This window comes from Microtus oregoni, unplaced genomic scaffold (assembly GCF_018167655.1).
Source record: "Microtus oregoni isolate MIOR12 unplaced genomic scaffold, Mior012 000020F_ref0000438, whole genome shotgun sequence".
Taxonomy (NCBI): Eukaryota; Metazoa; Chordata; class Mammalia; order Rodentia; family Cricetidae; genus Microtus; species Microtus oregoni.
In genome coordinates this window covers 4,710,732-4,774,443 of record NW_024543079.1, presented here as the reverse complement: position 1 = coordinate 4,774,443, position 63,712 = coordinate 4,710,732, and the positions used below count along the sequence as shown (strand labels likewise).

General features: G+C 51.5%; 2 protein-coding genes across 4 annotated transcripts; both read right to left on the bottom strand.

Annotated features, from left to right (window-relative positions):
• Positions 1–11,568: 11,568 nt before the first annotated feature.
• Positions 11,569–22,864, bottom strand: Slc35c2 (solute carrier family 35 member C2). Of its 3 annotated transcripts, none has more exons than XM_041670886.1 (10): positions 22,792–22,864; positions 18,652–19,005; positions 18,149–18,299; positions 17,287–17,350; positions 16,611–16,683; positions 15,556–15,724; positions 15,391–15,474; positions 13,092–13,267; positions 12,471–12,600; positions 11,569–12,294 (listed from the first exon to the last, which is right to left on the bottom strand). In XM_041670886.1, the coding sequence occupies exons 2-10, from the start codon at positions 18,769–18,771 to the stop codon at positions 12,173–12,175; spliced, it is 1,089 nt and encodes a 362-aa protein (XP_041526820.1). In that variant the 5' UTR covers positions 18,772–19,005; positions 22,792–22,864; the 3' UTR covers positions 11,569–12,172. The 3 variants fall into 3 exon arrangements, with proteins under 3 accessions (XP_041526820.1, XP_041526821.1, XP_041526819.1); XM_041670887.1 differs by lacking the exon at positions 22,792–22,864 and adding an exon at positions 22,615–22,755; XM_041670885.1 differs by lacking the exon at positions 22,792–22,864 and adding an exon at positions 22,114–22,134.
• Positions 22,865–24,159: 1,295 nt separating this feature from the next.
• Positions 24,160–61,994, bottom strand: Elmo2 (engulfment and cell motility 2). The gene is made up of 21 exons (XM_041670432.1): positions 61,917–61,994; positions 51,026–51,144; positions 50,758–50,798; positions 50,265–50,337; positions 49,598–49,648; positions 46,252–46,433; positions 44,808–44,907; positions 43,532–43,683; positions 39,714–39,792; positions 36,611–36,661; positions 32,891–33,013; positions 32,514–32,648; positions 31,781–31,885; positions 31,592–31,700; positions 30,987–31,123; positions 29,458–29,621; positions 29,237–29,349; positions 29,013–29,120; positions 28,212–28,294; positions 26,671–26,748; positions 24,160–25,533 (listed from the first exon to the last, which is right to left on the bottom strand). The coding sequence occupies exons 2-21, from the start codon at positions 51,101–51,103 to the stop codon at positions 25,333–25,335; spliced, it is 2,163 nt and encodes a 720-aa protein (XP_041526366.1). The 5' UTR covers positions 51,104–51,144; positions 61,917–61,994; the 3' UTR covers positions 24,160–25,332.
• Between the last annotated feature and the right edge of the window lie 1,718 nt (positions 61,995–63,712).

Genomic DNA, 63,712 nt, shown 5'->3' with positions numbered 1-63,712 from the left:
CAGTCTCCCCCTGAAACACAACATCTCTTTTCAGTTACGCAGGCTGGGGACGCAGGATGCAGTATTACAGTGCCCGTGACTCTGTCACCTGTAGAAATCAGATATTCCCTGTCACGTGGTAGTTGTCGCAGACATTTTGAAAGATCATTGACACTTATCACCGCTTCAAAATTGTGGCAGTTAATGGAACGGCTATGTGATCTTTGTGTCTGATGTGCCAGTAAGACGGTGGTCTGGGACCGTATCTCATATTTGTTTTGCAAATATTTTGAAGACTGTACTTCAATATAATCAGCTGCCATTGCCAATCTGTGTATTTTTTCTTTGTTTTTCAAACATTCTTCTGAGTTGGGGGTCATAAGCTTCACATAGCCCTGCCTCTAATGGGTTATCACCTATGCCTCCACAGGAGGATGATAAGCAGGACCAGGTCGAGATGGAGTGCCCAGGAGAGGACACCCTCTGGGGGAGGGGTATTCTATCAGCTACTCAAAGGTAGCCTCCAAAATGAACTGCACAGTCAAGTTCACAGTGGGAAAGGGAAACCCCAGGGCCAACGACCCTAGCCTAAGATGGATCTGAGAGCCCAGGGCGCTAGAGCAAAGTTAGCATGGGAGAAAAGGCAGAAGAGCAAGGAAAGCACGGCCTATGGTCTCACTTTCTGAGTGAGGAGGACTGCCGCTGAGCAGGCCTGTGCCATCAGATGTGTGGGTTAGAAAGAGCATTTTGGGGAGCGGGGGAGATGGCTCAGTGGGTTAGAGTACCTGCTGTACAAGAGTGAGGACCCCAGTTCAAATCCCTAGCACTCCTATGAAAAGCCAGGTGTGGCTATATGCACACCTGTAACCAAAAGGAATGCTGGGGCTTGCAGGCTGCCAGCTGAGTCCCAGGTTCGGAGAGACCCTGTCTCAAAAGAATCAGGTGGAGAGAGTGGTCGAGGAGGATGCCCACACACACTCACTACACGCACATTCAAACAAGCACACACAAGTGCACTACACACATTCAAACAAACAGACAAACATGAAGAGAGAAGGACTTGCCTTGGATATTGGCATGACATGAAGGAGAGGTTGGGCACAGCCAAAAAGGAAGAGGAAGACCAGGAACAAGGTCAGGCATTTGGGGAAGCATGATGGTGGCTTGTACCAGACAGGGGTGGGCATTCCTGCAGAGAGAACTGGAGACTGAGCTTGCACCAATATAAGGAGCCCCAAGTCCTTCTTGGCCTGGCTCATGCGTGTCCCCAGTTGATTGGCTGGGCTCTCTGTCCTCGGCCAGCTTGCTCCTCATTCTTCACCCATGGCAGAGGCTGTCAGCTGCCTGCCTTGGTCCATTTCCCCCCTTCTGATGATGAGGACTGCATCCCAAGCTCGTCTGCAATGTAACATGGCCAGCTTAGAGGCCATATCTCCCAGCCTCCTTTGCAGTTAAGGGTTGCCATGGAGATCTAATTAGAAGTCATCGGGTGGGGCTTCCAGGAACAGGCTTTTTATAGGAGGCTGACTCATTCTTTTGCCCCTCTTCTTCCTCTTTCTTCCTGGAACATGGGCAGGATGTTGAAGGCCCTCTGTCTCCAAGACTCTTTTTGGTATATTATGAGGAAAAGTGAAGGGAACCAGGACACTATAGACCTAGATATCTTAAAGGATCAGCCTCTATCTGGACTCCCCTTGGTGAGGACAAAACCCTTTAAGGGCCTGAGCCATTTTAATTGGGTTTTGTCACTAACATTGGGATAGAATCTCCACTGGACACAATCACAAATCCTGCTTCTGCTGGACAGTGCCATCTGGATGATGAGAGGCCCCTGGGACTTGGTGAGCCCAATCTGAGTCATCTATCCTTCTCTCGGGGACTTCTTCTCGGGGAGTCTGCACACGTGTGACAAAGGAGAGCTGGTGTTACAAGGTCGGTGTGTAAGCAGTTAGAGGATGAGAGCAGGTGGCCGAGCGAATACACGGCACGTGGGACACCTATCTACCTGTCTACCACCCACCTGCCCACGTATCACCTATCTACCTCTCGCCCTACCCACCTACCCATCCATTCCCCATCTACCCACTCACCTATCTATGTAATCATGTGCCTACCAATCATTCATCCACTCACCCACCTATCCCTTCACTCATTGGCTCATCCATCCTTCTACCCACCTACTCATCTAACCACCTGTTCTGTCTGGTTTTATGTCAGCCTGACCCAAGATAGAGTCATTTGGGGAAAGGGGACCTCCCTTGAGAAAATGTTCCCACCATCTTGGCCCGTGGGCAAGCCTGTAGACAAGACTATGGTACATTTTGTCATTATGTCTGTTGCTGTTGCTGCTGCTGCTGCTGTTGCTGATTGATGTGGAATTATGGTGGGTGGTACCACTCCTGGCCTGGTAGTCCTGGGTACTATAAGAAGGCAGGCTGAGCAAGCCAGGAAGAGCAAGCCAGTAAGCAGTACTCCTCTGTGGCTTCTGCATCTGTTTCTGCCTCCAGGTTCCTGTCGTGCTTGAGTTCCTATCTTGACTTCCTTTGATGATGGACTGAGATGTGGAAGTGTAAACCAAATAGACCCTTTCCTCCCCAGGTTGTCTTTAGTCATGGTGTTTTATCACAGCAATAGAAACTGTAAGACACCACCATCAATCTACCCTCTCACCCATCCACCCACCCACCCATGTATCCGTCTGTCCATCCATCCATCCATCCATCCATCCATCCATCCATCCATCCATGTATCCGTCTGTCCGCCCACCCATCCATCCACCCACCCACCCATGTATCCGTCTGTCCATCCACCCATCTATCCATCCATCCATCCATCCATCCATCTATCCATCCACCCATATACCCATCCATCTACTCTTCCCACCCCCACCACTGTATGCTATACCTTATGCTAAGCACTGAGGCCTGAGATATGAGTAACACATCTTATTGGACACTCTCTTGTGTTTTATGGCGGACATCTCTTGGAGAAGGGAACTATGACTGTCCCCATGCAGAAAAAGTGGGTGCTATGAGCCACGAGTACTCGGTCCCTTGAACCTTTTGAGTCCTGCATCGTGTGTATGTATTCGCTATCTAAATACTTTTAATTAAGAAAATAAATGTACATCTTGTTTGGGTTTGCAGCGTTTGCCTTGTGCCTGCAAGGATTTCGGGCTTATGAGAACATACAGAGATGAATAGATGTGGTCCTGCTGCCTGGGAGCTGACAGTCTCGTGGGGAAGAGAGAAGAGCAAACAATTCCAGTACAGTGTTGTGGGAGGGACAGAAAGCATGGATGCCAGGCTGCTTGACTGTTTCTTAAATGGTCCCCGTGACTGCTCTGGGCTACTGTCCACAAATGATGGCCGGATGTCGTCACTTTCATCTAGCCCCTGGGTTGAAAATCAAGATGCTTGCCTCTCAAGTACAATGTGGGTCTCCCCTCCAAGCACAGGCCCTTGCATGTTTCCATCTCCCAAGACACTGTCATTGTGACCAAATGTCCAGGTTCCCAAGTGACTGGAAAAGCAGTCAGTGGTTGGGACAGCCCGGTATGCAACCCGTGTCTTTACAGGAGAGCCCCCGCTGGCCTAGAGCGCTGGCCTAGAGCGAGTGCCCAGGAGACAGCAGGGAAGTAGCCTTGGGTTCCTAATGTCAGCTCAAGTAGGGCCCCTCCACAGCCTCAGGCTGGAGTGGCGATGGGGCTGAGGGCAGCTGGGGCTGCCTGCATGCCTGTGCTGAAGAGGAGAACCTGGGCTGTTTGGAGAATACGGTCTTTTCAGAGCAGACCTTTGAAATCGAGCAAGAATAACTTTAAACAATAAGATGCTTCTCTCTCCCCCTCGGCTGTTGCCCAGGCAACGCCAGAGTGCTCAACAACTGTTTAGTTTTTTAAGAAACCAAATCTCCCTCCCTTTGGTCAGCTACCGCCAGGAAGATGAAGAGGCGGTGGAGGCACCCCTCATGGCCCATTGTGTGGGAACCCGGGTCAGCTGCCTGCAGCAGTGACATTTAAATCTGACGTTACATATTATAAACGAACCCCAAGCTGCACTCCTGAGGCTAGAGCTCCCAAACTGGGGAGGCTTTAAGTTTCAACCTGTGCCTGTGAGCCGGGAGCTCCAGCAGTTTGGGGGTCATTTCCAGACACTAACCTCCACCTGCCAAAGCGGCTGGGAACTGGGGTGGGTGTGGGGCAGCCACCTGTCTCCGTGCCTCTGCATTTCTTGGTCTAGGAGAGCCCTCATGGGTCACCTTGAATGGGAAGCATTTAACCCTAGAAGCTGAGACTTTCAGGGAGGCCTATTCTCTGTGTGGCCACTGAGGCCTCCATAAAAAAGGGAGGGAGTCCTTGTTGAGCCCCACTTCATGCAGAGAAACCAGTAACGTGCTCTGAAAAGAATCTTCTAGATGTCAGGCCCTATATCCAGAAATCCTATGGCTGTCCTTCCACGGAGGGAAGTGTCACTGTGTGCCCATTTTCTAGCTGTAAAAACCGAAGCAATTGCTAGGAGATGATGGCACACGCCTTTAATCCCAGCATTCGGGAGGCAGAGGCAAGCGATCTCTGTGAGTTTGAGGCCAGCCTGGTTTACAGAGCAAATTCCAGGATAGCCAACACTACACTAAGAAACCCTGTCTCAAAAAACAAAACAAAAACAACAAACAAGCAAACAAACAAAAAACTGAAGCAATGGACACAATTGCTGATTGAAAAAGGACTCAGAGGGGCTGGAGAGATGGCTCAGAGGTTAAGAGCATTGCCTGCTCTCCCAAAGGTTCTGAGTTCAATTCTCAGCAACCACATGTTGCTGAGAACCATCTGTAATGGGACCCTCTTCTGGCCTGCAGGCATACACACAGACAGAATATTGTATACATAATAAATAAATAAATATTAAAAAAAAAAAGACTCAGAGCTGGGCCAGTCCAAACACATGGTGGGACTTGCAGCCTCTCATCCACACTGCCTCGGGGAAGTTTTGTGACCGATGGCAGAGCTTTGCTGAGCTTTGGGCAATGTGCCCTACTAGGGGAACCAGCTGCCCACTTTGCCTCCATCAGAGGGAAGTAGTGATGTTGGTAACTCATTCTGGACTCTGTGTTCCCAGGCAAGTTGAAGGGCACAAACACAAATCATTATGCATATCTATAATGTGGGGACATATTCAGCTGGCAGATGCGGATGAGGAAGGCAGTAATTATAACGACCACCGAAAGCCTGATGTGATGGCTCAGGCCTGTAATTCTAGCCCTGAGGCTGAGACAGGAGGATTGCTATGAGTTCAAGTCTAGCCTAGGCTACAGAATGAGACCTGGGCTCAGACAAACAAAACCCTTAAACTAAAACAGGGCTGGGGGATAGCTTAATTGGTGAAGAACTTTCGGTGTAAGTATGGGGACCTGAGTTCAATGCTCCAGCTACTTTTTTTTCCCCTTAAGAAAAAAAAACAGGGGGCTGGAGAGATGGCTCAGAGGTTAAGAGCATTGCCTCCTCTTCCAAAGGTCCTGAGTTCAATTCCCAGCAACCACATGGTGGCTCACAACCATCTGTAATGGGATCTGGTGCCCTCTTCTGGCCTGCAGTCATACACACAGATAGAATATTGTATACATAATAAATAAATATTAAAAAAAAGAAAAAAAAAGAAAAAAAAAAACAACCAGGTGTGGTGCTTGCTTGTAATCCAAGCTGGAGTGTGGGAGGTAAAAAGAGTATGGGGAGGGGGGAAGGAGAGGCTGAGAGGAAGGTGGATCTATGGGGTTCGCTCGCCAATCAGTCTTGTCTACTGAATGAATTCCAGTCAGCAGGGAGACTCTTCAAACAAACAACAATGTACATACGCGTGTGCTCGTACCCCCAAAACACACCATCTCAACGACCCCACAACACAGGTCTTATCGATTCCACTTTCAGATCAGAAGAGGAGGTACAGAAAGGTAGGGGGGTTTGGTTGGAAATCAATAACCATGAGAACCTGAGGACAGGCCCTGGCACACAGTAGGTTCAGCGTACCCACTGGCTGTCTTTCCTGGAAGACAGGCTTTTCCCGGGGCTTCTGCCTCCTGGGAAACAAAACACACAAGAGTGGGTTAAATTTAGAAAAGCTAAGGCAGGTTAGACTAGACCCTTATCCAGCAGGGCAGCAGACTCAGGATGGGAAATTGGCTTCAGGCACAACAAAAACACAGAAGTGGAAGTCTTGACACCTGTGAAATGAGAAAGGCAGGCAGAGATGGGGAGAGCCTTGATGGGGAGCCTTGCTGTGCACGCGTGCATGCGTGCGTGCATACATTAGTGTGTGTATGTGTGCATGTGTGCGTGCGTGCGTGCATACATTAGTGTGTGTGTGTGCATGTGTGTGTGCATGCGTGCATACATTAGTGTGTGTGCATGTGTGTGTGTGTGTGCATACATTAGTGTGTGTGCGTGTGCGTGCATGTGTGTGTGTGGGGGTGGGGGTTGGCAGCAGCAGGGACAGGTCCCGGCTTGGACTGAGTGGAAGAGGTCCTGGTCCAGCCCTGGCAGCCTTGTCCTGTCTGGGAATCCCTGGAGGCTTCACCTCCCTAGTAATGACAGGGCACACGGGCAGGGAACAAGCTGCTTCAGCGCAGAACGTTTCCTAGCTTGTACCTCACTCCTCTCCGTGGGTTCTGCTCCACACCCAGATGCCATCCTACAGCACCACCGCCCCTGCAGAGAGTCCCTGTCCCTTCACCCTGCCACCCAGCACGTCTCGATTAGTGCCGCTAAATGGCAAGCCCAGAGGTACAGTGAGAGAAGGGGACCCGGTAATGAACTCCCATTGGTTTCCTGCGCGAGATCACTGCCTTAATTTACGAGGCCTGAGTGAGTCTCATTTCCCCAGTGCACGTTGAGTAATTAACTATTAATAAAAGCATTACTGAGTTAACCACGGGGGCATGTTTAATTCATGGGGCAGCCCGGAACAGGACGGTGGCAAGGCGCAGTGGGGGATTCCTCCCAGGGCCAAAAGATAGCAGCAGGGGTCTCTGCCTTGCTAGACCTCAGCCCCCTGTGGTGGTCCATTACTGCTGCCCCTGGGCAGAGGGGCCTAATAGGCAGGAGGGAATCAAAACTGCCTGGCACCCCTCCCAGAGAGTAGCAGTGAGTGCTGGGAAGAAGAAGGCTCGGGACTCTGGGAGGAAAGATTTCTTGTTGAGTGGCCAGGGTGAGTGACCTTGGGCCAGTAGACAAACCCCTCTCAGTCCAGTTTTTGTTTGTTTAATCTGGACACAGGGCTGGACACAACCATTTCCAGGGTGCAGGCTAACAGCAGGGATGGCACGGATGGGCAAGTGGCAAAGTTTTTGTTTGGGATGCTCTTCAGGACCTGTTAGTGAACATTGCTCGGGGAACAGTGAGGGAGAGGGGACACCTGCTCCTGAGAACAAGATGGGCAGTGCCTGTCAGAATGCCTCCTGGGGTCTTTTCAGAAGCAAGCCAGTCAGTCCTCACCCCCTTTCCTGTGCACTTTTGGCTAGCAACAGTGAACTTGACCTCAAAGTCCAGGCACCATCCTGGTGCCCACCCAGCCTCCGTGCCTTTGTGTGCTTTGCTTTTATTCTGTGTCCCAGTGAGCACCCATGTTGTCCTGAAGACTAAATTCAAAAGGCCAAGTCTTTCTCAAAATGCCTTTCCTGACCCAGATGGGTTCAGACAATTGGTTATGCCCTTTTCTGTCTCCCATCCTACCACTGTCTATTATCCCTCACCCGTCATCTACCCATTCACCTGTCAGTCTATCATCCATCTCTACATACCCATCCATCCATCCACCCACCCACCCACCCATCCATCCATCCATGCACCAATCTATTAATCCATCAAGCCACTTACCCATTTCCTCGGCTGCCCATTTATCTACGTATCCATTCATCTACTCATTCACCCACCACCCACACACCCGTCTCAACTGTTCATCCACCATCCATCCATCCACCCAACTCTACCCAGTCGCTGCATTGCCTTCAGTGTATACCTCTGAATTCACTGAACACTGGACAAGCCAGGCTTTCCCAAAATCAGAAAAGCAGCAGTTCCTAATGTTTTAGGAGTTAAGAGCACTATACCTAAAAACCAACCAACCACCACCAACAACAACAAAAAGAACCAACAAAACAAAGAAGGTGTGCACATCCACGCTAGATGTTACTCTACTCTGCTGAGATTCTTTATGGTTCTGGAGCTTGGCAATGGTCCTGAGGACAGCGACATCATGATACAGTGGGGGATTGACTGTCTTGAAGAAAACTGCCTATGGGAAGTCATGCCTCATTCCTGGGGTAAGCCCACCACTAGGACCGAGGTAAAGGCAGTTATCCCTCAGGGTAACTCTGATGGGCCCTCAGCTCCAGTGCCTAGGCACCAGGACTGCCAAGTCCCACCCATCTCTCTCCCCCAGGGCCACTTTCTAGTTGACTTCCATGGCTCTCAATGGGCTTCTCAGAGGGGACACTGGGTTCGGTGAGGGCAGGTGGATGTTTTAATGACTTTCACGATCTCCATGGCTCACACCAGGCAGGCGCCTGCAGATTCTCCAGAAGCATTTCCTGAATGTATTCTGATTCCCTTGTCCCCAACAGGAGAACTCTTCTCAGGCATTAAGAGAAAGGGATGGCCCTGCCACCAGATGCCAGGGCCTGGGGGTTGCTGGCCTGCTTCAGGGAAATGTACTGGGTTGCCAACGAAACGAAACTGTAAATAACCATGGGAACAGCAGTCAAGCTCATTGGTTGCTCTGAAGCTGGGGGAAGGGGCCAGGCTGATGTCAGGGCTGTGTGGCCAGGGGGCAGGCAGAGGCTGGACTGGCGGCACTCACTGCTGCTGGTGGGGGATGGGAACCTGCCCGTCTTACTGAACAAATCATTTCAAAATTACAACTAGCACCACCCCTGCACACTTTATTTTGAAAAATATTTTTATAACATTTAGAAAGGTGCTCACGTGAGCAACACAACACCCTGTGGCAGTCAGAGGGCAATCTGAGGAAGCTGGTTGTCTCCTCCTACTGTGCAGGGGCCCCTGGATCCACTCAAGTCTAGGGATTGGCGAGGAGCATTTTCCTGTCGTCGCTGTTGCTTACAGAGCCATCTCCCCACGACTGGAAATTCTTCCATGAAGCAAACACCCATTAAGAGGTTCCTGTGTGTGTTGGGGCTCTGGTGCTGGTTGCTCCTCTCCCTTGTCACCTAGGTAGGTTGTGACATTGGAAATCTGGATAGAGAGAGCTAACAGCTGTGTTCAACATGGCCAGTGGATTTCCATACATCCCTTATCTTTACAGTTGCTCGGGACATAGGGTTATTCCATTTATGGGCAAAGACACAAGCACAATGAGGAGCAACATGCCCAAGGTCACCCAGCCCAGTGGGGCAGAGGGAAACAGATGACTTCTAGACCCTTGGCTTCTGTGAGATTTATATCCACAGCCAGGATGAAAAGGGCCCACAAATTCTAGCTGTACTGGGCCACTTGGAATTAAATAACCCAAATAAAGGGTCAGGGAATGGCCCTTCTGTCTGTCCTCCCCACTCCGCTCTTTTCCTGGGCTGGAAGGACAATGACCCTGTCTTCAAGCCCAGCAGTAGGCCAACACTCCCTGGATGGCTCACCCTGAAGGATGATCCAGGAAACTCCGCCCTTAGGTCTACACCAATTCACGATACCTAAGATGCTTGCAGGTACCATGGGGCAAATTTGCCTGGTGCCAGGCAACTTCTCTTAGGTCACTGGTTTTTTTTTCTAACACAGGAAGAAATGGATGGGGGATGCTCCTGAGTCCCTAAGGTAGGGAGGGTACCAGAATGGAATTGCAGATATACCAGGCTCTCAGCAAACCTCTGGCTTGTTCTTGTCCACACACCAACCACAGTGTCCTAGTATATTAGGGTCATTAACCTTCCTCCCACTGTGGGCTCCTGGGAGAGGTGGTGGGCATGTAAGGACTTAAAGCTCAGACCTAGGTCAGTCCTCCCCTTTCTGCTGCTGTAGCAGCCCTGGAGCTGGGGACAAACAGTACAGCCTCAGAGACCAGTCACATCCTCAGCTTCCTTCAACCTGGGCAAACGCTGAGTTACCATGGTGACGCTGCAGCCCCCAAGATGCAGTGGTTGCAGACAGCATGGGTGGTTGGAGGTCTCAGGGCTGAGGGTGGACAGTCTAGACCAGGAGGCCAGGCAGCTGGACGGGCTGGGTGGGGGAGGAGGGAAGGAGGCCTCCTCTAGGCCTGGCTGGTAATTGCTGCTAAGTGAGGGGCTGTCATTGAACCCAACATGTGAGTGGTGAGGACCCACTCCACACCCTGTAATTACTGCACCAGACAGCAGTGCCAGCTTGTGTCCTGGAGAGGGGGGTGGTGCAGAGTAGACAGGAAGCTCTCATCCACCTGAGGCAGCAGGCTGGGCTGCACAGCCCTCTCCCTCGCAGGCAGCCTCCCCAGTTCAGCCCCCCACCCTCTCCCCCTACCCCCACTGCTTCTTCCCACATCACTGGGCTGGAACAAGAGCATTGTGTGATTCTGACCTCCAAGCTTGCAGAGCCCAAGGCAGAGGAGCCAGATAAGGTAGTGTTCTAGAGAGCGGAGGGTGCCAGGGACTCGACACCAATTACAGTTCCAGCTCCTTGGCTGCAGGCAGTCATGGTTGCTTCTGGGCCTCAGTCTCCTTGCCAGACTCTCAATTCCCAGGGATCCCTCTCCAGCAGGAGGTGGGCAAGAACTCACTTTCGGAAACCAGATTTTATTGGGTTGTAGCCCCACCCCTTTGTGTCTGTGCCATGCAAGGCTTCTTTCCTGCTTCAAGTTGCAACATACACCATATGGTCCTCAATGGAAATATTTACTATCTGTCCCTTCCAGAAGTCTGTGGTCCGTGCGTTCTGGGCACCAGTGGAGATCCACTCGCTCCAGCTCTACACAGAGCCCCTTCTGGGTCTTTGCCCAAACTTACACAGATGCCACTGCTGTCAGGCACCCTCTGCTGCCAGGGTTTGGGCAGGGGTGGTAGCAGGCAGGGCTGGAGCCAAACTGTGAGCCAATGGCGCCACCTGCCGTGAGTGCCTGAAGCACTTCTATAGGAGAGCCTGGTCGGCAGCTCCCCTGCCAAAGCAGAGGGGACCAGCTCTCTGAGGAGGGCGCAACCACCAGGCGCCAAGCTACGAGAGGGCTCAGCCCCACAGCATGGCCCTGCTGCCTCCCATGGGACTGTGGTCTAGACAAGTGCACAACTTGGCCCACATTCTGGAACTGAGTCCCTCCTCACACATAGCACATAGCAAGCAGCCTTGAATCCTCACCCAGCAGCTCGGTAAATTCTTTTTTAGGCCATGGTCTCTCGGTTCTTGACAATATTTAAAGAATACATACATAATATTTAATATGTGACATTCTCCAGAAAGCCTGGGATAGACATGATCTTCTTTCCTTTTCTTCTTAAAAAACAGACAATCTACAGCACAGAGAAACTAAGTCATCCACTTAAAGTCGCACAATGGGTAGGGCATGGCAGAGAGAGAATGCAAACCTAGGCTGTGACTCTGGCAGTCTCCAGACGATGGTACTGAGCAAATACTCGTTTATTTCTGGTGGTGGGTCTGTAGTATGGCCCCAAGGATGCGGTCTGGGCAGAAAGAGGAGCAGGAGCTACAGAGGGCAGGGCAGGGCAGAGGAAAAGGCCCCGGGCAGGGGAAGGAGAGGCCAGGCCCCAGGGTTCTCCTTGCTCTCATGCCTCAGGCAACATTGGGCAGTGGAGAAGGAAATCATTATTTCAACTATAAATAAATCCACTCTCTGAGGAAGCGGCTGTCCAGGTGATGAGGCCCAGCCTCTCCATGGCTCCTTCCCAGATGCCATGCCCTGCAGTCCAAACCCAGCAACCCGAGAAACTACATACCTGAACTTCATCTTGGCTCTCTGAGCCAGAGCAACAGTGGAGAAGAGGTTACTGGCCCCCTTCACTGCCAGGTCTTGGGTGAGCCTGGCATCCACTTTTTGGACCACACTCCCCAGGAAAGAGCAGGAGCCACCCCCACCCCCCGCCAGGGTCCTACAGGTGACTCTAAGGCCACCACCTGTAGTTGCGCTGAGGAAGCAGCTGGGCCCCTGGGCCCCACCAAGAGTGGTCAGCAGAGTGGTCAGCAGAGTGGCTTGCTTCCATGCTCCTGGACTGGTCACTGCTGCCCCTGGGTCACAAAATACTCCTCGTCATCTTCTTCCTGCTGGCTGCTCCAGAGCAGCAGCTCCAGGTCAGTGCTGGGGTCCGGGCCCTTCGGGAGCTTAGGGCCATCATCACCTTGGGGTAGACACACCGGTTACTGACCTAGTAACCTCTGGAGATGACCTCTATCCTCCTGGGGTGGCAGTGCCATCTGGCACATGTCCCAAGCTACAGCAACCATTGGTAAGAGGTAGCTGGATGGTAGACGGGACAGTCAATAATACTAAGCCATGGGGAGGAGGCCACCGTACCTCTAGAATGCAGGGCCTTGAGGGCCACATGCAGGGAGATGCCGGAGAGGCAGAGTGCGAAGCCCAGCCAGTTTAGGAGACTGATCTGATCACCCAGCAGGTGAGCCGCCAGCAGCAGGGTGCAGACTTCCTGTGGCAGAGGCAGGACATGGGGTCAGAAGCTGGTATGACAGGCTGACCCTTGAGGCAGAAGTGGGGGACCTCTATGCCAGGATCACCAGCCTGCAGGCTTCCCGGTGTCACCGAGATGCAGGTGCACATGTGCTCCCCACAGACTCCCAGCAAAAGCAGAAAGCCATTCGGGCCCCAGACGACGACTCAGGTGCCCCACAGGAGGGAGTCTGCCATTGCCAGGCACCCATAAATGGACAGGGCTCTCCTCATCATAGCCAGAGGACCCTTACACCGAATGTTTGCTTTGGGTATTACTACTCCAGCACGAGGTCTACCTGTCTAGAGGGAAGCTCCTCCACAGACCTGACTCATGTGCCCAGCTCTCAAAGCTGGGACTTTTCACTGATCAACATAGATGAGGGCTCCAGGCCTCTGCCATGGGAGCCAAGCTGCCAGTGAAGTACAACGCAGGCACACCCAGGCCTAGGGTTACTTCCCAGTATGTACCTTAAAAATGCCAGCGATGGAGAGAGTGAGGCTGGATGTTCTGGAGACCAGGAGGAACTCGGAGAAGCCTAAACCGAAGGCCAGAATCCCGCCAAGGAGGAGGCTCCCAAGAACCCACAGGAGCAGCCCTGTGTCCTGGAAGCGGAAGATCTTCTCTGAGGTGGACAAATGGAGACCTGAAAGCCACAGGGAGAGAGTGGGAGGCCAGGGCCTGGTGTGACGATTGTCTGAGGCAGGAGACAGGATGGGGTGTGTGAAAACAGTCCCATGCAGATGACCTGAGACTCAGGGACCATGGTGGCACTACAGATCCCATTAACAGAACAAGGAGGAAGTGAACCTGTGGGTAGAGGCTGATTGTACAGGGGCACAAAATGTATGGATGCAGGGCTCCTCACCTTTAGATTGTGTGTATGTGAACATATATGTGCACACACACACAGACACACACACAGACACACACACACACACACACACACACACACACACATATGCTAGGCATATACTATCACTGAGCTATATAGCCCAGCTCAAATCTGGGCTTTGCCACTACAAAGCTGCAGATGGATTTGGGTGGTGAGATGCCTCCTTTTTGGCTACCGGTTTCCCTACTGAGAGAATGATGGGGCTGCAACTAGACTGTCATCTCTCCAACGAGCAGTATAATCTAATGAACAGACCTCAAAACACAAAAACAAAACAAACCTCAAAAAACAAAAAAAGACCAAAGCAGAGTGTGGTGGCGCACACTTGTGACCTCAGCTGTCAGCAATATAGGAAGCGCAGCCTGACCTACATAAGACACATCCCACACCAAACCAAACCAAACCACACACATGTAATTTCATGACAAACCTACAGCCCCTCGCTCCAGAGCACACTGTACAACGTGTCAATCCTTGCTTCATTTTTGGGAGCTGCGGCCCCTCCCTAAAGAGGTCCTGGGCTCTTTCCACAGAAGGTCCCCATGGTGTGTTAGAGGGGTGAGGTCAGAATCCACTGGGCACAGTAGACACTGATGGGAGCTGAAGGGGGACAAGAACTTTGGGGGTCAGGAGGGGGAGGGGGCTCAGAGCTGTGACAACAGTGTACCCCAGGCCAGTAGCCTGGCACGCGGGCGGTCTTGTTTTGGTGCAGGGCTCAGCAGCACTGCAAAGGCAGTGGCAAATTGAAGAGAATTCGGGTAAGAGCAACATAAGTAATGAAGGCGCTTGGGGGATTAATTTACCAGAGAAGATTAAAGAAGCTAAATCCATGCAGCTTTGCTAAGTGGCGGCGACCAGGGGCTTTTGGATGAGGTTTGCAGAGCGGGGGAAACAGTGAGGACGCCTGGGGAGGGGGTGAGTGTGTTTGCTACAAGGGGCGTAATGAAGGAATGGGGAGAGTCTTTAAAAAGGAAGAGCACGAGGCTCCACACACAAGTTTCCTGGACAACGAGGCTGCAGAATCATTTTCTCAGGGAGGCTGGAGACGCTTAGCTGCTTGAAACGTAAATGGATGTGGGCTGGAATTTTTGGTAATGACCCTGAGGACAGCTGGGACTCTGAGAAGGAGGGTAAACAAGACTAATCCCAAAGCCCTGAAGAAAGGAAGGTGGCAACATCCTGCCCACCTTGTACAACCCCCTGGCCTGTCTCTTCTCTGGAAGCCACAGGAGATAGAACAATTGTCCGTGTACCCAGGCTGTCTCCCAACCCCAGCCGCGGAAGCTGCCACTCTGCCCGTGTTCCCTGAGCACACAAAGCAGAGCCTCCTGCCCCTGCTTCCCAGGGTGTCCTGGTGTCATCAATCCAGACATCCACGACTCATTTTCTACCATCCCCCCTTCCGACCCAAGCATCCCACCTGGGGCAGACCCTGACTCTGCTCCCTGGGAGGCATGCACTCCACGTGACAGAGGGCCTAGCCTCCCAATGCCAGGTTGTTGAGCACCAAGTTTGGCTTGCTGATGAGCTTTGGAGCTTTGGGCAAGCTTTCACCTTTCTCATTCCCTCAGTTTCTTTCTCCTGCCACATAGGGATGAAAATAGTCCTCCACATCTGGTTATAGGGGCAATGAAAATCTGGAGCTGTCCGCACTGTCTGCACTGACTCCTTGTACTCCACACATCATTTTTTTGTACCCTTGTCACGAGAGTGTAGTCATTCTCTGTGTGTCTGTCCAGTCCCAAACCATGGAGTCTGGGGAGGGACTGAGTTTTAGATCTGGGCAACCCCTGTGGCTAGCACTGTGCTGAGCTCAGAGCAGTAATGTGGGATCTGCTGTACTACGGTGCTCAGAGGTAGAAAACAGAGTGTACCTTCAAATATGGCAAAGAGAGGGAAGAGTCCCAGGAACATGAGTGGCTGCAGGTGGAACATGGTGTCAATGGGATTCTGAAGGCCTGCAGAACAGGACATGGGAAGTTGTCACACCTGGCCTGTTGGCCTGTCTGCCCGACTCCCAACCTTCCCCATGGGCTCACCCAGTTCAGCTTTCTGCAGAAGTATTTGTGTAAGGGTCCAGCGGATGCCGCCGATGAATGAAGCCCCCAGCACCAAGGCAAAGCCCTCCACGTTGAACTGTGTGGACTTATAGGTAAACATGAAGAGGCCCCCAGCGATGAGAAGGACCACTAGGACCAGGGCTGCACGCTAGGAGAGGAACAGTACAGTTTACTGGGAGCTTGGGGTTCAAGCCACATGCTAGGAAGGGAACAGTACAGTTCACTGGGAGCTTGGGGTTTAAGCCACATGCTAGGAAGGGAACAGTGCAGCTCACAGGGAGCTTGGGGTTCAAGCCACACGCTAGGAAGGGAACAGTGCAGCTCACAGGGAGCTTGGGGTTCAAGCCACATGCTAGGAAGGGAACAGTGCAGCTCACAGGGAGCTTGGGGTTCAAGCCACATGCTAGGAAGGGAACAGTGCAGCTCACTGGGAGCTTGGGGTTCAAGCCACATGCTAGGAAGGGAACAGCGCAGCTCACAGGGAGCTTGGGGTTCAAGCCACATGCTAGGAAGGGAACAGTGCAGCTCACAGGGAGCTTGGGGTTCAAGCCACATGCTAGGAAGGGAACAGCGCAGCTCACAGGGAGCTTGGGGTTCAAGCCACATGCTAGGAAGGGAACAGTGCAGCTCACAGGGAGCTTGGGGTTCAAGCCACACACTAGGAGGGAACAGTGCAGCTCACAGGGAGCTTCAGCCTCAAGCATGTGCCACATTTGGGGCTGGGGATCAGGAGCCAGCCATTCCACGCCCCATCTCTTCCAGAGGTTCCACTGGCAGACACGGCTGACACACAGCTGGCATGTTTCTAACATCGTACTCAAAGTTCTGGTGCCCATTCCAGGCTCCAAGTGTGCCCAATGAGTACCAAATTTCTTCATGGGAACCCAAGGCCTCAGGGAATGCTGGCCCTCCTGCACTTGCTTCTTCTACACCTTCTATCTAGGTCCCCTCCCCAAGAAAGACATTTTAAGAGACCCGGGCCAGTGGTCTCCACATATGCAATGACAGGAAGGGAAAGGGAAGTGGGGCCTCACCAGTTCCTCCAGCTTGAAGATCAGAGAGAAGATCAGGATGAAGAGCACGGCGGACGATTTGGTCATTGTGTACCTGGAGCAGAGACACCCACAAATACACGGCTGCAGACCCAAAGAGTAAAAGCAGGAAGCCAGTGAGATCTGTGCTGATATATGAGCTTTTAAGAGAAGCCTCCTAGGGGCCTCACAGTCAATGGGGAGGAGTAGTGGGTCTGACGTTAAGTTTACCAAGTTCTGTTCTCTACCTGGCTGTTGGCAGAGACTAGGTAAGGAAGATTAGAGAAACCTGGACAGAGACCTGAGGGACTGCCTTCTCTAAAGCAAGACATCAGAGCTGTGACTGGTGACCAGCTGGCTGATGGCAATGCTCCACTGCCTGGTTCTTTACTCTGCTGACTGCTCCCCCAACAAGCAATTGTAGCTGTACCGTCCAGTGCCCTGGCTTCTCCTTGCTGCCTGGCGGGCAGGTGCAGCATCTCTCTCCGCACTGGGCTTAAGGAGGAGCTGGAGACTTCTTGGAGTACTGCTGGGTGCCAGTAAGGAGCGGAGGGAGAGCAAGGGATGGTCCCAGAGACTGATGGAGTAATTGGCCCACTGCTGGCTACACAGACTGCCTGCTGGACAGAGCAAGAGAGCTTGGCCTGTATGGGGGGCGGAGGGTGTGGCCAGTACTCACAGTGATACGGTGATGTAGAGAAAGCTCCAGTTAGACAAGCCCACATCAAGTGCTGTTGCCAGTGCTATGGGGACAGAGGACACCCGGTCAGAGAAGCCAGTCGGCAAGCATGTGGCTGAGGCACCTGAGACCCTGCTTGCCCCTCCTTTCCAAGCAACTCCAGGTTAACACTTGGCCAAGAGTCCATCCTGATTGGCTAGGTCTATCAAACTCCTTTGTGAGTCCATCCTGATTGACTAGGCCCATCAATTTCCTTCTTGAGTTCATCCTGATTGGCTAGGCCCATCAGTCTCCTTTGAGTCCATCCTGATTGGCTAGGCCCATCAGTCTCCTTTGTGAGTCTATCCTGATTGGCTAGGCCCATCAGTCTCCTTTGTGAGTCCATCCTGATTGGCTAGGCCTGTCAGTCTCCTTTATTTAGTAATTTGAACAGCTCCAGACAAGAGTATTAACCTGATCCTGTCAAGCTGCTCCCAGAGCACCTGGCCATCCACAACTAGCCCAGCCTGCCAACTTCTGCTCCTCCTACCAGCAGGGCTCTCCCTTCTGACTTCACACTCCCAGGGCCAGAGGTACCCATCCACCTTTCAGGCCTTGTCACTCAAGACCTTGGAAATCTTTTAGCACGACCTAGCATGGTCACCCAGTAAGGCTCCTGTTTTGCACTTGGTGGAACCCACTGAAGCCCACGTAAGCCAGCAAGGACAGGGATGCTGCCTGCTTTGATGAGAAGCAACAGTAGGAGACAGGTGAGGAAGAAGCGGGGCAGGGGTGGGGGGGAGAGCGGGCGACAGGTAGGGAGCGAGGGCTCCTCTGATTTCCGGCCTAGGCTCTCCAGCAGCCGTCCTCAGGCTGGACCTACCTGTGGGGGCCACTCTTCTGAGGTAGTCAGTCCAGCTGAGCACCACTCGGGCCCTGTGGCTGGAGCACTGAACCAGCGCCCTGGACAGGGCTGAGAAGAGGAAGATCACGGCCAGATGCAGCATGGTCATGAAGAGGGGAAAGTGGAAGCTCTGTGGGGCCAAAGCAGAGGGCAGGAGTGGAGAGATGTGGCTCGCCCCTCTATCTCCTCCCTCTGGTGGTAAGGGTCAACCCAGGGTCTCCTCCCTCCTCTGGTGCCAGGGGCCAACCCAGGGACTCAGCCACACAGTGACCCCTTGGAACAAGGGTTAGTCCCCACTGTGTAGGTCACACAGAGAGGAGGCAGCCCAGGGGTTCATTCCTACCCAGTTTCATCACAACCTGCTGGTCACCTGCTTAGCCCTCTCAAGGCCAATGTCCAGGAAAAGCCACCATGACCCAATACAACTGTACCAACTCCAGCCACCTGCAGGCCAGACCCTGTGCTGGCGAGGCCCTGGTTACCTTGGTCAGCCATTTGTTGTAGAAGGTGATGCCTATGGAGAAGCAGTAGTAGAGGAGGACCAGGCCCAGCGTCAGCACCGCCTTCCACACAAAGGCGACATCAAGGGCCCACCTCCCCATCCGTGGGCCAGCAGGAGCAGGAGCCTCGCTTGAAGATGGTTAGCAGGAAGAACCAGCAGAGCTGGACCACGGTGTTCAAAGGACAGTTCCCCTGGCTGGAAGAGTCCTCTTCACCTCCATGGTGTGGCTGTGCAATGGGCCCCAGACGGAGTCCTCACCTAAGGGGCTGGTGGCCAGAGCCAAACTGTTCCATGGCTAGCTGGATACGGAGGTCACAGGTCCCCAGCTCTGCCGCTGGAGAGAAGAGAGGGAGGGTCTGGCCACAGTGACCACAGAGGCCATGGGTCCCACCCCAGCACAGGGACTTAGGGCTCTAGTGTACATTCACACGAAAAGTGACCTTTCAACAGGTAGGTGTAGTGCTGTCGGACCTTGCCTCAACCCTCCAGCAGCGCCCAGGTACCTTCACAAAGGCCAGAGTCCGCCTGCAGTTCTGAGTCTAATCTGGTCTAGACTGTCTCTGCCAGTCTGTCCCGGCACAGAGGGGATGACCACCCTTCCATCCTTCCTCAGTACAAATCCTCTTCCTCAGGGACCTGTCTATGAGCCACCATTGCTCTCCTACTTTTCTCTTGTAGCAACTGAGAGGGGTGTGATTTGAGAAGACTTTTTTTTCTTTTTAGTGCTGTAGACAGAACCCAGAGTCTCGCGCTAGGAGCCAGGCTACCACTGAGCCACACCCCCACCCCCGAGTAATGCTGCTGTCCCTCGTCAGGTTGCACTCCACAAGGGTCTCACACATACCTGGCACTCTCTATATTCTCCTTTGGTCTGATGGCCCCATGACAGTGTGTGTGTATGGGATTTCAGGGGACTCATCAGGTCTTGAGGAGCTAAAGTGACCCAGGCATCCCTTGCCCTGGTCTCCAAGAGCTACTCTTTGGCAGGTGCCCACCAAACCAAATTACCACTTGTCAATCAGCCTAGCAACACCATGAGTGCCCAGGGCAAGCCTGGCTCAGGGGACACTGGGGAGCACTGGCCCATTGTTGGGCATACTACAGCTGTTTCCTCCTCATCGTGCTGAAATGCCAGCTCCCCTGGAAGCCTTCCAGCATCGTGGGATCTGACTTCCCTCCTTCCAGTCTGGTCAGTCCACTCTGCACTCTGGAACCTGTTATCACATTCCCTCCTGAGGCAAACTAGGCTGGCTCTGGGCTCTGCCAAAAGGACTCCTGGACTGTGGTTATCTCTGAGGAGTTTGGAACCTGGAGGAAGCTCCTGGCATTCGGTGAGTAGGGACTGCAAAGGCCCTGCCCAAGGAGCTCAGCACCGTTCTGTATTCTGAACATCTCTGACAGTCACACAGAGGGCTCACTTCTGATTTCTGTAAACATGGTTTTCCAGGGCTCTACCATATGAGATTGCATGCTGTCAAAGTGGAACCAAGAGTCCCCATTCTGGAAAACTTCTTTGCTGACAACAGCTCACATCTCTGGGGCTACTATCATGGTTGCTGTGAGCTTAGCCTTATGGTGGGCTCATTCCCAGGTATTCTATAGCAAGAGGAACACCAGTGACCTCATGTGACTCCAGCACCTCTGTCAGAACATTAATTACCTTCCCTTCACCTACGGTTAGGACACCACTGGTTTTCGGGTTAATGAACAGTTTAAGATCGAAAGACATGGTGGGTCCAAGGGAGAGGCACTGCCCTACTGGCCTAAGGCAGCCCTGCATCTTGACATCCTTTCTGCAGGCTAACATCTCCCCAGCATGCAGCCTGCTCTGGTCCCCAAGGGCCCTAGAGGCAGATCCAACCACTGACTAGACCTGTTCACCTGGGCCATTAATCACAGGGTCCTGTTTACACTGCTGGACAGTTGGGGACACAGGCTCAAACCAACTTCGAACAGACCTCAAGGTCCACATTCCCTCAATGCCAGCGCTCTGTGGCCTGGGGGAAGTCAGTCCTGTGTACTGCAATCCATTATCAAATCCCTGTCTCTACTCACGGGATGCCAGGGGTACTATGCCCCCAACTCCACACTGTAACAACCATACTGGGTCCAGAAGTTAGTTACCTTGCAGTGCTGGCCGAGCATGTGGAGGGCCTGGGCTGAGTCTCCAACACTGCAGGAAAAACACCGCTCCCTCTGAACCACGGCTTCCCCTCCCAGGCAGAGCATGCTACACGCCAGGACAGCCTGTTCCCTTTTTTATCAATTTACTGGCCCGCCACCTTCCGATGACTTCCTACCTGGTCACTACGGTGCTCTCTGTCCACTATTCAGCCTGCCTTTCCTTCGGAGAGCTCGTCTAGCTCCCCACCTCTAGGTGACCATGCAGAAAGTCACTAGCCCCAAACACAAAGCCAAGCGCCAGTTGGAAAGCCCCGGGAAGCACACGGCCCCTCGCTCCACGTGCCATCACGAAGCAGTGCTTGGCCTCACACCAGACACACAGACGTGAAACCGCTGCGGCCCTCACCCTCACTCTGCAGTGAGAGCAGACTTGTGATCACGTCTGCCCAAGCAATGGATTCAGTCTCCCTGTTCCCGAGAAACAGCAGCTAACTCAGAGCAGGGTGGAGCAACGCTGCGGCACCTGGCCGCCCTCTACCACCTCAGCTGTAGCCCGGATGGTGAAGCCTAGTGCTTCAAAGCACAGGCTGGAACATCAAAGCCCTGTGAGCAGAGCCCTCTGCGTCCACCCCCTGCTGAGATCACAGCACCTGGCCTGAGAGGACTCAGATGCTCTGACCATGTGCTTTTGGGGCAAGGGTGTCACTAGCATGAGAAGCAGCACTTGACACTGACCCACTGTCAACTCTTACAGCACAGCTTTCCAGTCAGTCTGTCTGGCTGTGTTTCTGAGGCTCCCTGGCGAAACTGACCACTTCCTCCTCAGAGACCTATGGGGTGTAACTTGCAGCAGTCCCTGAAGTCTTCTGCTTTCCGGACTGCTGCTTGGCCAGTGCCTTCTCTCCAACTCAGCTGATCAGAACTGGTCCCTGAGGGGTGGAACCCAGCTTTTCTGCCTTCGTCCCCATCCCACCAAGACCACCTTAAACTTCCTGTGAGGACAGAGGAAACTAACTGCCATTTAGGAAGCTCCAGTTGACAGCTCAACTCAAGGTGCCCCGGGGAGCTACCCTAATATTCCTCGGGTCTCCGTCCCACTCTGAAGTCACTCAGAAAGTCATCCTAAGGACTGTTGGCTTTGGCCACAGGCAGTCACCCCTCTGCATTCTTATCCTGCCCTGGCAAGTCCACCTCTAGTTATGTGTTGACCCACCCACTTCTCTTCCCTTCTCTACCCGCGGTCTAAGTCACAGTTACCTTTCACCTACTGCCTGCACTTCAGAACTTGAGTTGTCAACTTGACACAGTCTACAATCACCTGGGAGACGGGCCTTGGAGCACACCAGTGAGAGAGTCTCTAGATCAGGTTAACTGTGGGCAGGGTCTCCCAGAATGCATGGAGAGGAATGGGACACCAGCACACATTCGTGACTCTCTGCTTCTGGGCTGTGGATGCGACGTGACCGGCTGCTTCAAGCTCTTGCTGCCCTGACTTCCCCACGATGTTGCACACAGACTGTGTGGAAAACCACGCCCTTCCCCTTCCTTTCTAAGTTGTTTTGGTTGGAGTGCTCTAGCACAGCAACAGGGAGAGAAACTAAGACAGACAGCACCAACAGACTGGAAAACCCTGGGCTGGGGCCATAGGTCTTCCTAGGATCCCGCCTGCCAGAACCCTGCAACCGCACACTCAGCCGTGTGGCCAACACATCAGCCGGTGTCCTCCCGGGTTACCCGATGCTCTCTGCTTCTGTCCCCCTTCCCCAAAGCCCCCACCGAGAGTGGCACGTCCCCCTGCGTTACGTCTGTGTTTGCTCACGTGTCATCGCCGCGCCTGCCCGGCAGCGTCCATCTGGTTCCCCCCCTCAAGACTCGGCCCCTCGTAAGTGCTTGGTAAATGCCCGGCGAATGGGCCCAGGGCCACTGAGAGGCCAGGGGAAACTGAGGCCCGGGCTGGGCGGGAACGCAGGGGACCGCCCACCGCACGCCCACTTACCTCCTCCACCCAGGCGCTCGCCCCGAGACTCCTGCCGGAAGCGCGAGCTGGGCACTGGGCCGCTGTAGGCGAGACTTCCGCCGGAAGCCGGTGAGGGTGGGTGGAGCCAGAGCATCTTTCTCTAGCCAAGCCGGCCACAGCAGGCTTTATAACCTCCGTCTCTTTCCCAAAACTGGCATGTGGGAACGAATTACATGTACTAATAACTCTTTCATGTGCTTTTTTTCTGGGGCCTTAAGCATCAGGAAATGATGTGAGGACCATTAAATTTTAGAAATGTAGACAGTCTGGGCAAAGTAATAATGGACACTTGTGAAATTACATATACTTAATACATTTGTGAGAATTATTCAATAGGTTGAGTGGGTGAAGATCATCCCAGAGGAAACGAAAGCTGAAAGGAAGGGATGGGAAGGGTGTGTTTTTACTGAGAGCCCAAGAAAGCAGGTTGCAGTGGCTTCAGAATGCCAATTGTGCACACCCAGATTCGATTAATTTTAAGCACAGGGCATGTGGGCAAGAGAACCTCGTAAGCCATGCGAGCTAGGGCTGCAGACCCAAGCTGGCCCGGTTCTCTGCTTTTGCCCTTCTGGGCTCTGTACTAAGACTGACTGCAAACAGATCCTTGCACATGACTTGGCTGGGTTTCTGGTTCCTAGCGGAAGGCTCAAGGCCAGAGTGTAAGCTGTGCTTTGTGTACAGTGCTGCTGCAGGCTGCTGCCAGCTGGCATCACGCAAGCATTAGTTCAGTCAATGCTTCCTAAGACCTACAATGGTACCCATCGCAGCCCAAGGTCTTGGCTTCATTCAGCCCTCAAGGCCTGTGTTGCATGCACTTTCTATGCCCTCTGAAAGCGCCTGTCCTCACCCCCTTCTAACAGTGGCAAGAGGAAGTATCTATTTTCATCACTGCCCTCATTCAAGCCTCCCAGCTACCAAGGCTGCTGATGGGAGCAACAGCTTAAAACACCAGCTGGAAGGCTGGGCACCAAGTCCAGGCAGCACACGAGGTGTGGAAAATGTCTTCTTTGAAAGGCACAAGTACTCGAGCTGTTCCCTGGCTGTGTCCCTGGCAGGGAAGAGAGGGAGGATGGAAACTTGGGGGAGTACGGTACGTCTTTCCACGCTGTACCCAGCAGGGCTGAGCAGGAAACACTCTGTCCTGGTACCACAATCTGTGAGCATGCTTAGCCAGCAGGTATGAGTAGTCTGTGCATGACACAGCAGGATAGACGAGGAGGGGAGAGGATGGCTCCAGGAAGGAGGCTGGGAGTGCTCCCAGGAAAATGGAATGAAGGCTGTCAGGTGCCTCCCTACCCTTGTGACAGGGAGCAAGTGCAGAGGAGCCGGTGTTTATAGGAACCAGTCTCCATGAAAGAGTATTTATTGAAAACACGGTCACTGACAGGAAGCTGGCTGCTCTCTGGTTACACGCTTAGCTCATGACCCAGAGCATCCTTTTTTATGCTCAGTTTCATCTTCCCTTCAACATTCTGTCCTAGGATAGGATGGTCTTATATAAATATATATACACGTCTGTATAAGTATGGCCTATAGTAAAGAAAATATATAGTACACTCTTGGTTGGGCAGTACCACCATGCCAGGCTACCAGTACTGAATACCATCATGTTAACATGCGTCCAAGGAGAGGCTGTGCGTGTGCTTCAAGTGCTGCAGCACCAGAGAAGGCCCATGGCACAGCTGTGGCCCTAGCTGCTTCTTGAAATCATGGCTAATGGCTAAACCACAGTGCCAGAAAGGAAAGAAAGGGAAGGCAAACTGCCCCAAGTCTGGGAGCAAGAGGGAAGCAAACAGAAGGGCCTGCAACTAGGGAGCATGGGAACATTCTTCCTCAGGAAGGAAAAGATAGAAATGGAGGGAGAGAGCTAGGAGGCCTCAACCTCCCTTTTCCTGGAGTATTCCTGGAGCCTAAGGGAGCAGGACTCAGGCTGGAGGCATCTGCCTGGCCAGCACGAGACCGAGTGCTTGGGGGAAGAGACTGCTACCTGTGTGGGCAAGAGAGATGGATACTCCTAGAGACAGATAAATAAGGGCCAACCTTGAGGCTGCAGCATCTTGGCACAGGATGAGGCTGGAATGAGCCCTCAGAGACCTAGTAAGCAGAAGCACTAGGCCTATTTTTGCCTGAGCCACCGAAGACAGTCACTCCAAGGCTCACACCATCCCAGTCCTCCAGTCTCCATGGGCAGCCTTTCCTGGGCCAGCTCCAGCCCACATGAGTTCTCCAGAAAACCAGAGAGTAGGCTCGGGATGGGATGGCTGTTGGTAAGTCCAATTCCAGACTCAGGGTAGGAGGAAAGAGCATCTTGAGTTCACTCCTCCAAGCCCAACCCCAGGCTCTGTGGTGCTGAGGAGGGCGGCAGGCCCTGACTTCATGACTCCTAGAGAATGGGGTCCAAGAGAAGTCCTGGGTCCCATTGAGTTTGAGGGGTAGTCACTATGACCACTCCAGAGTCTGTACAAGTAGAGGCAAGGCACAGTCTGCCAGTGTCTCTCCTGGGCCCCAGTCCCTTCCTGCTCATCCATAGTGATAGACGAAATCATAACTGCTGGGCTCCTTGGGGACCGGTGGTGGTGCCTCGGGGATCTGGATGTTCTCCAAGTCCAGAAGACGCAGCTTCATCTCCATGCTCAGCAGTGTGTCCAGGTCGCTCTTGGTTAGCTCACTGGACATGTCCTTCCCCAGGAGGGCGCTGAGTCCATCAATCCAGATGCAGTACTGTGGGCAAGTTGCAAATGTCACACCGTGGTCCCAAGGGCTGCAGTGAGACTCACGGCAGTGCTGGTTGGGACCATTTGGAATATGCAAAGCTCATAGGAGACGAGGGCAAGGGCAGATAGGAGATGGCTGTCACTATCAACTGATAGGATTTTAGGTGGGATTTGTGTGAAAACTTTAAATAAGGAATACAAAAAGATGGAACCAGTACTGGAGCAGTGGGATGAAACAGGAGCAGAAAACACACACTCAAAAGAGAAGGAAGCAGACAGGGACTCAGCAGTGCTATTTGTTTTTTTTTTTTAAAAAGTCAATTATGTTAAAAAATATTTTTAAGGGAAGTACAAAAGAAATTGGCATAGCTTTCATGATGGAACATGCTTATAACATCCAAGCACTTGGGAGATAAAGGCAGGAGGACCAAGGGTTCAAGGCTAGCTTCTTCCCAGAATGCAATGGTACAGCAGAGGGTCTGCTCTGTCAGCCCTCTGATGCTGTTCTCCTTAGTCCGTGCCTTGTGCACGGGCTCTGCCATCCCAACACAGCCCTACTGGCCCCAGTGCCTGCTCCTCCTGTAGCCCGACACCAAGTGCTCAACGGCAGGCCCCCAGTTAACAATGAGTTAACTGAATTGGGCACTAGCTTCGTCCTGGCTACTGGTGAACTGGGGTCCCTTGTTGGGGGTGCAGATCCATCTAGCTCCACAGTCTAATTGCATCTACTGCATGTAACTGGGGTTCAACTCATCTGGGAAGATGTGACTGCAAGATCACACAGAGGAAAACCATGCCCACGCCATGCCTAACTGTCTAATAATTGCCAGCTGCTCCTAAGGAGTCAGGTGAAAGGCTGGTGTGGTGGTGCAGGCCTTTAATCCCAGGATCTATGTGAGTTCAAGGCCAGTCTGGTCTACACGTCACACACACACACACACACACACACACACACAAATAAACAAAACCACTCCCCTCAAAGTAAAGTGGCGAATCCAACTCGGAGGTAGAAGGCCCACAGACTTGGTGGTCCATTATGCCCACCTGCTTTTAGGGGGACACTGCTGTGCTGACCACAGCTCCTCTCTGACTAACAGCCACAGTTAGGGCACTGCTGTTCAAGGTAGTGCGGCCCAGTGCTTACCTCATACTTATTAGGAGCGATGAAATTCAGTGTCTCGTCGGGATCATACAGGATGGAGAAGGCCAATTCCAACACCTCCTACAGAGAGAGTTTGAGTGGTATGGAGCGGTGATCAGGGATGATGTCACCAAGTCCCTAACCATGAGCCCAGGGGGAGTTAACCTTAGCTCACCCACTCCCTGGCACAGTCACACCTAAGAGGTGGTGGTAGTGTTTTAAACTTGGAACTCAGTGTGGTGGTGCCTGCCTAGATCCCAGCACGTGGGAGAGTGAAGTTTGAGGTGAATCTGGGCTATATGGGAGACCCACCTTCCTCAAAAGAGCAAACAAACAAAAACAATTGCTGCAAAGTATTTTTCACATTCAGAACCTTGAATGCCAGAACCCTATGTTTTTATCTTCTATCCCAAGATGGCTGGCTTTCTCTTTGTATGGTGCTGTACTCAGTGCAAAAAAGTCCTGAGAGCTAAAAACCCCAACAAAAGAAAATTACTGACGAGCTGAGACAGTCTGAGCATCAAGAAAACAACTGCAGTACAAAGAGTCACACGTGATCGGCTTAAACCCATGAGCTCATAAGAACACTAAAAACACAAAATGGAGACATAAAAATTGATTATCACTGTGTGGCACCAGGAAACAACTCATATAATAGCTTTAGAAGCAGTTATATGAAAGGAGAGTCAAGCCGTTGGCCATTTTCCTATAAACCACAATGGGAAGCAGATAAAGGCAGGTTTCTTTACTGAGAAGTGGTTAGCTCATTAGTAAACGGAATGCCCCTAGTTTGCAAACCTTAGCCGCTGAGCAGCTGTAGTTGGCTGACATGAAGAAGCACCACCCGGCCATTATGGGTCTCCTGATAGGCCCCAATGCCATCTAGGAGATGGCCACACCAGGGCAAAGTCAAATCGGAACCAAATCAAACCTCTAGGTCCCTGTGCCAATTTACAGATCGAGGACAGAAGCACAGAGAGACAGTCAGCAAAACCTGAACTCTGGGAGATGACTACATAAGTAAGCAACATGGTCTATTAAGCTAATAAACTGCAAAGACGGGAAAAAGACGGAGGGGGAGGCATGAATGAAGGACTTAGAGACGCAAACACTGCAGCAAGCAAACCGACCAGAACCAATTTAAAACTGGGTGCAATGTGTGCATGTGTGTACACTTGACATTCATAAGACAGTGGGTGGACATTTCAAGGCTAATGGAATATTTGATATTGAATTATTGCTTTTTATCTTCTGCCAGGTGTGGTATGAAACTCCGTGGTTTTATCGTTTAAAGACATACAGTAGATACTCATGAATAAAGTGATATTCTACTTGGGGTTTTCCAAAGTCAAAAGGAAAAGGGGGGGGGGCAGAATTTGCTGAGATTGGTGAGCTGTGCCGTGAGGTCTATTTATTATTATAGTGTTCAAACCTCTTGATATCGAGTGTACAGGAATAACTTACAGCGGGAAAAGACTCAGCGTGCACCTGGAGCCTGCAGGTATCACGCGGGTGCTGGTGTTCAGGACAGCCTCCCCACTCACCTTGTTCTGTTTCAGGGCACTCTTCTCTTTCATGTGGGGACAGTCTTTCCCAGTGACAATGGCCTTAATATCTGCAACAGGAACTGATAAACAATGGGAATTAACATCTGGAAGCTGAAGCTGCAAACTGGTCTAGCACTGGCCTCAGTGTTAGAAGGGAAGCCCTGGGCAGAGTGCCAGGTGGCAGCAGCTCCCAGGCTCAAGGGCCCTCCCAGCTCAGGGAGGTGTGCCCATGTGAACCTGCCCTGCTCTTCCATCTCTTCCTGTACACCTGGCTGTGCTCCACAGGTGCTACTTGGGCTCATCTCCTTTAAGGAGTAGAGCTTTGGGCACCCCTCCCACTTCTCTTCCCAGTAGTGAAGGTGGCAAAGAGGCCAAAGCAAATGGCTGCCACCTGCTACAGTGCCCTGTGGAAACATGCATTTCTCACACGGTCCTCTATGGATAGAAGTATGGCATTAATCCCATTGTACAGTATAGGAGTGAGTATTAATTCACAACAACTAGTGTTAGCAATCAACTAGGGAGTAAGCCAGGGTTTCCATTCAGACCCTGGAGCTTTAGAGCCTCTGTACACCCACAGCCTTTCAGTGGAGTCCTGTATTGCCCTCTGACCTACACACTGGCACATCTGGGGTTTCAGTAACTCTCAGCCACCCTGAGGTGGGTCAGAAATGGCAGACTAGGAAACTGAGGGCGTGTGCCTGAGACCAAACACTGGGTTTGAGACAGTGAGGACCAGCACTCAGGGGACCTGTTAAGCACAGGTGTCACGACACGCCAACAGAGACATACACCTACTTTTCTCCTGCAGGGATTCAAATGTCACCTCCCCTTGAGGGTTGTCATCCAAGTCACCATAATGCAGGACCTTGTGGTTCAGTGCCAAGCGGCAGTGCCAGAACCGCTCTGGAACACAGGAAGGCAAGCCGGTGAGGCAGACAGTGCTGGGCAAAGGGCCGCTCTGCAGAGCCTCCCAGGCAAGTGTCCCATGCAGGCTCCCAGTGCCCTAGCTGCCCCCTTACCTTGCCGCCGACGGTTCCCTATCTTTCGGAAGCTGCTGCCCTCACACAGTCGGTTCAGGCGCTGTTGCTTGATTAGTTCCAGGATCTCGGGCTGGATTTTCTCCCGAAGCTCCCTGTGGCACACACACCCAAGTCAGCAGAAGACTATAAGATGGTGGTACTCAGGAGGTAGAGCTGGTAGCAGGTTACCTCCCTCACGGGCCCTCTCAGTTAACACTTACACAATTGGTGGGGACTGAAAGTCATCCTGGCTCATCCTCTCGGACTGGCGCAACCGCAGAATCTCTGAGTAGCTCAGGCTGCGAAGTTTACTTTTGAACTGATCCAAAGAGTTGGGTTTAGAGGGCAGAGCCCGGGTGATCTGTTCTCGGACGACTTGCATAACCTGGGCAAAGAAGGAGGCCCCAGGCCACTCTGAAAATGGGCAGGCCCATAGAGACCAAGGCTCTCCCTCACCCAGTGTGGAGTCCTGATTCCTAATGGACGCCTTCTTAGGTGATGATTCAGGTCACGTGACTGGTGCTGACAGGCGCTCTATTTCTCACACATATCATGTAGCCATGGTGGCAGGAAATGGGTTCTGATCTCAACTCTTTTTATTTTATCTTTTGGTGTCTTTGAGATGGTTTGTGTGTGTGTGTGTGTGTGTGTGTGTGTGTGTGTGTGTGTGTGTGTGTAGCCCTGGCTGTCCTGAAACTTACTCTGTAGACCAGGCTAGCCTCAAACAGAGATCTGCCTGCCTCTGCCTCCTGAGTGCTGGGATTAAAGGCATGCACCACAACTGCTTGGCCTGGGCTCAACTCTTGAACGCTCTTAAACCTATTCTTTCATTAAGACTAAACATCTCAGGCTCCATCCCCTTGTTTCTACAAAGAGGTATCCTCCTATACACGATGCCATTAACAGAAGATGCTACATGGAAGGCGGGCACGGTGCCCAGCAGATAGGGTGTTACAGTGTGCCCATTTCCCTAAAACAACTGTCCGAGAACAAAGCAGGATGCTTGCCTTCCCATTGTATAGCAGCATGACCCAAGTGAGGGGAGAAAATCTCAGGAAGGAGTCACGAGTACCCACACACACATGCATGCACGCACACACCCACACACAGAGTCTTATAGACCATTCTTTACACTTCCTAAGGTTTGTTGTTTAGTTTTACTTTCTTGAGACAGGGTCTTGTTGTGCAACCAGGCTGACCTAGAATTTATGACCCACAGCCTCTCAGGCATGCAGCACCATGCCGGCTCACTTCTGAAATTTCCACAATGAGATGGTCAGTCTCAAAATACTGGGCTCCTGGACTGCTGGCCTGTGAGGGTCTGGCACGGCCCTCCACACTGGGGCACTCAGAGCACCGAGGCCTGATAGGCACCGTGATGTGCACAGCGTGCCAGCTCTCCTGCCTTGCTGACACTGGCTGTCCGTGGATCTCATCTACCACACTGCAGCCATGACAGGCACAGCAATCTTGCTCAGCTATTCCCAACCCCTGTGGAAAACAGCGGCAGGTGTTAGCTTCCCCAGGCAAATGAAGGTCATGGGCATCATGAGGAAGATGTCTGCTCAAGGTTACAAAGGGAGTCACAGTAGCTGAAACCCAGGCTCCCCAGCACTTCGACCTTGTGACTCAGAACTGCCGACCGAGCTGGTTTTCCAGCTCAGGGACTCCCCAGGCACTGGCCGGCTGTCCGAGGCTGTCGTGTGATGGTCTTCCTCCGCCAGCCTCTGAGTGGTTCGGCAGCACTGACCTTGTTGAAATCCTCGGCTGTCGCCCTCATCTCCTTCCAGGTCTTGTTCAGCAACTGGATGCAGATTCCAAAGAGCTCTTCAAAGGCGCGGTCATGGGTGAAGAACATAGGATGGTAGTCATTGCGCCCTTCGTTTGCTGTGGAGAAAAACCAAGAACATGAAGGCTCTGCCCTCAGGCACCCAGGGGCACCCATCTAGAAACGCTGGATTCTCTGCGCCCAAGTCCTGAGGACAAGGAAAACAGAGCACAGACTATAGCACATCAAGGAACAGTAGGGGCCTTCCCTCAAGGCCTTAGCTCTCCCCAAGTGTTTTCTCCCTGGGTCTCTCTCTATCTGGTTACAAATTCAGCTAGTCCTTACACAGAGTACTTGAGGTCTTAAGAGATACCTCAGATGACTAGCTCAGACAAAGCAGCAGCCATGATCACCACAGACAGGAGCTCAGACAAAGCCATGATCGCCACGAACTGGTAAAATGGATGATAAGCTCATGGAGTAATTAAGAACAAATGGCCCCTGCCTGCAGCCCTCCAGTCCCCAACATCTAGCTGTCTATCATCTCTAGCTGGACACTGGCTGGCAGAAGAGGAGAGGAGACTTACGGAGCTCTCCGACCTGCAGGATCTCACAGAGCATCTTGGTGAGCTCAATGGCACTGCGGCCAAATGGACACTCGTGTTTATCCTCCCGGCTACTGTTCTCCAACACAATCTACAAGCAGAGAAGGAATGGGGGTTGGAGAGAGGAAGGCATGGATGGGCATCAGGACTGAGAGGTTGTCCTGCCTTTACCCGAATGTAGGTGTCCTGATGAACTTTAGCTAGGTACAGCATGTTGTCCAAAGCCAGCATTCCAGGAGGAGTCTGAGTGAAGTCCAAGGCTGGGTTGATATGGTTCTGGAGAAACCAGGAGACCAGGTGTAAACAGGAATGTGTGGAACAACCTGAGGACCTTCTCCTGCCCTCCCTTCTCTCAGCTCCACTCTAGCATGTCTGAACACCAGGCTAAGGCTGACTGTCATCCACCCCAGCAGCTAGCAGGCCAGCACCGAGTATGTGCACAGTGCAGTTAAACCAAACTCACTCCCAATTGAGTTGTGTTGAACCAGACTACGGTCACTCTAACTTTATGAAAAGCAAGCTGTGTCGGAGAGTTGATTCACACAGACTATGGGTGCCATCCCTTCCTCTCCACTGTAGAACGGGAGGTGGGGAGGCAGAGGACGGAAGCTAAATCTCAATACCAGAGATGAGGAGGCTCCCCATTAAGGTGAGAAGAGACCACTACAGCTAGAACCACTCTAGGTACACGATCCCCTGCCCTCTGCTGAGGCTGGCTTAACTAATGGATGCCCAGATGATGTATGCCCACTGAGTGGCCAGGGCCAAGGTGAATTGAACACACAGGTCCTAACCTCTTTCTGCCTACTCCTCCAGAGCTACCACTATGGGAATTGGGGAGCTGCCAGGGCTGGCAGAAGGCCTCCTGACTTCCTGTCTAGGAGGGGGCACCCCGGATACTTACAGTAAACCCCAGCATTTTATAGTCCTTGGTATACATGGCCTTGCGCTTTTCAGTCCCGCTCCCAGGAACACTGGTAGGGTCGGACTCTGCGTCGAAGGCAATCCTCCGCAGTTCAAATATAATGTCTCTTTGAGCCTGGGAGGTGTACACAGTAGGCAGGTCAAGCAGCTACCAAAGGGAGCAAGGAAGAGAACAGCCAGTCTCTTGGGAGGGACCAGCAACGTACAGGACAGAAGGGGGCAGCTCACACTAGCGTTGACAAGACTGACACAGACAGCTTCATGCAGCACTCCCAGCACACAGAGGGTGGAATGATGGAATGACAACAGTCAAGAAGAAATAGCACAACTTATACCAGGAAGGTCCCTAGCACCTGCCTGGTCATTGGGATCCATCTTAGTCATCATTCTTTCTTCCAGAAGGTTAAAGGTCAGGACTTGAAGGACATAGAGCTGATGGGCCATCTCTGTTTTGATTGGACGATTCCCCCGGATCACATGCTAGAAAAAGCAAAGGCAGGAGCAGGGCTCAAAGGACTGTCTCTTCTTGAAAAGTCACATCCACACTGGGGGCGGGGCAAGTACACAGGACAGGGATCACCTCCTCCCTCCACAGAGCCTGCATGCTCTCAAGAGGCTGGAGTGGAAGGGGGCTCCACCCAGCCAGAGCAGGTTCATGCAGGCCTTCCTCTCCACTCTTGGGCAGGGGAGGTGGGATGGAGCAGACATTGAGGGAGGGAGACACACCATCAGGGTGAGAACAGGCCACCAGACCTAGACCCACCAGGCTTGCACGACAGGGACTGAAGCCAGGGCAACAGCCAGTGCATGGAAAAGGGCCACTGGCAGACAGACTTTCCAGTCTATCACTTTAAATGATACGCAGCCACCTACAAGGAGGGCCATTTGACTTTACTCTCCAACCTCACACCACCCTCGTAGTCCTTTCTCTCCTTGACTCTCCTGTCACCCCATGTAAGCCCTGTATCCCCCAAACTATGCCTCTGACTATCATTGAGTATCCTCTCTATCCTCCCACTGTGGACCCAACAGCTTCCTTTGACCTGATGCCCTCTCCTCACCTTCTCTCACCTCCCAGCTGTCTTTCTCCCTGCCTGTCTTGGCTAATCAGCTTGGGTATCTCACATGGGTCTCTCAACCCCTGTCCTTATCCCCACAACACCCTGCTTTTCTTTTCCTCCTTGCTCCCTGGACTTCTCAACCAATACCCCTGCCCCAAGTCCTGAGTCCTGTCACTCTGGGTTCTTGTCCAGATGCTACCATGTCCTACTGTGTCCATCAGGTCTTACTCTATAGCCCTGACGTCATCTAGACCCGCTCTGTACAGTGGAGCAGCCACAAGTCACTGTGGGTCTTTGTGCTTGTGGCCCAGTCACAGCAGCCACCCTCTAAGTGCTTGACAGATTCTCCGTGGCTCAGGCCAGCAGCACAGCACAGAGCATTACAGCAGCGTGGGACCTCCACACAACCCCGCCCTAGCACTAACTCAGCAAAGCGCCCCTAACTCGACCCCCCTCCCCCATCAGCTCTGACTCTAGACCAGCCTTTTGGAACCGATGACCCTGGGCTCACACGGCTAGTGAACACTGGCCAGGTCCAAACTATGGTATGCTGAGTCTACAATACAGCAGACCAGGAAGCCTTAGTGTGAAAAGAGAAGGCTGGCATGTGTCATGATGCTTCATGAACACATCTCTTGCGTGCGGAAATGTTTCAGGTATCATGTGTTAAATACACCGGACATTAAGCTCCATCTCTCCCATCTCAAGTCCACGCCAGGCTTGAGTTGTATTTCCTCCAGCTGGGTCTAGACCTCATCCTCAGCTGTGGCCCTCAGGCGGTCTGCTGTTTCTACATCTCTGCTGCCCAGTATGGTTGCCACTTAAAGTCATCCATTCGGACCCCTGGTCCTTCCAAGCAGCATCCTCTCTGGACAGAATTTCCCCAAGTGGAATGTGTATCTGCCCAGCAGCCCTCAGAACAAAAGTGGGGAGTCTCCTGCCCTTGATCTCCCGCTGACTCATGTCCTCTCCATCTCCCTAGCATGTCTTTTGCTAGCTGAAACTCAGGTGTCCAGTCAGCACCCCGCAACGCCATGCTCTGTTCTGTTCTCATAGCCAGGGGCTCTGCCACCCTTGTCTCCTCTACATCTCGTCTACCTTGCCCCCAATTCCTCAACTGCCCACTCTCTCTACCACCCTACTGCACCCGTGTGTCCACCCCTAGTCCCTCCTCCTCACATCTCTCCCTCCCTCATGAGATGGCTAGGAAGAGAGGTGAACATCAATATGCACTTGGGTTTTTGTCCCCTTTCTCAGGTGAAGAGGGAGGTGGGTGCTCTACCAATGCCACAGAGCTCTGGGGTCGCTCAGACACTTATCCACTGCCTGGGAGATCAGTTCAGTCCTGTCGCTCAGATGTCTACTCCGAGGGATTCTCTTCTAATCCATCAAGCTAAGTCTCAAACTCAGTAGACTTTCCCGAGAAGTGCCTCCTCACACCCACATAAAGAGGGGGGTACCTTGGCCTGTTCTGGAGTGCCCACAAGAATGCATAGGAGACTGTGCACCTCCCACCCTGTAGGAACAGTGTTCAAGCATTTGCTGGGAGCAGGGGTTGCAGTGACCTGGGGACCCAGTCACGCCAGGTAAAGCTGCAGGTTTGCTCAGATTCTCTGTCTCTCTCAAAAACACGCACACCTACATACATGCCACAGATAAGTTTCCCAGATGCTGTGCACCCTGCCAGGCATGCTCTGTGCATTAGCTCCTCCAGTCCTCACACCTAGCTAAGCAAATCAAAGCCCAGGGATTCGGGGTCAACTGCTCAAGGTCACAGCAAACTGGAAAATGGCTAAAGCCCATCATCAGCACCAAATCTTTATGCTTGACTATGATGTTTATTACCATCATTGCCGTCTCTGATTTCTTTCCTTTGTTTTTGACAACTAATAAACTCTCTTCCTTTTAGCCCCAATTTCTGATCCCCTCCCCACCCCCACCTGCTGCCTTCCCATACCCCACGTCACCACCATGGTGACAAGAATGAAGACCTCCTTCCAGACTCCTCTCCAACCCCTCAGCAAGTGCCCAGATCCTGCAGCATGGTCTATAGTGACCTAGAAGCCAAACGTACTTCTACCACCATCTTGAATCTCAGCCATGCCGGGAGGGAGACTAAAGCCTGACCTGAGCAGGTGCTCAGTACAGATCTGCACCTAGTTCCACCCTGCACTGCTGGGCTCTGTGGTCAGGCTGGGTGTCTTGCCTGTGCACCGGATACTTGCAGCTCCTTGAAAGGCTTCCTGACCCCTCCCCCGCAAAGCAGATCTCACCGACCCTGTCTTCTTCTGGCCATGGCTGTGCTGGACCCCACCTTTCCTACCAGAGCACAAGGTTGAGAACAGGTCTGCCGCCCTCAGCTGTCAGTGCCCTGTATGCCCCAGGTTTCTGAATTTCTGAGCTGTTGCTGGTTCTCCTTTTTTGTATTTATTTAACAGTTTTGAAGTCACCTCTTCTTCCTGGAAGAGTTGCAGTCTCTTAGCTGCAGTAGGGATATGTAGTGGACCCCAAAAGGAGTGGCACTATTAGGAGGTGTGATCTTGATGGAGGAAGTGTGTCACTGTGGAGGCGGGTTTTGAGGTCTCGTATATGGTCAGTCACACCTGTTGAGACAGTCCACTTCCTATTGCCTGCTATCAACATGTAGCAGCAGCTCCTTCTCCAGCACCATGTCGTCCTGCACACCAACATGCTCCCTTCCATGACAATAAAGGACTGACCTCTGAAACTGTAAGCCACCACCTCAATTAAATGTTTTCTTTTATAGAAGGTGCAGTGGTCATGATGTCTCTTCACAGCAATAGAAACCCTAACTAAACAGGATGGCTTCCCAGAGGCAGCTTGGTTCAGACAAGTCCAAGAAAAAGTTCAGGTTTCAGAATGACCTAGCACCTTAAGAGGTAGTAACAGTGAAGCTGTTCTGTGCCCCCTGCCGGCAATAATCAGAGCCCCCAGTGGAATGAGGACTACCAGCAACAGCAACAGCATTAACAAAAGGCAGTCGCCAGGAACTCACGTTCAGGATTATGGAGCGAAGGTGCTTCTGTGCAAAGGCGTTGGCCATGTCCTAGGGAGGGAAGCAACAAACAGGTAAGGCAGGTGGTACCTGGGACTGCTGTAAGGGGACAGCATCCTCGAAGTCTTGAAGGTTTTCCTTCCAATTCAAAGTGAAGAAACCCACCGACCTTCACATTTATTTGACTCTAAAAGTTTCCCTGCTTCTTTTCACAAGTGCAAATGGACTCAGACAGTTTCCCTTAAACAGGCACAATAAACTGAACATCTTCACAGGGGACCAAGACTGCTTGAGGACAAGACACATGTTACAAGGATGCTGGTGATGGACACCGCACGCAGAGCACACAGCAGTACATGCACCACTCCAGGCAGATGGCCACAGCTGAAGAACCCGAGCAGCACTCTCCTCCAAGACCAGGGCCCTGGGCCAGCACCAATGCCTGGTTACTTGTTTAGAGGGGCGTGCTGTGTGCCTTTGGGTAATCTCTCACAATGGACTCAGCTTTTCCATCAGATTTGGCTCAAACTTTGACAGCAACATTTTATTTATTAACTATCCAGAAATAAAATATCCTAAGAGATACATCCTCCACGGAGATTTTTAAGGGCCCACCGGTAGATTCTGACATCTTGTGAAAAGATGCATGAGGGCTACAATGATTATCACGCAAGCTCCTCCTCAGCTCGCTGGGGATCACTCTGCCATGACACTGTCACCCTGAGGAGCTGCTGAAATTTCACCTAAACAAAATGGTCCCATATCAGGATGCTTCCAATATTATCACAGCTTTTCTCAATTTCTTTGTCCCTTCCTTCTAATACCAGCATTGTCTTAGTGATATTAATTACAGAGACTCCTAAACTGCAGCCTTGGCCACCTTTAGAGACGACTGTAAGTCAGCGGGCCTGAGGGAGCTGCTGCTCCTGTGTGCTCCCTCCTGTTTCTAAGCCTCTGTTCATGTTCCACATGTCTGGTCAGGAGCATCTGAGTTCATTGTGACCCCCGAGCATATCCTGTCCAGCAGAGGACGGTGCCTGGAATGTTAAATACAAGACTAAGTGGACAACTCACAGAGAGGCACTACCAGCAGACTAGAGCTTCCCCTTGGCGCTGCATCTGGGAGCACACCCTCCTTCAGGCCCTTCAGGTGACCTCTCCAAAGCTCCCTCTAACCAAGAATAAGCACCCAAATTCTTTTTAGCCTTAAAAAATTGTATGAGTAGCCGGGCGGTGGTGGCGCACGCCTTTAATCCCAGCACTCGGGAGGCAGAGGCAGGCGGATCTCTGTGAGTTCGAGGCCAACCTGGTCTACAAGAGCTAGTTCCAGGACAGGAACCAAAAGCTACGGAGAAACCCTGTCTCGAAAAATCAAAAAAAAAAAAATTGTATGAGTGTTTTGATTGTATGTGTGCATGTGTGCAGTATCTGAGGAGGCTAGAAGAGGGTGTTAGATCCCCTGGAACTAGAGTTAGAAATGATTGTGAACCTCCATGTGGGTGCTGGAGTCCTCTGCAAGACCCAGACCATCTCTTAGACCTCAAACTCCCTTTTGTAAACTGTCTAACCCTTCTCATTATCTATCTAGGAACAGTCCAGAAAGGGCCTGGATTTACCCTCACCCTGGCTTTGGCAAGGGGGTGACACATTCTTGGAATCATATGGAAGAAAGTCAGGCTGTTTGTGCATCTGATTCCAAGCTAATTCCAGACTTTCACAAAGGTGTCCTGAGGGAATGCCTGGCCACTCTCCCAGAGCAGGCAACCCTCCGTCCGTCTATGGTTCTCCCCTATGGAGCCTTTCTAGCATTCCAATAAACAGACATGTCACCTTTCCAGGGCCTTGCTTCCCTGAGCAGCCAGTCCAGTCCATACGCTTCTTGTCCAGCTTTGACACCCCTACCCCCAGGAAGAGTTAGGCCCTCTGCAACAGCAGTGCTACTTACAGTGGCGGGCAGGTCTAGAGGGTTAAGGTGCTTGTCCTGCCAGCAGAAAGCAAAGAGCACAGAGAGAAGCAGACAGGGTGAGCGTTCGGCTTATGGTTAACACGACAGGAAGGGAGATGGTCACAGAGTCACACCATCCAGACAGATAGGACAGACAGAACATGGATGCTTCTGCTCCTCCCTCTAATAAAGGAACTTTCCAGAGCCTGGTGCATGGCCCCACTTGAACTTCATTTAGTGGCTCATGATAGTGACAGAGACTTAGAAAGTCTTACTTCTGTACACTATGTATGCTTTTACCAGAGATCTGGGACGTTAGGGCTGGAAGGGTACTTAGAGCTTGTTTCATTTTGTCCTTTCATTTCACAAAAAGGGGAACTCAGACTTGGAAGGCTAGTCACGGGCCTAGTCAGAGGAAGGACAAGCACTGTCCAGGTCCTCCACTCAGGTCAGTGTCAGCCCCATTAGCCAGCTGCCAGGTCCCACACTATAAAACAGAGCTCTCCTGTGACCTAAGGACAGTGCCATGAGTGAGTGATCAGGGCAGATGCTGTCACCCCCACAGTTATAGGTTAGCGACTAAAGATGAGACAGGAAGAGCTTGTCACGACCACCTGTGCCACATAGCTGGTGAGCGAGGACGGAGGCTAAGGATGTAGATCAGGGACTTCCACAGGTGACACTTGGTGCCCAACCCCATTTCAGCCCCAGTGGCAGTCAGAGGGTCTCCCCTTACCCCTTTCTCTTCTCGGTCCTCTAGCCCAGGAATTAGCAAACTAAAGGCATATTGGGTGTCTTGTCTGTGTAAACAATTTGACTGGACGACAGCTGTACCAGTGTTTACCTCCTGTCTGAAGCTGCTTTTGGCTACAACAGCCGAACTTAACAGGTTGCCACAAGAAGTAAAAAAATATTTACCTTCCAGCCTTCAGAGGAAGCCCATCAGAACTCTGCCCTGATCCCAAAAGCAGGTCCCCCACCTCCCAGTTCCTTCCTGGGGCTTCCTTAGCAAAAACACCCTACTGGGCTCTGGCGGGAAATGTTGGGAAGGAGCACTTGGGAGCACGGCTGGATCCCTCTCTTTGCCCTGAAGAGCAGGCACTGTGGCATTTCTCTCAGAAGAGCCCAAGAGAAAAGTTTGGAAAGGCAGCTACAGACCTGTCGCTTGTCTTCCGGGGCCTTCAGGAACAGTGCATTAATCAGAGCGATGGCGTAGGTCTGGATCTCCTGGTTAGAACTGTGTCAACAGAGACAGAGGCAAGGGAATCAGGGGACTGCAGAGCAAGAGGATGATGCTCACAGACAGCTTAAAACACTCGCAGATTGTGATCAAACAATGACCTGGGGCTAAGTCAGAAAAGCATTTTGCGCAGGCGCACACTTGACCCCGTAATTCACGGGAGGGATTTATCCAAGATAGTAATCAGGAAGTTATGCATGATTTATTGACGAGTTGTTACACTAGAGTCCTATTAAAAAGACAAGAATGTTAAGTAATCCAAATGCTCTCACTGGGGGCTGTTTAATATGCGAGGCTCCTAAGGGCCTCCTAAAAATCTTGCTTTGGGGTGAAGATTATTAACCTGGGACTCAGAGATGGGTTTGGAGTATCTGTGAAGCCCAGATATGGTACAGAGAGTATCTAGCTGACTGTGTGTGACCTTCTCAAGGAGAGAAAAGCTCAGCTGGTACTCGTTTCCACAAACATCTGGGATGTAGAACAGGGTTAGAAGCATCCTTGTAAAATAATTCATCCTTGTTCAAGATGAATTATTCAGCCAGAAAAAAAGAAGAAAAACATAGGTACATATGAATGTAGAGCAAGATCTAAATTTTGGTGAAAACATACAAAGGAAAAAGCTACGGGGACGTTCAACTTAGTGTTCAGCAGTGGTCCTGTCTGGAGTGGGGTGATGAGCAAATAATGTACTATGTTTTTCCGTATTTTCAAAGTTTGACTACAAATTTATCTTACTTATCATAAGCATTTCTCCAGAATCGTATAATGCTGGCTCGGGGCTTCTATCTGCCATACTGTGGGTGCCTCATATGTACACTGGTGACAGAAGTCTAAGGAATGTCACAATTCTCTACTGTTCTCAGGGAGAGCAGCTAAGGTCACCTCCAATTCGTAGAGGAGGAAAGAGGAGTAAGGTTGCCGGGACCCATGAAATCTCTATCAAGAGTCTGTGATCTCTCTATCCTGGCTCTTTGAGTATGCAAGTTGGGGCTGAGGAATCCTTTAAAAATGACAAGATGACGCCAGAGGTGGTGGTACCCACCTGTAATTCCCAAATGTGAGATGTGATAGGAAAAGGAACATGAGTCCAGGGTCAGCAATGGACAGCATGGGTCCCAATCCTCCTCCCAAAACACCAGTGACAAGGTAGGATCAGGGCACACATATGGGTATTCTAGATTAATGGGGAAACGGGTTAGGAGCACTCCTGGGTTGTGCTGGCTAGCTTTATGTCGCTTGACACAAAGCAGAGTTACCTAAAAGTGGAGAACCTTAAATGAGAAAATGTTTCCATAAGAACAGGCTACAGGACATTTTCTTAATTAGTGATCGATGGGGGAGGACCCAGCCCATTGTGGGTGGGGCCATTCCTGGCCTGGTGGTCTTGGGTTCTATAAAAAAGTAGGCTGACCAAGCTAGTAAGCAGCAGCCCTCTATGGCCTCTGCATTAGCTCCTGACTGGATTCCTGCTCTGTTTGAGTTCCTGTCCTGACTTCCTTTAATGACGAACAGTGATGTGGAAGCATAAGGCAAACAAACCCTAAACTCCCCAATTTGCTTTCAGTCATGGTGTTTGTAGTAACCCTAATTAGGAGAGAAACTGGTCCCAGGAGTGGGGTATTGCTGTGACAGACCTGTCCATATATTTCTGGGAGGACTGTAGAAGGACTTTAGAACTTTGAGCTATAAAAACCATTGAGTGTTCAAAGCTTGGAGAGCTGTTCTGTGGGAGCCTGGAAGATAAGAACGCTGAGAGAAATGCAGAGGCTGATGACCTGGCTTGTTGAGTTCCAGAGGGAGGCAAAGACTCTGCCAGTACATCTGTGTGAAGAAGCTGTGTGTCTGCTCAGCTGGAGCTGAAGAATCAGCTGTGATTAGCAAGGGACCAGAACCATTGAAGCGAAACCGTTGCTTTACTGGGACACTTGATGCTGGTTTGTTGAAGCTGAGAAATTAGCAGTGATTAAGAAGAGACCAGCATCAGGGAGGTGAAATCTGGGAAGTGTTTCCTGAGAGCACAGGGAAGCTGTGCTCCAGAGGCAGCCAAGGTTGGTACCTCATGTAAGAGTCACCCAGGTGGTACTGGTTTTAAAGGCATGAAGGAATATTGGAGAGCACCAGTGGCGCGGCACTGTGAGAGGCCAGGAGAGGCACTGGGAGAGGTGCAGCTGGAATGCAGTGGAAGCCCCAGGACTGAAGGGGTCATGCAGAGAAGTTGAGGCGTGGCACGGTGAAGAGAACCTATTGGTGAAAGCGCAGCCCAGCTGCAGCATGTGACCCCAGCGTCTTGGAGATGCTGGTACCCGGGATGGCCACCAAGAACAGCAGCAGCACTGGAGGCAGCCTGAGCCCAGAAGACAAGCTGTGTGTGCTGCAGGAGGCGGAGCTGGAGGACTGACCCAAGCCCCTCAGAGGATTGTGAGTTATTTACAGACGGAGTTTGGTTTTGCTTTGTTCAGACTGTGACTGTGCCCTGGTTCTTCCCTCTTGAAGCAAGAAAGTATTTATTTTTGATTTTACAGGAACCCACAGTTGAGAGACTTCAAACTTTTTTTTTTAAAAAAAAAGATTTAAGACTTTTATAGACACTTTGGATTTTAAAAGAGACTATATTTTTAAAGAAACTACTTCTAAAGTGCTTGAATTTTGTTAAGGCTGTGGGATTTTTTAAGCTTGTAAAATGTTTTCTATTTTGACGTCTTTATTAATGTGGTCTTGGGGAAAGGAAAAGATGTGGACTCCTAGACAAAAGGTCAGTTGTGCTGGCCAGTTTTATGTCAACCTGACACAGGCTAGAGTCATCTGAGAGAAGGAACCTCAAGCGAAAAAAAATGCCTCTGTAAGATTGGGCTGTAGGCAAGCCTGGAGAGCATTTTCTTAATTAGTGATTGAGCTACTCCTGGGCTGGTGGTCCTGGGTGAAGCTGCATCTACCCATCTTGCATCCTCAGGGCCCCACAGGGCATCCGGCCCATTCCATTCAAGGCCAACAAGCAGGAAGGAGCATCAGTGTCAATCAACAGGGTTACCATCCTTCTTTAGGCAAGTCTGGTCCCTTTAATCATGAACACTAGCTCCAAGTGGTGCCTGTGTGTCTCCTGCTTTTAATTCAGGCTAAATGTATGTTCTGATAAAGTAAGCTTGCTAAAAAAAAAAAAAAAAAAAAAAAAAAAGCAAACTAAAACCATCTGGGCTGGCCATCATGCTAGTTTTTAAATTTCCCTTGACCCACATAGGCATGGAAGGTAGAGATGACTTATAGATCCAGAGATGAGAAAACCGAGGACAAAGGACTCAAGTAGGTAACTCAAGGCCAAACCCTGGCATGCCAGAGCCTGGGTCTGAGCTGGCATCCCAAACTCACACGAAGCCCAAATTTCTGGATGTTGTCATCACACTGCTGACACCATAGTAAATGACCACCCGACAAACCAAGCTTCCATTTACATCAGGAAGGGGCTTCAAAAATGGCTGAGTCCTTGTTTCCAGGGAGCTCAGAACTTCAGATGGCAACTGGTGATGAAATACAGTATTTTACTTAAATATCTTTGTCATGGGTACAAACAAGACTATCAGGCCCATAGAAGAGGGAGTGTCTAACCTTGCCTGGCAGCTGGGGTCTGAACTATGAAAAGAATTCCCATAGAGGAGGAGGAGGTGCTGAAGGAATGTGTAGGGCCAGGCAGAATTGTAAGACAGAGGACGGACTGGCCAGGGGAGGGCAGGCCCTTACTCACACTTGCAGGTGAGAGATGAGCTGTCCCACGGTGATTTCCTCTGCTATCTTCTGGTACAGGCTCTGGCTGTTTAATACCATGCTCTCTAGGATGGCCAGGGACCGCTGAAGAATAGACACATCGACCATCGGCTGGCTCACGTACCCTGCAATCTAGATCCAGGGAGAGGCACACTGGATGGGAAATTGGAGCCGAGGAAGCCCCTGATGCTCTCTTCTCAGCAGACTGCCTCTATGTGGATCACAACATCTGGTTTATGACTGCTCTGGCCAGTGAACCAGGATTCCCTCAGCATGGACGCCTCCATCTATGTGACAGTATCCACTCAACTGTGTTTCTTCAAAATGATGAACACCTTAATCCTTTTCAAAACAAGAGTTCAACTTGAGGTGGACCTGCTGTACTGACTCTTGTGTCTTATCTTTACCTGCTCTTCCACTCTCTACAGAGTTAGAGCATCAGACCTGGAGAATCCTTCAGCCAAACCCTCCACACACTGTCACTTCACTTCTGCCTAAGTGTTTCTAACATTGGGAAGTTCTCAATGGTTCAAGCCAAAGATGTGAACCGCTAGGCAATGGACAGCCTGGTTTTCATCCAGTTTTCTGGGCTGAGACTGCCCCTTCTGGTAGCAGACAAGATGGCAGACTTGGAAGGGCTCTTCTAGCTGCTCTGGTTCATCTTGTAACCAAGCAGGCTACTTGTCAGATTTGCACAAAGGAAGCACATTTGCAAATGAGATGCAGCTTTCTCTCAGAAGAGCTGAGGAAGCAGGTAGCTCAGAGCTGATGACTGGCTGTTTTGTGCCAGCCTCCCTGACAACCAGTTCTGCTCTGAGCCCTGTCCTTGGTGCAGGCCCCAAGAGAGAGCTTTTCCTGGGCAAGTGACAATGGCCTCTCTTGAGACCAGGCTGTGAAAACTGAGCCACATCTCCCAGGGATGCGGTCAAGAGACAAACAAAGGAGCCACTACAAGCTGCTAAGGAGGATGTTCAACGGGCCAAGGGAAGTGAATTCATTTTTAATCTGGTGACATTTCCAACATATGATGGGTTTATCAAGAAAGAACCTACAGTAAATTGAGGAGCATCTGTTAGAGTATACAACATTCAGGAGTCCTGGGAAGATTATTGCTTGAGGATGAAAAATCCAGCCCCAGGGAATACAAAGATGACTCCTGCCAGAGACTGCATACAGACTGCAGTGTCTGCTCTCCCCTTATGCCCAGAGAACGTACAGGGAGAGGGAGGAGACAAACAGAATGCTGGAGACCTCACCTGCTTAATAAAGGTGATTGAAACCATGTCCCAGGAGACAATGCCATGGTCCATGAGCTCTAAGAAGGCAGTCAGGGTGAATGCCAGCATCTCACTGTAGCTGAGACATGTGCAACACACACAAAACACAGATTCAGATCCAGGGAGCACAAGTGTGAAGGCAGCTACAAAAGGGACAGCTCTCAGTAAACACCCATGGGAAATCTGCGGAAGCAGCAGTCAGTGCCTGCAGCGTCCAGTCAGCTGCAGGCCAGATGTGGCCCAGGTACCTACACTGCAAAGTCAGTGGGCTATAGGCACCCAGGCTTGTCTTCACCATCTTGCTTCATCTCTGGGTTAGTCTGTTAGCTATCTCCCCAAACAAAGACTCTGTCAAAATGCAGTTTGCTGGGGGAACCTATGAGAGCTTATATCCCATGTTGCCCCTTAGACCGAGAGGCATGGGGTGAAAGGAACAGTTTGGGCGTGGATACACGTTCAGTTTCTGTCTGAGCAGTAGCCATGCTTGTTTTGTCTTCCCCAGCTCTAGCTTCCTCTTCTGTAAGATCACAGGGCTGTGGGAAGAGCAAGCTGATGAGGTCTGCTGTGCCCTTACAATAACGTGGTGTAAGGATTAATCGTCTGCCTTTTGTCTCTCCTTACAGATTTAATCATTCATGCAGTGGCACAGTGCTCTACAGTTAACGAGCCAGAGCCCCGTTTGCCAGAGGTAATAATGCTGCTAGCAGAACTCAGGGCTGAGTGTCAGTCCCATTTCAGAGAGGAGACTAAGGTTGGTCTGCTGCAGCCCAACGCTCTCCCAACGGTAGTCAGAGGCTTCTGCTTGGTGCAGCTGGAGGATCCAAGACTTTACAACAAATGCCTAGAATTAGCTGCTTGGCCTGGCTGACAGTTTTGGGAGCTGATCCGCTGCCTGTGAGATTTCTGACTCCCTGCCTGTTAGCTTAGGCTCCACAGGCTTAGTTGGAGACCTGGGCCCCTGTCACTCACTGCTGATCATAAATAGGGCACAGCCACCTGAGCCTGGAAGGAAGTAGAGGTGTCCAGGGGTGGTGCCAAGTCCTGAGTTCCTCTTGACAGTGTGGAGCAGGGAGATGGCATCCAAAAGGAGGCATGCACATCAGGAGAGAGGGGATGGGATCAGGGAGGGCAGGCAGGTCACTAAGATGACAGACAGCTCCCCTCTTTCCCCTGAACCTCATCAGGCCAAGCACTTTCCATAAGTTACAGGTCTGCTGTGCACTCGCTTCCTTCCTGATGCCCACGGCCCCTACTTTCACTACTCACCTAGTACAACACTGGGTCACTCAACCCACAAGAGTCTCCTGGACTCTGAGATGCAGGACCCCAACATGGACGAGAGCTCTCTGTATGTGGACTTGGACTCCTTGCTGACACCCAGAGGTGAGAACAGGAGCCCTGTAGGTCAAGGGTCCATACTCACTGGGACAGGAGCTTGGCTCCACTCTCCACCAGCCTCGTCAGCATGACGATGCCATCCATGTTGATGAACTCAGTGGCGAAAGTCACGTCAGCTGAGAGCTTTGCCAGCTCCTTCATGGCATCCAGCCGGGTCTCCATACTGGATGACTGGGTCCTTTCCATCAGCTGGCGTGCAGCCCGGGACTGTGAGGCCAGGGACAAAAGAGATGCCATCTGCTCCTACAGCAGGTTACTACTATGGGCTTGCAGCCGAGCCCCAGGCAGAGTTAGGTTTTCACGTGGCTTAGGAACTGCTAAATAAATGTTTATGGGACGGACCAATAAGAGAATTTCCAGAATTCTGAGACTGATCTGTAGATATCTGTATCTTTTCCTTTTCTATACCCCTACAGCCTATGGATTTATTTTAAAATCACATCTCTTTTGTGTGCATGCATGTGCATGCCATACACTGAGTGTGGCAATTAGAGCATAAATTATAGGAGTAGGCTCTCTTCTTCCACCATGAGGTCCAAGGGATAGAACTCAGGCCATCAGGCTTGGTGGCAAGTGCCTTAACCCACTGAGCCATCATGCTAGCCCCTGGTCTACAGATTTTTCTTTTAATTCCTACCAAGAAGATAAAGAAAACTGGGATATCTCCTAACTGTGCAAGTCTGCAGAAGCAGATCTGGCTTAACAGGGAGCATTTTACTGATGAGCACTACCTGACAGTAGGGGGGTTCTGCTAAAAAGCCAAGCACCACCCCTGGAAGCAATGGGGGTGGGGGAAGACTGGACATCCATCTATCAGAGGACAAGGGCCCTGCCCTAGAATTTAATCTGATGACTCTGATGGATCTTTCTAATTCTAAAGTGTAATAGGCCTGACAATTGAAACTTTAAAATTCAAAGTTCTAGATCACCCCAAAAGAATCATGCTTGTGAAATGTGAAGGACGGAGGATCTGGAAGCCATGACTGTGAACAGCTTCCCAGACATGATGGCTGGTGAGGACAAACGCCTTCTACCATGGGTCCTCCCCAAGCAGGATGCTGGCCTTCTGCCATGCCTACTCATCACCCCTATGCTCAACTTGCTACCACACAGTCAGAATCAGCTCAGTTTCATTGCACACACTTTGAACTTAACACTTTCTCTAGAAAGGAGCAGGAAGAGCAGACTGCCCCAGGTCTGCTTGTCTGCTCAGTGTCAGGAACCCAGTTCTTTGGAGGCCGGGGAGTAGAGCCAGCTACCCCTCCCTTGCCTCTCTGTTACAAAAAGGAGCCTGAGCCAGACAGTAGTGGCACACACCTTTGACCCCAGCACCAGCACTCAGGAGGCAGAGGCAGGCAGATCTCTGTGAGTTGGAGGCCAGCCTGGTCTACAGAGTGAGTTCCAAAACAGGCTCCAAAGGTACAGAGAAACCCTGTCTCGAAAAAGAAAAGGGGGGCTGTGCCCGTTCAGGGATCACAAATCCTTCTAACCCTACAGCAGAAAATGAGTGGACAGAGAAAAAGGTCACCAACAAGACAGTCTGTAGGGCACCGGTCTGCATCACCCTTAGAAACTTCCATCCTGCAGAGACGGCCTTCCCAGGCTGCTGCCCCCTCACTTCATGCAGAGGTCTACAACATGCTCTGCACTTCTGACAACTGTCATGTGAAATCAGCAGAGCCTAGTGTGTGTGGGATGGCGTGTCTCGTGGAGAAGCCCCTTCACGAGTGGAGGGAGGTGAACAGGATGCTGAGGAAACTGGCCAAGCCTCACAGGTCCAAGTCTGAACTAGGCTTGGCTACTTTTTCAGTTGCACAACAAGTGACAAGCTACTCAACCTAAGTCCTCAGTCTCCTTGTCTGTAAAATGGGCTACCGAGAATGCCTCCCTCTTGGTTCTTTGGTAGGATTAGCTGATGCAATCAGGAGGGGTTAGAGAAACAAGGTAAGTGCTGTCTGGCACTCTTCCACCTGTCCCCTCCTAGGACAAGGCTGGTCCTTCCCTCAACAAGAAAACACGGCCTTAAATTTCCTACAAGGCTGAGCATTGGTGATCACTTCTGTCGCAAGCCCGCCTCCCTGTCCTGATGCACACTGCAACCTTACCCCCTTTCCTGCACCTTCGCCCTCTCTCTCCCATCTGAACTCATCCATGGGACACACAAAAAACTGCAAGAGAAAGAAAGGAGCCTCCAGTTGGAGAGCGGGCTGCAGGACTGGGCACAAAGACCTTTCGCTTCTTTGCCAAATTTCACAAGTTTTGAAACACGTTAATGCGTTTTACCTATTTCTTACAGCAACACTTCTGGACTCCATATCTCCCGAGTTCCTGTCCTCCCCTATTCCCTTTGAGACTGAGCTCCCTGGTACAGTGCCCCCAACTGTCACTCAGAACACCTGGCTGTCCACTTTCCTGTCGGAAGCGGAGCTGTGCAGTCTGTGCCTCCAGCCACCCTGTTCTCGCTCTGCCTCCTGTGCTCCTCACGAGCCTCAGGCCACTTCTTCCCTATCCTGCTCTCTGCTTGAGTCACTTCCCATCCTTCCTCGCCACTACCCCCACCCCACCTACACCCCTTCTTTTTGTTTTGAGACAGGGTACTATCTGTATGATCTACAGCTGAGATTGGCCTTGACTAGCCTATAACTGAAGATGACTTTCAACTCATGATCTTCCTGCCTCTACCTCCCAATGCTGGGGTCACAGGCCTGTGCTACTACTCCAGGCTCCTCCCTTTCTGCTAGCTCCCTTTAATCATGTTTAGGGTTGTTTATACAGAATGAGAGGATCCCTTTGAGCTCCCCCTCTGTCCCCACCCAGCACTCTGCCACATTCACTAAGGTTATCTCCTAAGTCCTCCTCGTGTCCATCAACCCTGTCATCCCACGGCCTTCGCTGGGTCTCAGAGGTCACTCTCCCACCAGCCTCCCTTGCCTGCCTGTGATAGTAACTTTTGTAACACCCAAAGGGAAGCACAGGCCACTTTCTTTGTTGATTCCCTTTCTTTCTGAGTAAGGTCTGAGCCCACAGACAGCTGAGCGAGGAACTGTGGGACTATCTCCAGGGTCCTTGACCACCAGTGCTGCCCCAGCACACCTTGAAGCCATGGTCTCTACACTAGCAAACAGGTCTTTCCTTCCTTCCACTAGTTCCAGCTTTACCTTCAAGGCTCAGGCTCCAGCAAAGCTTTCTGGAAACCCCCATGCTGAGGTAGGCTGCCCTCTCAGTCCCGAGAGCAGGAGTGACTTTCCAATGCCAAGAGGCTGCCTGCTGCCCTTGCTCATAAGCTGTGGCCAGGCTGCGAGGGCTAGGGATTTCCAATAGCAGAGTTGGTCCCACCACAGCACTTGGTGTTAGGTAACTGGAATACCTACCGGAGAGATAGCCAGCTGTAAGATTGTCCCATTCTTAATGTCGCTTCGAGTCTGGGAAGCAAAGAATCAAAGAAAACAAAAAGACAAGATTAAGAGTGCATGGAGGTCAATCAATAGGGACTTGCCGTCATTTTAAAAGTGTAGTTGGCTCTCCTCATCTGCAGATGATCCAGCCAGCAATGAACCACAGATCTCTGCAGGGGGAGGTTTGCTTTGAACGGTATATGCAAAGCATTGCTGGGCAGCAGGTACTTCCTTGGCCTGCCTGCTGCATGAAGCACATTCTCGACTGGGTTTTCATGTGCATGTGTCAGATGAGAGGCAGCTATGTGACATCTGAACACCCAGAGTTTGCTGTCCTGGCCTTCTAGGGACCACTCCCCATGGGGATTGAGGGACAACTATAGTTCACTGAGGCTCTGCAGCAGGCCTCCTCCTGCTTGCTCCTTGCAAAGAGATCCTAAGATTCTCCTCAAGAGTTCCAGGTCTCAAGAAGCAAAGGCACTCAGCCACTGGGGAGCAGGCTGGTGTGCTCCATGCTGTCCAAAGGGCAGCTCTTCAACCAGGAAATGGGCCGCCTAGACAGCCAGGAAGCTGGATAGTACCATCTCCTTGGCAGGTCACTTGCAAGCTAAGTTTGCCCTGACCTTGATTACTTCGTTCTTACCTGCTCAGTGACATAGAGCTGGGGCCCATCTGCGTAGCGGAGTGTGTAGTACTCAGGGTTTGGCAGTGACCACCTGGGTGAGAGAAAACAATACACCCTCTTGGCCTCTCCTCTGGGCTTGTCTAGAGCAGTAACAAATGATTTTCAACAGTGACTTAAGGACTGTCAGCCTTGGAGCACAGTGGAACCCAAACAAAGCTTTGGGCAGAGCTCCTGAGAAAGGAAGGCTCTCCACCATAGTGAGGGTCAGTACCACAAGAGGAGGTACAGACAGAGGGGCGTGAGTCTCACATACTGCCCACACCTCCCAAAGGCCACTCCTAGGTCCAAGAATAAATGAGAATCTCAGGACGCCTCAGGGACATTCTCATTAGCTGTCCTTCCTTGGTAAGACAATGACCCAGCCCAAATGGACCCTCTCTGTACAAGTTCCTCCAGGGCAGGGCAGCCTCCCCTACTCTTAGCTGTCACTGTGGAAAGGAAGTCAACCTACCCATCACACACTTCCTTGATGATGGATGCCAGGGGCCGTTTCTGAAAGAGAGGGGAGGAGATCCTTCAGCACATGGTATGCTGCCAGCAGAACCACTCAGCCTCTGATGAGAAGAAGTCTTTCCCAAGCCACAGTGACTATCTTCCCTGGGAAGGACCAGGCCCAGTGTACAGCCTTCCTGTCACTGCCCTTGCTTATGATGCCAGTGGCCTCTGGGCCTAAACACTTCCTCCTCTGTGCACCTGACCCCTCCTTACAGCTGACATACCTGGTCGATTTCAAGGAGCTGGGCATTAGCACCTGGCCATTCAATGGCCACCTTAACAATGTCCGACGGAGGAGGCATTGTTCTCAGCAGGCCCTGCTTCAAGACACAGACACAGCTGCCTGCAGAGAGAACCAAACAGAAGGGAAGGTCAAAGTGTGCCTTCCTCTTCATTCTCGCTGTCCGCTCGGGAGGGCTGAAGACAACATCTAAAGTGACACGCGAAACTGCTCGGTGCGCAATGTCTAAGTTCATGCCACAGCCTCTCCTCGGGCCGCTGTCTCCTTAGATCTAATCAGCAGCAGAAATGGGACAAAGCTCTCTATCATCTGCAGCCCGGGCGGCAGCAAGATCGGCCAGTGTGACAGTCAGTGTGAGGGGCCAACAGGACTGGGTGGGAGCAGAGCTCACTGGGTGCAAATTCCCATCCTGGGGCCTCAGGAGAGAAACCCATGCTCTGAAGCAGAAGGGAAGAGACAGTCTTTTCTTGGTTGAGTGGTTGGCTGAAGGGGCCAGGCCACTTCTGCTCAGCAGATCCCAGTGTCGGCAGGGCCCAGCCTGCTCTCTCCTCCCCACTGCTGTGACCACTCCTGTCCCTTCAAAGGACACAGTGTGGAGCCTCCTCCCTGTGGGATAATGTGGAATTCAGAAAATGGAGAAGAGAACTGAAACAGGAAATGCTATTTTGGTCCCTAGTGCCAAGGGCAAGGGCTGCCAGGAGCTTGAGTGCAGGCAGTAAGGATGCTCTCATACCAAGACCCCTCCAGAGGGCGGGGCTGTGGGACTGCAGCTGAGTGTGTGCCCCCCCCCCATCACACCAAGACCCCTCCAGAGGGCGGGGCTGTGGGACTGCAGCTGAGTGTGTGTCCCCCACATCACACCAAGACCCCTTAGAGGGCAGGGCTGTGGGAGTGCATCTGAGCCCCCTCCCAATCACACACAAAGACCCCTCTAGAGGGTGGGGAATCTGAGTGTATGCCCCCATCACACACAAAGACCCCTCCAGAGGGCAGGGCTGTAGAAGCGCATCTGAGCCCCCCATCACACAAAGACCCCTCTAGAGGGCAGAGCTGTGGAAGTGCATCTGAGCCCCTGCCCCCCCCCCCTACTGCCCTTGAAAATAAAGGGAAATAAATCATCTGGGGCAAGTCTGGGAGATGGGCTCATGTGACTGGTATCCTAGGCAACTCTGGTGGCTTAGTGGTATTCTGGGCAGCACTGAGGCTCTCTCCAAGGTCTGACGAAGGCAGTCACTCTGCTGATGGATTATTTCAATGTATATTTACACTTCTTGCCTACAGGTTCAGGAGCGAGCGCTCTCTTAATGAAAAAGACCTTTTGCCTCCTCAAGGTTCAGCCCCTCGCTGCAGTTCATGCCGGCTAATGGGGACCGCCTGCCTCTGTTGGCGTGTGCAACACCGCTGTTGCTAAGCTGTTAATCGTGTGTGATATCAATTTTCCAGCTCCAACAGATGCCAGTTCTCACAGCCTGGTGGGCACAAACCTCTCTTGTGAAAAGGGTTCGTGAAGTGTGTCCTCTACACCCCCAGACAGAGAGGAGGAAGCACACACCATTTCCTGAGGGGTGGGCTGTGTCAAGAGCCAGTTGTCAAAAACATCAGGGTGTGAAAGTACATCCACTGCTGCTTCCCAGCAGCCCTTGGGAAGAGGCAGGGCAGTACCAGACTTGAAGAGGACAAGAGTGAGGCTTGGTCAGGCCCTAGTTGACCCAGCTAGTAAGTGGGGTAGATGGCCAGAGCTTAGAGTCAGCCAGCTCTTCCCTCTCCCCTGAGCGGGTCTGAATTCCCCAAGGAGACAGCAGTGGGTGGCTGTCTCTGCAGCTCCTGGCAGAACCTTAATGTGCAGTTTTTATGTGCCTAGGCCCACAGCAAACCTCTAAAAGGAAACTGGCCCCATGAGACTAACTTCTGGAGGAGGGGCTCCAGGGACAGCAGGGCAGAGTGTGCCGGGGCCCGGGTGGAGCTGTGACCCTGATCCTGATAGCAGGATATCCCTATGTGGTGAGGTCACTTCTAAGAACTGACATGTAATTTACAACTAAGCGCACGGACCTGAAGCATATCTACACATACGTGCATATGGATACAGATTATAAAAATAGGAACACACGAGGATCCCTTAAACCTCCATCCAGTACCACTCTAGACAACGCACCTGCCCTCCTAGCTCCTACTAACTTCGCCACCACCAAGGAGCAGGGCCTGCTTTTGTGCTTCCTATAAATGGAAGTGTACAGTACAGCTTTCCAGACCATTTGTCAACAAGGGATTTTTCTTTTCAAAATAAGTGGGGCCTGGGTCAATGGCTCAGTGGGTAAAAGCACATATGCATGCATACACACGTGCACCAGTGAGTAGCAGGCACTTGGAAAGGAGCACCAGGCTGGGACGCTGTCCCTGCTGAAGAAAGCAGGTGGACAGAGCCCACGACTGTCAGGTCTTTACCCACGTCTGTCTTCTGTTCTTGAAACACGAGTGTGTTAGTTCTAAAGTGCCCTGGATGCCCTTTGAGGTGCAAGTTCACGATTCCAAAGCAGAACATAAAAATGCCCAAATGAGGATGACCTTTCTAAAGGTCCTCAAGGAGTTAACCCTTATTCTGCCATCAGGAAACACGCCAAACTCTCTGGACTCCTTCCTGAGCACTCCCTTTGAAGGTCGCAAGCTGAGTGTGTCGTCACTACTTTGTTTTGGTTCCAAGTAATTTAGTCATCACATCAAATCAAAGCTGGACTTGAATGATTCATTTCAAAACTCTACCCATGTTATACAGAGCAGGAAAATCTCCAGCCGCCCAGGTCACCCAAGGGATGGTAACAAGCCCACAGTCAGCGACTGTCTTCCTCACAGACAAGCAGACTACTGTCCCAGCTGAAGGAAAGGAAGAGAACACTTGGCTTTCGTGGACAAATCTAATCCCATCTCTGAACTTGAAGGACACTGACTGAAGAGGCTGGTAGTAACAGACATGAGAGCAGGAAAGTCACAGCCCCAGCGAGTGTCAGGACAAGCCAAAGCTACTCACAAACCAACGCCATAGGAAAAGCCATGAGCCTCACAGAGGAAGCTATCCCGCACAGCTGACGTGAGGCCAAAAACCAGCAATGAGAAAAAAAATCAAGGGATAGGCAAAGCCTGACCACTTTCCAAATGCCACGGAGACACTTCTTAAATAAAATGCCCTGTATCCTGCCAATGACAGCCCTTTACACTGTGTTAGCCTGCATTTCTGTTCGCTGCAAGGGAAAAGTCCAAGTCTAAGACTGGCCCAAGCTGGGAGAAACTACAACAGAGGCCAAAATAGACAGTGGTGTCATGGTGCGAGATGATGGATGTACCCAGTGGGCACTCAGCTAGCACTGGCTAAATTCATGAGCAAAACCCACTTAGGGAGGGCTGGTTTGCTTTCAGCGGCCCACTCACAGGGTGACTCTGGGTCCTCAGACATGACACTTGTGTATAGACAGCCTCTAACTCATTGCTTCTCTGTCATTTTATAGCTGATGCCTCAGGACCCTGAAAACATTTTTTTTAAAAAAATAGGAAAGGTGGTCAAAGTTCAGAGAAATTCACCCTCCATCCTATTCATCTGACTGGAAGGGAGAGAGGGAATGGAAGAGAGGGAGGGATGCAGGGGGGAGGGGCAAGAGGGAAGGGAATTACATCAGAACTGGGTCTCAGTGATGTCCAAGTTCACTGTCTTCCCTCCACACTGTCCTTCCTTTGATGAGGTAACATTAGCTAACAATTATACAGGCGAAGGAAGCTTCCTCCCTCCTCCCTCTCCTTTACAGAGGTACTGAGATTCTAAGTCAGGGTTCTGAGCTTGCTAGAGAGCACTCTGTATCCCCAGCCCTGTTTTAATCTTACTGTATTTTATTTTTATTTTAAGGCAGTGGGGAGGGGTCTCATAAAGTTGCCCAGGCCTGACTTGTAATCCTCCTGTCTCAGTCTCCTAAGCAGCTAGGGTGACAAGGCTGTGCCACCTGGACCCCACAGCCAATCTGTAGGGATACATATTCTACATAAGGGAAGTCAGGGGTATCCTAAGTCACCTGGAGTCACCTGATCACCAGGTGTTAAGTGTTAGAAAGCCGTACCAAAGAAGGCAGCCTTGTGTGTGAACATCCCAGCTGCTCAGTGGAGACTTCAAGTCCATGCACTGAAAGGCAAAGCCAGATGTGCCCAGAGCCCTGTCCAACAGGAAATGGTCCTCCATGGTCTACAGAAGGCTGCCCACACTCCCACGGGCGGTGCTTGGGCCAGTCTAGGCAGACCCTTCCTGGCTGCTTGTGGTCAAGTTCCCTCGTTTCTCCTGTACCTTTCAAAAGTCCCTTCTACTAGCTGTCAGAGAGCTCCTATCCAAGCTTCAGAACCCAGCTGGGACATCACCTCCCCTTTGTAGCACTCTTCATTGTGTGTGCACTGTTCCCACATTGTGTCCCCACAGATTTCTTCACTAGCTCCTCCTACCGAAAAGGACCTCTGTACACCAAAACTCTGTGGCTCTGGCTTCTTCCACTTCTACTAACTAGAGCTGGCTCCCAACAGGCAGGAGGCAGGAACTGTTCCCATCAAGTCCGGAAGCCTTGCAACACAATATCCCCACACAATCCTGTTTTCAGAACGAACTTAGAACAAGCCTTACTGGGGAATCTAGCTAGGGGAAAACAATATCTTCTCCTTTCCCCAGGACCACAAGGAGGGAGGAAAACGGAGCAGGATTTCCCAGACAATGCGCACTCAGGGATGAAGGAGCTCCTTGCAGGGAAACCCTCTAGCACGTGTCTGCTTACTCTCTTCATTTCCATCTCAGAAAGGAAGTGGGAAATTAGGTCGAAGCAATTCAATAACATTGCAAAATTCTCAGGGCTATAAATAGCCACTCGCTCCACCACTCACAGCAGTGCAAGCAATTCAACAGCCACCGTCCAGCATGAGAGCCCTGAGTCCCACTCCCAGCCCACAGCCCCTGGAGAGCTCTGGAGTCCCACTCCCAGCCCACAGCCCCTGGAGAGCTCTGGAGTCCCACTCCCAGCCCACCGCCCCTGGAGAGCTCTGAGTCCCACTCCCAGCCCACGGCCCCTGGAGAGCTCTGGAGTCCCACTCCCAGCCCACCGCCCCTGGAGAGCTGAGTCCCACTCCCAGCCCACCGCCCCTGGAGAGCTCTGGAGTCCCACTCCCAGGTGGCAGCCCCTTCTGGCCCAATGATTCTTCACCCTTCTTCCTCCCCAGCTTTCTTTGTTCATGACCTCAGGGATGCTAGGCAAGTCTCTGGGCCTGAGCAAAACCCCAGCCGCCTGCAGCTGCCTTGAAGGCACCACAGATACAAAGATGATCAAACAAACGGAAGAGGTTCACACAGATCCAAGAGTCCTGGAAGGACAGCACCAATGCTGCCCTCCAATGACACAGTTGGCACAGCTGAACATGGCAGTACAGGCACTCCAACAGAACAATCTCCAAGTGGCTTCTGGAAGAGGTGCATCATGAAGGAAGGTTTCGTCCAGCACCCCTGCAGGGAAGCGTCAGGCTGAATCTACCAGCAGAACAGGAGCCCAGCTTCGAGAGGGAAGACAATCTCTCCCAGGAGGTGTAGGGGAGAGAGGATGCCAGAAAGTTACCAGCTCCCCCTGCCCCCAGCTGGTAGGGATCCCTGTGTACTTTCTGATCTATGCTGCTTGCCATGAGTGGGGGAGGCCTGGGTGAGTTTGGTTTATGTTTCCTGTGACAGAATGCTGCCTCACCAAGGAGGTAACTACAGGTCACACCCTCTTTTTAATCAAGCTCACAATCTCAGTAGAGGTTTCTCCCCTGTGATCTTTTCATCTGAAGAATGACTCAGTTTCCCTCAGCTCAGCCACACTAGAGTGTGGCCCTTAGGTGCAGAACAGGAACTGACACAGGAGAGAAGATCAGGACTACCAAACCCACAGAAACTGAGGGATCTCCTTTGCACTGACATTTGAACACAGGCCTCGCCCAACTGTGGCTAAGGGCCACCATGCAAAAAAGCAATATATGTGCTAAGAGGCTGCATGGCAACTTTCCCTTGAGCTCATTCACGCTGCAGCCACCTTAGGGAACTTCTGGTTCTTGGAGGACGGTGGGTAATTGGTCTTATCGAGACATCCACACTTAGGCCAGCTCCATGGTGGTGTCCACACTTACCCCTGTGCAAATCACGCACCTCTCACCCACCCCCTTGAAACCATGACGACTCCGCCCCTTTGCTGTTCATCAGCTTCAGCACCCTGTCCAAACGCCCACCTTCTACAAGTCCTCCCTTGTGGCTTCCTAATCCTTGACCCTCAGGTACTGGTGATGGTGCCAGTCCTTGCTACACAACTTCACGACTGTGGATTTTATAATCCTGCCTCTGAAAGCCTCTTACCCGGTAACTAGCCACATGGTATACTCCTTAGGAGCCAGTCTCCTCCAGCTCACACCCTCTGAATTGGGACCTGCCTTCAGATGCAATTCAAAGTGGTTCACAGCATCATGAGGTCGTGAAAAAGGCCCTGGACCAGCAGATCTCAACCTGTGGGGCACGATCCCTCTGCAGGTTAAACAACCCTCTCACAGAAACCTAAGATCATCCAGCATATCAGATATTTATATTATGACTCATTACAGAAGAAAAATCACAGTTATGAACATATAAAATGAGAATAATTATATGGTTGGGGGTCATCACATGAGGAACTGTATTAAAGAATCATAGCATTAAGAAGGTTGAGAACCACCACTCTCCAAACTGGCTGTGTACCCCCAGTAGCTGGCTGGGTCACTGAAGTCTCCTCCAGATGATTTTACTGGAGGCTGAGATGGAGACCCTGCTCCAGGAAGGGAAGCAGCCTGAGGACAGGGTCACTGGATGACACACCTCCTCCCTATCTACCAGCTGTCCCCAGTTTTCAGTACAATGCCTAGCACAGAGCTGAGCCCATAGAATTCCACCCAAATGCCCTCAGGCCTCACTGTCTTTAAAAGTAATGAACCATTAGTGATGGCATTATCCATTTCCCGAAACTCGTACATCCCTGACTTTAATTGTTGAGACAAGTGGTTCACAAAGGGTCAGATTTCAGGGGGAATAGAAACAAAGAGAGAAAATATGGATGAATTTTAAGAAAATGTTTCTCAGGCCAGGAGAGATAGCTCAGTGGTTAAGAGTACTGGCTGCTCTTGCAGAGGATCTGGGTTCAAACCAACACTCACATGGCAGCAACAACAGTCTCTAATTCCAGTTCTAGGGGATCTGATGACCTCTTCTGGACTTCACAGGCACACATATGGTGATATAAATACCTACAGGCAAAACACCTATACACATAAAACTAAAAAAAAAAAAAATTAAAAAACTTTCTCACCAAATGGTTACACACAGAGAAAGAGCTTGGCTAGGGTGGGGCTCAGCAGGCTAAGAGTAGCCTGAGTTGTCCCTAAAACCGGAGGCTATGGGCCCAACTCCTTCAAAAGAGACCATAACAACACAGCATTGTTCTCTGAGAATGAGGCCAAGCCTTTCCTCTCATTTCATAAAGAAGAGAACTGAGGTCCAGGGGAACTAGCAAAGCCAGGCCAGGCCAGGACACCAGTTAGGGACAACAACAACGAAAAGCCCAGCCTCCACTTCTGGGGCACTCCTGGCCTGCCACATAGCTCTGCTGCAAGCACAGTGTCCCTGGACTGGATGTGGAGGCAGGGAATGAACTGTTTTCCAGCCCTGACCCTCCCACGAAGCAACGGCACTGAGTGATTAAGGGTGTGTATCCTGAAGCAGCCAGACCTGCTTCTGGATCCCAGCTTTGACAGCCTCCCTATTACAGCTAAACCAGGGATTAGAACCAACCACTTCATGTGAGCATGAAATGGGATAATGTATGTAAAGCACTTCACATAATACCTGGCACAAAGTAGGAAGAATTCAACTGTGTGAACTGAAAAACTCCTGGAAACACGTATCCCAGCATGAAGTAGCCCTACCTGTTACACTGTGGGAACCACGTATCACAGCACCAAGGAGCCCTACCTGCTACACTGTGGGAACCACGTATCCCAGCACCAAGGAGCCCTACCTGTTACACTGTGGGAATCACGTATCTCAGCACGAAGGAGCCCTACTTGTTACACTGTGGGAATCACGTATCCCAGCACCAAGGAGCCCTACCTGTTACACTGTGGGAATCACGTATCTCAGCACGAAGGAGCCCTACTTGTTACACTGTGGGAACCACGTATCCCAGCACTAAGAAGCCCTACCTGCTACATTGTGGGAACCACGTATCCCAGCACTAAGAAGCCCTACCTGCTACATTGTGGGAACCACGTATCCCAGCACCAAGGAGCCCTATCTGCGGTATACTGTGGGCAAAATGGGAGAACAAGTGCCAGGGCAGTGGGGAGAGGAAAACCCACAAAAAAAAAGTGGTGTTGTTGCTACTACGCTCAGTGGAGACACTTATTCTGGTCCCACTGCAGGAAAATAACCGTTACTCAGCCACTAGGTCCTAGGAACCCCAATTCAATGAGCACTCCCAGTGGGGTGAGGAATTCAAGTGCCTTAAGCAGCCAAGCATGTAAGTAAATAAACCAAGCAGCTTCCACACGGGGACCCAGCGAGCTATGAAGCTCTACCCTGCCTAGATGTTCAAATTCAGTTTCTTGGGGTGGACACGAACGCACACACACACACACGCACACACACACACACACACACACACACACACACACACACACGACACATTCATCAAGCAGCTGGACCAAGACACTACTTGGCAATTTCTGACACAGAAGGGATTCTGGGTCTTCCCACACCATGTGCTCTCTTGTACACACGCTAGTCATCTTATGTGATACAATTCTGTTTACGTCCATCCTGAGCATCCTGAAGACGAAGGCTCTCACACTGTGCAGCCACCTCAAGTGACCCAGAACAACGCTGCAAGAGTGAGCACCTGGAGAACTAACTGACTGCCAGCTCTGGTCCAGTATCCCAGGCATCTCTGAGATCCTACAGGTCATGGAACCAGGCTGCAATAACGCGGATGGGCTGAGGAATGGTGACTTGGTCAGAGGACTTGCCTTGTGGGTTTTTCTTTTCCTTTTGAGTTGGAGTCTCACTACACTGCCCAGACTGGTTTTGAACTTCTGTATTCAGGGATCCTTCTGTCCCAGCCTCCATAGTGCCCGACTAAAGGTGCACACCTCCAAACCCAGGACAGGTTTTCCTTAACTATGTTTGCTTGTAAGCCACCTAGGAAGACATGACCTAGACACAGAAAATGCTAGAATATACTAAATATTAGTGCAATTTTTTTTTAAAGTCTACTCCTCACTAACCATACCCCAAACTTTCTTGGCACCTCTTAGAGGTAGCATCAAAGCATAAAAATTATGAGATTCAAGAGTAACAAACAAGCTGGGCATGGTGATGTATGCCTTTAACCAGGGGCCAGCCTGGTCTACAGAGTAAGTTCCAGGGCAGCCAGGACTACACAGAAAAACCCTATCTCGGAAAACACCACACACAGAGAGACACACACATACACCATCATCCTGTTAAAAAGAACAACAGATGAAGGCCCTAGCCCTGGCTCCTTCGCTCACAAACTGTAGAACGAATCCGGAGAGGTAAACTCTCTCAGGAACTTTGCTCTTTTTAACTTGTAAATGTGAATGATGACAGTCTCCTCAAAAGACCATAATGCATGAAACACCCTGACATACCCACAGCACTGAGTGCTTCCCAGCCAGCGCAGCCACCGTAGTCTTGTGGTTGCGGACCACTTGACAAACGCTGCTGCTGGCTGCTGCTGTGCCTCTGTGAGCAAGAAGGGCTGTCCCAAGTGCAAAGTACACACCAGAGTTCAAGAAGTTAGCGCGCACACACAAAGTCAACAACTCCATTAACACGGCTTTACATTGATTATGTGAACTATTAATTATATACTGAAACATATTAAATGAGACATTAATAACTTATTTTCACTTGCTTATTTTACATCCTCAAGATGTGACTGCTGGAAAAGTTTAATTAACAAATGTGACTTGCATTATTTTTCCTTAATTAACAAATGTGACTTGCATTATTTTTCTTTGGGAGAGTCCAGGGTGAGCCTACTGCCTGACACACAGAAGCATACCAAAAGGTGGCTTCCATGCCCCACAGATGGGATGTCAGGGGCTGCCCTTGCATTCCTCTGGACATATCCAAGCCCTTCGTTCATTTATTTAGTAAATATTTATGATGCCTGCCCTGCTGAGACGTTGTGGGTGCATGGAGCAACATCAGGTCCGGTCCTTCTACCTGCTAGGACAGGCAGACATCAAACAACACTTCAAACAGTTGTAAAGCTACAGAAGTATAAGCGCTGTGAGGGACACCAGAGCGTTCAGAGTGTGGCACCCGGATCAGAACTCGGGACCCCGGAAGCCTCCTGAAGAAAGACTGGGAGGATGAGAAAAGTTTACTAGACTATACCGAGGGAAGGACTCGGAGGGAGGCCAGAGAAAGGGATGCAGAAGGAACAGAACCAGGCCGGGGAGCAGCCTGAGCCCAGGCGGGGTGGCGAAGGACCAGATCTGTAGGGCCCGGGAAAGAGAGGAGGGTGGAGACTGGCCCCGGAGCATCCCCGGCATTGCAGCGCTGCGGGAAGAAGCGGATGAGAGCGGCCTGCACCGAAGCAGGGCGGCGGAGAAGGAAAGGAGAGGGCCGGTATCGACGGCAGGGGGATGACCGGGCCAGAGCCGTGCCCGGGCTTGGAGCTCAGGCAGCCACTGCCCTCGGCTTCAACCCCATCCTCGGTCCCGGGTCCCCCATCCTCAGTGCTCCGTCCCTCCGCCCCAGGCCCCGCGCGCCCCTCACTCACCCGGCGCCCGCCGAGGCCCAGCTCCGCGCCCGTGTCCCGCCGCTCCTCCTCGGGCCTCGTCTGCCCCGCCCTCCTTCGGCCCCGCCCCGCGCAGGCCGGCCCGGGCTCCTATTGCTCCCCTTTGCCGTCAAGCTTAATATTCTTGCTTCCATTGGGCTGTTTGTCTGTCACTAAAGAGGAGGCGGGACTAACGGAGGGCGCGGGCTGGAGCGTCGCCGGCCGGCCCCGCCCCTCCGAGGAGGCTCTTAAAGAGACAGATTGCCTTTCTCCTGCAGGCTATTGGGTCTGAAGGAACGTGATTTCCCAGCAGACACTAGAGGCTGCTCCCCACCCAAACTTTTTTCCTTTTATTTCTGTACACAGCCTAAGGGTGAAGGGAGTTCGGGGGAGAGCTCTGGGTCCTTGCGACACATTGTTGTAAGGAGCAAGCTGTCCTCTGGTGACGCTCACCTGATCGACTCAGCAGTGGGAATAGCTGATTTGGGGAACTGAGTGGGAGGTGACAGTCGTGTCAGAGGCTATGAGCAGCCGAGCTGGAGCTAATTATACCGGCACCCAGGCCTGACCGTGGGCGCTGAGCAGAGGCAGAGGGGTACAGCTCAGCTGTGCTGTTGGTAGGGATCCGTGGGAGGTGGCGTTCGTCACCGCACCTGCGGATCTAACAAGGCTGGGCACCGCGCCAAGGACTCACTCCTGCCATCTCCCTTACTGCTCCCAGTAGGCTGATAGGGAGGGCAGTATGAGATCCCCAGTTGCAGAAGAGAAGACTGGGGTGGGAGTGGGGGTGTCTTACGGGACCAACTATACAACCGGTGATAGACAGCAGGGCACTTTCTCCGTGTTTAATTTCATATTTTTTAAATAGTTTCTCTTAGCAGATCCTTACGGCAATCCCAGAAGACAGACATCTTGTTATCCATTCTGTATTGAAACGGACACTCAGCAGAGAGATAAAATAATGACCACGTTTCATGTGGTACTTCGCTGTCTTTGAAGCAGTTTTATAGGCACTGTTACACTGACTCCTGCAAACGTTTTAGAATAGAAAACGGTTCTTCTCAGCTGGTGAGTAGGGTGGTACCCGGGCAGCAGAATTACCCTCACAGTCACGGTGCTGATAAAGCCCCTGCAGGGGCCATCAGCTTCCAATGGATCCACATACTGCTTGCTTCAGCCACAGTTTCTGTCTCTGTTTTCGCGCAATGCAGCATAGGAAAATGTGGGTTGCGACTCCAACATCGCCTTATTCCCGAACATAAACCGCGGCCTGGGATAGCGTACCCACCCTTGTCTACACCACCACATTGAGCCAAGGTTGTCTGCTGCTCAGTGGGGGTTCAGAAGACCCTGTCAGGTTCATGCTGTTATCGTTTATTGTCATTCATAGTGTTGTGAACATCTTCATGGTTGTGGGTGGTTTATTTGTTTGTTTGCTTATTTTGTAACAGGCTATTGCAGGAACATTTGAACAAATGTCTAAGCCACCCTTAAGGCGCCAATGACAAAAACCAAAGTGTCTTCCATCAAGTCCAGCTTAGGGAACCAATGAGTTCATCGGTCTCACTTACAGAACATGGGTGTCATCGTTTTCCTTCTATTGCTGTGATAAAACATCACAGCCAAAAGCAACCTGGGGAGGAAAGGGTCCATCTATGGTCCATCGCTGAGAACTAGGGCTGAGATTCAAGCTGGGAACCTGGAAGGAAGAACTAAAACAGAGGCCATGGAGGAACACTTCTTACTGGCTTGCTCAGTGCACTTTCTTATACAACCCAATCAACCTGACCAAGGGTAAC

Bases quoted from the DNA above. Each gene is read 5' to 3' on its own strand.
- Slc35c2 (XM_041670886.1), bottom strand. From the start codon at position 18,771: ATGGGGAGGTGGGCCCTTGATGTCGCCTTTGTGTGGAAGGCGGTGCTG. The intron at 17,351-18,148 runs GTAGGTCCAGCC...CTGTCCCCATAG, and splicing joins CAGAAGAGTGGCCCCCACAG to CACTGGCAACAGCACTTGAT. The intron at 12,295-12,470 runs GTACGGTGGCCT...GTCTACCCCAAG, and splicing joins CAAGGCCCTGCATTCTAGAG to GTGATGATGGCCCTAAGCTC.
- Elmo2 (XM_041670432.1), bottom strand. From the start codon at position 51,103: ATGCCTCCTCCGTCGGACATTGTTAAGGTGGCCATTGAATGGCCAGGT. The intron at 31,124-31,591 runs GTAAGTCTCCTC...TTTTCTCCACAG, and splicing joins CCTGCAGGTCGGAGAGCTCC to CAAACGAAGGGCGCAATGAC. The intron at 29,622-30,986 runs GTCAGTGCTGCC...TTCTTTGCCCAG, and splicing joins CAGCCGAGGATTTCAACAAG to GTTATGCAAGTCGTCCGAGA.